Source organism: Coregonus clupeaformis, chromosome 1, assembly GCF_020615455.1.
Source record: "Coregonus clupeaformis isolate EN_2021a chromosome 1, ASM2061545v1, whole genome shotgun sequence".
Lineage (NCBI taxonomy): Eukaryota > Metazoa > Chordata > Actinopteri > Salmoniformes > Salmonidae > Coregonus > Coregonus clupeaformis.
In genome coordinates, this window is record NC_059192.1 from 65,447,691 (window position 1) to 65,519,779 (window position 72,089).

The 72,089-nt window shown below is 44.7% G+C and overlaps 1 protein-coding gene and 1 pseudogene across 1 annotated transcript; one reads left to right on the forward strand and one right to left on the reverse strand.

The window, feature by feature from the left end:
* Positions 1–1,014: 1,014 nt before the first annotated feature.
* LOC123484776 lies at positions 1,015–26,743 on the reverse strand (annotated as a pseudogene).
* A 6,710-nt stretch (positions 26,744–33,453) lies between these two features.
* LOC121574024 (carbohydrate sulfotransferase 3) lies at positions 33,454–48,505 on the forward strand. Its single transcript, XM_041886543.2, has 4 exons — positions 33,454–34,139; positions 43,495–43,727; positions 44,131–44,310; positions 45,881–48,505. The coding sequence occupies exons 2-4, from the start codon at positions 43,648–43,650 to the stop codon at positions 46,956–46,958; spliced, it is 1,338 nt and encodes a 445-aa protein (XP_041742477.1). The 5' UTR covers positions 33,454–34,139; positions 43,495–43,647; the 3' UTR covers positions 46,959–48,505.
* Positions 48,506–72,089: the final 23,584 nt, after the last annotated feature.

A 72,089-nucleotide genomic window follows, 5' to 3' on the forward strand; every position in this document is an offset into this window, starting at 1 on the left:
TGAACCTGCTAGCAAAAATAAGCTACATATGGACAGTAACAAAACAAATTACTTAAACTTTCAAACGAAAGGAAACTTCTTGAAAGGGAAATTACGCATTTGATGAAATGTGGATTTTGACACTTACGTTGGTGTCATAACCAGCCATAACATAACGCAATATATGTCACAACAGGTGTAAATATATGGGTCATGACAGTGTTATTACCATATTATGACAGCTGTTATAACATAGTCCAGTGTTACCAGTCTTTCCTCCTATCAGTGATCTTTATCCAGACGGGTTAGGCTTTCCTCCCGTCAGTGATCTTTATCCAGACGGGTTAGGCTTTCCTCCCGTCAGTGATCTTTATCCAGACGGAGTTAGGCTTTCCTTCCGTCAGTGATCTTTATCCAGACGGGTTAGGCTTTCCTCCTGTCAGTGATCTTTATCCAGACTGGTTAGGCTTTCCTCCCGTCAGTGATCTTTATCCAGACTGGTTAGGCTTTCCTCCCGTCAGTGATCTTTATCCAGACGGGTTAGGCTTTCCTCCTGTCAGTGATCTTTATCCAGACGGGTTAGGCTTTCCTCCTGTCAGTGATCTTTATCCAGACGGGTTAGGCTTTCCTCCTGTCAGTGATCTTTATCCAGAGCGGGTCAGGCTTTCCTCCCGTCAGTGATCTTTATCCAGACGGGTTAGGCTTTCCTCCCGTCAGTGATCTTTATCCAGACGGGTTAGGCTTTCCTCCCGTCAGTGATCTTTATCCAGACGGGTTAGGCTTTCCTCCCGTCAGTGATCTTTATCCAGACGGGTTAGGCTTTCCTCCTGGTACATGTAAATGGTGAATAAAGGTGATTCTGATTATTTTCCTAATACTGTCACTTACTGGAGATTCTCCTGACCAAGATGTTACTGAAATTAGTCAGGTGAGCCTTGACAGTATCCACAAATTGTTCAGTGAATAAAACTGATCAATATGCTTCAAATGTCCATTTGTTTTCATTAAATACCTCAACAACATACCAACACCAACTGCATTCGCTTTCACTTTATTGAATTATACCATAACAGCATTGATCACTTTCAATCACTTTCATTCTTACAGAAACAAATCTCAAAAGTACCACCCTTCCAAGGCTCGGCATATACAACACAAGCAAGTTCAGTGTTTGTCAAGGAGTTAACCACACATTCACATGTATTGTATGTGTCGAGGCTAGAAGAAGCACAAGGTTGAGGCATGACGTAAATATCTGTTGAACGCCCGACTTTGTTTTGCTTGTCAGAAATGGGAACACCCACCTCAAGTGTAAATAAATATATATAAAATATAAGGATTAAATTACAGAAGAAGACTGAGGGGAGATATGTGATGTTGACTGATATCACCATGAGCAATCCTGACTTTAATCAAAAATATGCCTCCCTCAGAATCAAGACAAAAGCATTTCTTTAACATTCTGAATATAGAACAGAGCAAGTATTCTTCTTTCTTTACTTGTATGAGTGGCAATATGCACTAGGAAATTGCAATCCCCTTCTTCACACAAAAGCAACATTTTTTTACTGTGCCAGTTGACAATACGTTTTCAAACTACCAGCTGGTGTATGGTGCTAATTGTAGAACAGATCGTTGTTGTTCAACTCTGGAAGATTGAAGATGGAAAGTCAGACTGGAAAGTCTTTATTTCTTTCTGTTTCCGCCACCAGACAGAATCATCACCATCCTCATGAAGATGTTCAGAGTGTCCATGTAGATCCCCATGCACCTACAAGACAGGATAACACCACAAAGCACCAACCTTCAGTTTCATAACGCAATACAAGACAGGATAACACCACAAAGCACCAACCGTCAGTTTCATAACGCAATACAAGACAGGATAACACCACAAAGCACCAACCGTCAGTTTCATATCGCTACAGAAGACGGGATAACACCATTAGGGCTGTCCCCGACAAAAAAAAAAATCTTGGTCGACCGAGAGTCGTCTATTCTATCGACTGGTCTACATTTTTTAAACGTGTATTTTTCCATATATAGACACACCCTCTGTTTCAATACAATCAACTATAGTTTGGCTACTGAGCTTGTCTGATGCTTTAATTACTGCGATTAAAAATGAAGACACAAATGACTAAAGAGGGAGCCAGAGATCAATATAGCCTAACCAGAAGAAGAAAAAACCTGTTCCTGACCCTCTTCCTCCCGCTGCCCTTCACAGATTCTGCCGTTATGCTCCTAAAGTTGCTGGTAATAGGCTACACTAGCGGTTGGCAAGCTTTTCCATTTGGAGTGCCAAGTTATCGTACCATTTCTGCGTGCCTGTTCTGATTTTTATATGCACATTTACGTGGAAGTTTCATTTCATTTATAATAAAAAGTCTTCATATTTCAAAATCAATGTCATGTGGTTAATCAACATTTTATCTAAATGAAAACGATACACATCTAAAAAGTATCTTATATTGCCATTGCCAATACGTAAAAATAGCCTACATAAATTAACACATAAAAACATTGCAGCCTGCAGGTAGAAAATATCATGATAAAATAAATATCCTATAAATAACATTGGCTATGCATAGCCTGTCTGCAAGGAACTTAAAACATTGTATCAACTATTAACTTGGTCTAGCCCGATCGTGCTAGCAAACTTGCAATATTGTATAAAATATTCTGTTTCCTGCGCCAGTGAGCTCCGGACAGACAGACACAGCTGTAGACTATTTGAGCAAGGGATAAGACGTAATCAGGTAGGCCTATTTTATGACGTTTCCACCAGATCAGAGCATGACATTTTTTTCCCCTTTCACGCTGAGTGGTTAATTGAAAGGGAGAGAGACCGAAAGATTTTTCAAGTAGGCTACGTTGAGGAACTATTGTCATTCTCAATGGCCTGCATTTGTGCGCAGGCCAGGTAGCCTACTATTCTACTGTATAGTAGGCCAGTATCATACTGTATAGTAGGCCAGTATTCTACTGTATAGTAGGCCAGTATTCTACTGTATAGTAGGCCAGTATCATACTGTATAATAGGCTAGTATTCTACTGTATAGTAGGCCAGTATTCTACTGTATAGTAGGCCAGTATTCTACTGTATAGTAGGCCAGTATTCTACTGTATAGTAGGCCAGTATCATACTGTATGATAGGCTAGTATTCTACTGTATAGTAGGCCAGTATTCTACTGTATAGTAGGCCAGTATTCTACTGTATAGTAGGCCAGTATTCTACTGTATAGTAGGCCAGTATTCTACTGTATAGTAGGCCAGTATTCTACTGTATAGTAGGCCAGTATTCTACTGTATAGTAGGCCAGTATTCTACTGTATAGTAGGCCAGTATTCTACTGTATAGTAGGCCAGTATTCTACTGTATAGTAGGCCAGTATCATACTGTATGATAGGCTAGTATTCTACTGTATAGTAGGCCATATTCTACTGTATAGTAGGCCAGTATCATACTGTATGATAGGCTAGTATTCTACTGTATAGTAGCCAGTTTTCTACTGTATAGTAGGCCAGTATCGTACTGTATAGTAGGCCAGTATCGTACTGTATAGTAGGCCAGTATTCTACTGTATAGTAGGCCAGTATTCTACTGTATAGTAGGCCAGTATCATACTGTATAGTAGGCCAGTATTCTACTGTATAGTAGGCCAGTATTCTACTGTATAGTAGGCCAGTATTCTACTGTATAGTAGGCCAGTATTCTACTGTATAGTAGGCCAGTATCGTACTGTATAGTAGGCCAGTATTCTACTGTATAGTAGGCCAGTATTCTACTGTATAGTAGGCTAGTATTCTACTGTATGATAGGCCAGTATTCTACTGTATAGTAGGCCAGTATCGTACTGTATAGTAGGCCAGTATCGTACTGTATAGTAGGCCAGTATTCTACTGTATAGTAGGCCAGTATTCTACTGTATAGTAGGCCTTTATCATACTGTATAGTAGGCCAGTATTCTACTGTATAGTAGGCCAGTATCATACTGTATAGTAGGCCTTTATCATACTGTATAGTAGGCCAGTATTCTACTGTATCATGATGGTATTGATAGTATTATACTGCATCAAGATGGTATTGATAGTATTATACTGCATCATGATGGTATTGATAGTATTATACTGCATCATGATGGTATTGATAGTATTATACTGCATCATGATGGTATTGATAGTATTATACTGCATCATGATGGTATTGATAGTATTATACTGCATCATGATGGTATTGATAGAATTACACTGTATCGTGATGGTATTCTACACTGAACAAAAATGTAAACACAACATACAACAATTTCAAAGATTTTACTGAGTTAATGTTTGTATAAGGAAATCAGTTCATAAGGAAATCAGTCAATTGAAATAAATTCATTAGGCACTAATATATGGATTTCAGATGACTGGGATTACAGATATGCCTCTGTTGGTCACAGACACCTTAAAAAAAAGGTAGTGGTGGGAATCAGAAAACCAGTCAGTATCTGGTGTGACCACCATTTGCCTCATACAGCGTGACACATCTCTTTCGCATAGAATTGATGAGGCTATTGATTGTGGCCTGTGGAATGTTGTCCCACTCCTCTTCAATGGCTGTTCGAAGTTGTTGGATACTGGCGGGAACTGGAACATATTGATCCAGAGCATCACAAACATTCTCAATGGGTGACATGTCTGGTGAGTATGCAGGCCATGGAAGAACTGGGACATTTTCAGCTTCCAGGAATTGTGTACAGATCCTTGCGACATGGGGCCGTGCATTATCATGCTGAAACATGAGGTGATGGCGGCGGATGAATGGCACTACAATGGGCCTCAGGATCTCATCACGGCATCTCTGTGCATTCAAATTGCCATCGATAAAATGCAATTGTGTTCGTTGTCTGTAGCTTATGCCTGCCCATACCATAACCCCACCGCCACTATGGGGCACTCTGTTCTAACATTGACTTCAGCAAAACGCTCGCCCACCACGACTGCCATTGTGCCCTGTACAGTTGAAACCAGGATTCATCCGTGAACAGCATATTTCTCCAGCGGCCATTTAAGGCCCACTGAAGTCAGTTACGACGCCCGAACTGCAGTCAGGTCAAGACCCTGGTGAGGACGACGAGCATGCAGATGGGCTTCCCTGAGATGGTTTCTGACAGTTTGTGCAGAGATTCTTCGGTTGTGCAAACCCTCAGTTTCATCAGCTGTCCGGGTGACTGGTCTCAGACCATCCCGCAGGTGAAGAAGCCGGATGTGGAGGTCCTGGACTGGAGTGGTTACACGGGTCTGCGGTTGGGAGTTCGGTTGGACATACTGCCAAATTCTCTAAAACGACTTTGGGGGCGGCTTATGGTAGAGAACTCAACAAATTCTCTGGCAACAGCTCTGGTGGACATTCCTGCAGTCAGCATGCCAATTGCTCGCGCCCTCAAAACCTGATACATATGTGGCATTGTGTTGTGTACAAAACTGCACATATTAGTGGCCTTCTTATTGTCCCCAGCACAAGGTGCACCTGTGTAATGATCATGCTGTTTAATCAGCTTCTTGATATGCCACACCTGTCAGGCATTGGCAATGGAGAAAGGCTCACTAACAGGGATGTAAACAAATTTGTGCACAAACTTCGAGTAATAAGCTTATTGTACATATGGAACATTTTGGGGATTTTTTAATTTCAGCTCATGAAACATTTTATTGCTATTTTTTTGTTCAGTGTATTCAAAAAAAATAAAGGGAACACTTAAACAACACAATGTAACTCCAAGTCAATCACACTTCTGTGAAATCAAACTGTCCACTTAGGAAGCTAACACTGATTGACAACACATTTCACATGCTGTTGTGCAAATGGAATAGACAACAGGTGGAAATTATAGGCAATTAGCAAGACACCCCCAATAAAGGACTGGTTTTGCAGGTGGTGACCACAGACCACTTCTCCCAGTTCCTATGCTTCCTGGCTGATGTTTTGGTCACTTTTGAATGCTGGCGGTGCTTTCACTCTAGTGGTAGCATGAGACGGAGTCTACAACCCACACAAGTGGCTCAGGTAGTGCAGCTCATCTAGGATGGCACATCAATGCGAGCTGTGGCAAGAAGGTTTGCTGTGTCTGTCAGCGTAGTGTCCAGAGCATGGAGGCGCTACCAGGAGACAGGCCAGTACATCAGGAGGCGTGGAGGAGCCGTAGGAGGGCAACAACCCAGCAGCAGGACTGCTACCTCCGCCTTTGTGCAAGGAGGAGCAGGAGGAGCGCTGCCAGAGCCCTGCAAAATGACCTCCAGCAGGCCACAAATGTGCATGTGTCTGCTCAAACGGTCAGAAACAGACTCCATGAGGGTGGTATGAGGGCACGACGTCCACAGGTGGGGGGTTGTGCTTACAGCCCCAACACCGTGCAGGACGTTTGGCATTTGCCAGAGAACACCAAGATTGGCAAATTCCCCACTGGCGCCCTGTGCTCTTCACAGATGAAAGCAGGTTCACACTGAGCACGTGACAGACGTGACAGAGTCTGGAGATGCCGTGGAGAACATTCTGCTGCCTGCAACATCCTCCCAGCATGACCGGTTTGGCGGTGGGTCAGTCATGGTGTGGCATTTCTTTGGGGGCCGCACAGACCTCCATGTGCTCGCCAGAGGTAGCCTGACTGCCATTAGGTACCGAGATGAGATCCTCAGACCCCTTGTGAGATCATATGCTGGTGCGGTTGGCCCTGGGTTCCTCCTAATGCAAGACAATGCTAGTCCTCATGTGGCTGGAGTGTGTCACAGTTCCTGCAAGAGGAAGGCATTGATGCTATGGACTGGCCCGCCCGTTCCCCAGACCTGAATCCAATTCAGCACATCTGGGACATCATGTCTCGCTCCATCCACCAACGCCCACGTTGCACCACAGACTGTCCAGGAGTTGGCGGATGCTTTAGTCCAGGTCTGGGAGGAGATCCCTCAGAGACCATCCGCCACCTCATCAGGAGCATGCCCAGGCGTTGTAGGGAGTCATACAGGCACGTGGAGGCCACACACACTACTGAGCCTCATTTTGACTTGTTTTAAGGACATTACATCAAAGTTGGATCAGCCTGTAGTGTGGTTTTCCACTTTACTTTTGAGGGTGACTCCAAATCCAGACCTCCATGGGTTGATAAATTTGATTTCCATTGATAATTTTTGTGTGATTTTGTTGTCAGCACATTCAACTATGTAAAGAAAAAAGTATTTCATAAGATTATTTCATTCATTCAGATCTAGGATGTGTTATTTTAGTGTTCCCTTTATTTTTTTGAGCAGTGTATATCAAAGCAGGATAAAGAAATTAGAAATAACAGGAGAAATGGTCTAGTTGTCTTTCTATCTGTTTGAATAGTAAAGTACAGAAAGGACTAGTTGTCTTTCTATCTGTTTGAATAGTAAGGTACAGAAAGGACTAGTTGTCTTTCTATCTGTTTGAATAGTAAGGTACAGAAAGGACTAGTTGTCTTTCTATCTGTTTGAATAGTAAGGTACAGAAAGGACTAGTTGTCTTTCTATCTGTTTGAATAGTAAGGTACAGAAAGGACTAGTTGTCTTTCTATCTGATTGAATAGTAAAGTACAGAAAGGACTAGTTGTCTTTCTATCTGTTTGAACAGTAAGGTACAGAAATCAGACATAGCAGGACAGATGACTCTGCAGACGTCACTTACGAGTTGATGGGGTCGTATTTCTGCATCCCATACATGGGGTATGTCTCTGCCCTCTTGATGACCTTCTGGGTGTCGTAAAGCAGGAACAAGCTGAAGAGGACCAGACCTCCGTAGATAGCGATGGAGTACAGGCCTGCTCCCATCGCTGAGGTGAGGCAGGAACATTGAGCCTGGGGAGAGAGAGTGGATAGGACATTGTTTAATACCATGTCCTCAAGTTCAATTAAAAACTGAGGGGAAATGATCTGACGAGGGCTCAAGGGTGTTTGTCACCAGAGAGACAAATCCTAAATAATGCTACTTGAAAAAGAAGAAACTCCAGCACACTAGTATCTTGAACAATCCATTAACAATTTACTTGGTTTCCTGGAACCAAAGGTTACGGTCCAATAGACTTCATTGATGTCTGTCTACCATGTTGTTTTTCATTGATAAACATTTTAAAATGCAATAACCATTTAGTTGTCTTCTAAAAGTATGACGTTTACAACCCTGCATTTTATGTCCATGTTCCTTTGTGAATTTGACCATAATAAACAGATTGTGAAGAAAAGGCAACTAACTGATGGAGGAAAACCACTGAAGCCCACAGCCAGGGTTATTGATCTAAAGGTACTAACCGATGGAAGAGGCGAACCACTCCGAAGCCCACAGCCAGGAGTTATTGATCTAAAGGTACTAACTGATGGAGGAGGTGAAGACCACTGAAGCCCACAGCCAGGGTTATTGATCTAAAGGTACTAACCGATGGAAGGGCGAAGACCACTGAAGCCCACAGCCAGGGTTATTGATCTAAAGGTACTAACCGATGGAAGGCGAAGACCACTGAAGCCCACAGCCAGGGTTATTGATCTAAAGGTACTAACCGATGGAAGAGGTGAAGACCACTGAAGCCCACAGCCAGGGTTATTGATCTAAAGGTACTAACCGATGGAGGAGGTGAAGACCACTGAAGCCCACAGCCAGGGTTATTGATCTAAAGGTACTAACCGATGAAGAGGTGAAGACCACTGAAGCCCACAGCCAGGGTTATTGATCTAAAATACTAACCGATGGAGAGCCCCTAAGCCCACCCACCCAGTTATTGATCTAATTCTAACTATGAGGTAAGACCACTAACCCCACAGCCAGGTTATTGATCAAAGGTACTAACCGATGGAGTGAAGACCACTGAAGCCCACAGCCAGGGTTATTGATCTAAAGGTACTAACCAATGGAGAGGAAGACCACTGAAGCCCACAGCCAGGTTATTGATCTAGTACTCCGATGGAAGGAGTGAAGACCACTGAAGCCCACAGCCAGGTTATTGATCTAAAAGGTACTAACCGATGGAGGTAAAGCCACCCACACCCAGGGTTATTGATCTAAAGGTACTAACCGATGGAAGAGGTGAAGACCACTGAAGCCCACAGCCAGGGTTATTGATCTAAAGGTACTAACCGATGGAGGTGAAGACCACTGAAGCCCACAGCCAGGGTTATTGATCTAAAGGTACTAACCGATGGAGGTGAAGACCACTGAAGCCCACAGCCAGGGTTATTGATCTAAAGGTACTAACCGATGGAAGAGGTGAAGACCACTGAAGCCCACAGCCAGGGTTATTGATCTAAAGGTACTAACCGATGGAGAGAGGTGAAGACCACTGAAGCCCACAGCCAGGGGTTATTGATCTAAAGGTACTAACCGATGGAAGAGGTGAAGACCACTGAAGCCCACAGCCAGGTTATTGATCTAAAGGTACTAACCGATGGAGGGGTGAAGACCACTGAGGCCCACAGCCAGGGTTATTGATCTAAAGGTACTAACCGATGGAGGAGGTGAAACCACTGAAGCCCACAGCCAGGGTTATTGATCTAAAGGTACTAACTGATGGAGGTGAAGACCACTGAAGCCCACAGCCGGGTTATTGATCTAAAGGTACTAACCGATGGAGGTGAAGACCACTGAAGCCCACAGCCAGGGTTATTGATCTAAAGGTACTAACCGATGGAGGAGGTGAAGACCACTGAAGCCCACAGCCAGGGTTATTGATCTAAAGGTACTAACCGATGGAAGAGGTGAAGACCACTGAAGCCCACAGCCAGGGTTATTGATCTAAAGGTACTAACCGATGGAAGAGCGAAGACCACTGAAGCCCACAGCCAGGGTTATTGATCTAAAGGTACTAACCGATGGAAGAGGTGAAGACCACTGAAGCCCACAGCCAGGGTTATTGATCTAAAGGTACTAACCGATGGAGGGTGAAGACCACTGAAGCCCACAGCCAGGGTTATTGATCTAAAGGTACTAACCGATGGAAGAGGTGAAGACCACTGAAGCCCACAGCCAGGGTTATTGATCTAAAAGAGTACTAACCGATGGAAGAGGGGTGAAGACCACTGAAGCCCACAGCCAGGGTTATTGATCTAAAGGTACTAACCGATGGAAGAGTAGAAGACCACTGAAGCCCACAGCCAGGGTTATTGATCTAAAGGTACTAACTGATGGAGGTGAAGACCACTGAAGCCCACAGCCAGGGTTATTGATCTAAAGGGTACTAACCCGATGGAAGAGGTGAAGACCACTGAAGCCCACAGCCAGGGTTATTGATCTAAAGGTACTAACTGATGGAGGTGAAGACCACTGAAGCCCACAGCCAGGGTTATTGATCTAAAAGGTACTAACTGATGGAGGTGAAGACCACTGAAGCCCACAGCCAGGGTTATTGATCTAAGGTACTAACCGATGGAGGAGGTAAACCACTGAATCCCACCCAGGGTTATTGATCTAAAGGTACTAACCGATGGAGGAGGTAACCACTAAGCCCACAGCCAGGGTTATTGATCTAAAAGGTACTAACATGGAGGAGGTGAGGAGCCACTGGAAGCCCCACAGCCAGGGTTATTGATCTAAAGGTACTAACCGATGGAAGAGGTGAAGACCACCTCAAGCCCACAGCCAGGGTTATTGATCTAAAGGTACTAACCGATGGAGGTGAAGAGCCACTGAAGCCCACAGCCAGGGTTATTGATCTAAAGGTACTAACCAATGGAGGAGGTGAACCACTAAGCCCACACCAGGGTTATTGATCTAAGGTACTAACCGATGGAAGTAAAACCACTACCCACAGCCAGGGTTATTGATCTAATTACTAACCGATGGAAGAGGTAAACCACTAAGCCCACAGCCGGGTTATTGATCTAAAAGGTACTAACCGATGGAGGAGGCAAGACCACTGAAGCCCCAGCCGGGTTATTGATCTAAAGGTACTAACCGATGGAGGGTGAAACCACTAAACCCCCCAGCCGGGTTATTGATCTAAAGGTACTAACCGATGGAAGAGGTGAAGACCACTGAAGCCCACAGCCAGGGTTATTGATCTAAAGGTACTAACCGATGGAAGAGGTGAAGACCACTGAACCCACAGCCAGGGTTATTGATCTAAGTTACTAACCGATGGAAGAGGTGAAGACCACTGAAGTCCACAGCCAGGGTTATTGATCTAAGGTACTAACTGATGGAGGTAAACCACTGAAGCCCACACCGGGTTATTGATCTAAAGGTACTAACCATGAAGAGGTAAACCACTGAAGCCCACAGCCAGGGTTATTGATCTAAAGGTACTAACTGATGAGTGAACCACTGAAGCCCACAGCCAGGGTTATTGATCTAAAGGTACTAACTGATGGAGGTAAGACCACTGAAGCCCACAGCCGGGTTATTGATCTAAAGGTACTAACCGATGGAGGAGGTGAAGACCACTGAACCCACAGCCAGGGTTATTGATCTAAGGTACTAACCGATGGAGGAGGTAAGACCACTGCCCCCCACAGCCAGGGTTATTGATCTAAAGGTACTAACCGATGGAAGAGGTGAAACCACTGAAGCCCACAGCCAGGGTTATTGATCTAAAGGTACTAACCGATGGAGGAGGTAGACCCTGAAGCCCACAGCCAGGGTTATTGATCTAAAGGTACTAACCCGATGGAGGGGGTGAAACCACTGAAGCCCACAGCCAGGGTTATTGATCTAAAGGTACTAACCGATGGAGGAGGTAAACCACTGAAGCCCAGAGCCAGGGTTATTGATCTCAAAGGTACTAACCAATGGAGGAGGTGAAGACCACTGAAGCCCCAGCCAGGGTTATTGATCTAAAGGTACTCCATGGAAGAGGTGAAACCATTGAACCCCACAGCCAGGGTTATTGATCTAAAAGGTACTAACCGTCGGAAGAGGTAAACCACTGAAGCCCACAGCCAGGGTTATTGATCTCAAGGTACTAACCATGGAGGAGCGAAGACCACTCAAGCCCACAGCCAGGGTTATTGATCTAAAGGTACTAACTGATGGAGGAGGTAAACCACTAAGCCCACAGCCAGGGTTATTGATCTAAGTACTCACCAATGGAGGAGGTGAAGACCACTGAAGCCCACAGCCAGGGTTATTGATCTAAACCTATTAACCGATGGAGGAGGTGAAACCACTGAAGCCCACAGCCAGGGTTATTGATCTAAAGGTACTAACCGATGGGGGGGGTAAACCACTGAACCCCCCAGGGTTATTGATCTAAATTACTAACCGATGGAGAGGTGAAGACCACTGAAGCCCACAGCCAGGGTTATTGATCTGGTACCTAACCGATGAAGGGTAAACCACTGAAGCCCACAGCCAGGGTTATTGATCTAAAGGTACTAACCGATGGAGGCAAGACCACTGAAGCCCCACGCCAGGGTTATTGATCTAAATACTAACTGATGGAGGAGGTAGACCACTGAACCCCCCTTATTGATCTAAGTAATAACCAATGGAGGAGGTAAACCACTGAAGCCCACAGCCAGGGTTATTGATCGAAACCTACCTACCGATGGGGGAGGTAAACCACTGAAGCCCACGCCGGGTTATTGATCTGCACTAACTGATGGAGGTAGAAACCACTGAACCCACAGCCAGGGTTATTGATCTAAAGGCACTAACTGATGGAGGGTGACTACTGAAGCCCACACCAGGGTTATTATCTAAAGGTACTAACCAATGGAGGAGGTGAAGACCACTGAAGCCCACCACCTGGGTTATTGAGCTAAAGGTACTAACCCATGGAGGAGGTGAGGACCACTGAAGCCCACAGCCAGGGTTATTGATCTAAAGGTACTAACCAATGGAGGAGGTAAGACCACTGAATCCCACAGCCTGGGTTATTAACTATTACTAACCATGGAGATAAACCACTGAAGCCCACACCAGGGTTATTATCTATACTAACCGATGGAGGCGAAACTACTGAAGCCCACAGCCAGGGTTATTGATCTAAAGGTACTAACGATGGAGGAGGTGAAACCACTGAAGCCCACAGCCAGGGTTATTGATCTAAAGGTACTACCGATGGAGGGTAAAGACCACTAAGCCCACAGCCAGGGTTATTGATCTAAAGTACTACCCGATGGAGGTGACCACTAAGCCCACAGCCAGGGTTATTGATCTAAAGGTACTAACCAATGGAGGAGGTAAACCACTGAAGCCCACAGCCAGGGTTATTGATCTAATACTAACCGATGGAAGAGGTGAAGACCACTGAAGCCCACAGCCAGGGTTATTGATCTAAAGGTACTAACCGATGGAGGAGGTGAAACCACTAACCCACAGCCAGGGTTATTGATCTAAATACTAACCGATGGAAGCGAAGACCACTGAAGCCCACAGCCAGGGTTATTGATCTAAAGTACTAACTGATGGAGGAGGTAAACCACTGCCCACAGCCAGGGTTATTGATCTAAAGGTAATAACCAATGGAGGAGGTGAAGACCACTGAAGCCCCACAGCCAGGGTTATTGATCTAAACCTACTAACCATGGAGGAGGTAATACCACTCAAGCCCACAGCCAGGGTTATTGATCTAAAGGTACTCACCGATGGAGGAGCGAGACCACTGAAACCCACCGCCAGGGTTATTGATCTAAAGTTACTAACCGATGAGCAACCACTACGCCCACAGCCTGGGTTATTGAACTAAAGGTACTAACCGATGGAGAGGTGACACCACAGGTTATTGATCTAAAGGTACTAACCGATGGAGCGCAAACCACTGAAGCCCACAGCCAGGGTTATTATCTAAAGGTACTAACCGATGGAAGAGCACCACTCCGAGCCCCACAGCCAGGGTTTTGATCTAAAGGTACTAACCATCTTTCAACCCACCCCAGGTCCTCCCATGTTGAACTTCTCTGGGGGCACACATGGCCACGGTGACAACCCCACATCCGTGTGCAGGCTGCCCTCATCATCAGGGGCCCACCTAGCAGAGTCATGGGGGCTATGACCCCTCCCATCACACTGAAACACAAACAGGGATTGATTTATTTATTTATTCGGTTAGTTTAAAAGGGACCATGTCGTACACCAAACATGAAAAAGCACCAGATTTTAGCTACACAGCTATCTTCTCATCTGAGGTCCAAATAAAGCGTTATATATCACAGATTTATATTTAAAAAAAAAGATCTGTATTTAACAGTCTGCTCTAATATTCTCACAGGCACAGCACACAGTGTTATAAGCACTAGAAAAACCCTGATCCATTCATTAAACTGCTGCTGCATGTGTTGGTATTTCTGAAACTCTATAGTACTGCCCTCTAGTGGTGAAAACCAGTGACATTTCATTACATCTTTAAGTCAGCAGGTAAAGCAGTCCCCCTGCATGTAGCATCCAGGCTAGATGTTTGGTTCCTGGGCTCTGGTCATGGAGATAATCTCACCAGCATGCCTGCTCAATCACCAAAGTAGCTCCAATTGCCTGGTGAAAAATGTACACATTTCTGTATTATAAAAAAAGTAATTATAATGTGGCTATTGAGGTGTAATGCAAGTGTCTCCAAATCATACACAATGGTTTGCCATTGAAAATCAGCACCATATTTATCAATACCCTGAGGTTTGGTGGGCCCTCAAATACTAATTTCCTTTTTAAAGGGTTAATAATATACAGTGGATGCAGATATACTTGAAGAATACTGAAGCACATTTTAGTCATAAGTCACTGGCCCGGTGGCTCTTGTAAATATGAATATTTTCTTAAAGTAACTCAGCGATATGTAGATGCAGAAAGTAACATCATAGTGTCCATTTCCTAACAACTAAAAGCTTAATCGTAGACTCAACTTCTCCGCTTTTTGGTCCGGTGGCTACCATACTGTTACAGCGTAACACCTGCAAATGTGCAGATCTGTGTGTGTGACTGTGTAAGCAATCTTGCATCTCGCTCATCTCATATCTGCGGTCTCTTAGCAGCGTCATATCGCTGAGTCTACCTTTAACTACTTACTGTTAAATAAGGTTCAATAAAAGGTGTATCACCAGCCAGGATCCTCTCATCATAACCCATGAGGGCTGGGGTCCTGCTGACTGCTCCACAGAGCTGTCATCCCCACACTGCCTGCAAAGGTACATGTAGGTGGAGTATCCTTCCTTCACTCTGGGGCCAGATACTGGGCCGAGACCCAGGAAAAGAACAGAAACATTTTTACAGAGGACACGCTTGTTGATATGCCTCCCAAACAGCACCCTATTCCCAACAGAGTGCACTACTTTCCAACCAGGGTCCATAGGGCTCTGGTCAAAATGAAGTGCACTATGTAGAGAATAGGTTGCCATGACAAGGTAACCCTTTCCTTTAAGTTGTGGGTATACCCATGGAACTACCCAGCAATAGCTACAGTAATGACAAAACACATGTACTTGATCCAGTGATTTAAACCTACTTGGATAACACCATACAACACACACACTACCATGGGATAACACCAGTACAACACACACACCACTACCATGGGATAACACCAGTACAACACCCACACTACCATGGGATAACACCAGTAAAACACACACACTACCATGGGATAACACCAGTACAACACACACACTACCATGGGATAACACCATACAACACACACACTATTCCATGGGATAACACCAGTACAACACACATGCATGGGATAACACCAGTACAACACACACACTCCATGGGATAACCTACAACACACTCACTACCATATACTACAACACACACACTACCATGGATACACCATCACCACACTACCATGGGATACACCAGTACAACACACACTAGCATGGATAACACCAGTTCAACTCACACACTACCATGGATAACACCAGTCAACACACACACCATACCATGGGATAACACCAGTAAAACACACACCCACTACCATGGGATAACACCAGTACAACACACACACTACCATGGGATACACCAGTACAACACACACTAGCTTACAACACACACACTACCATGGGATAACACCATACAACACCACCTACCATGGGATACACCAGTCACACCCACACTCCATATAACACCATACACACACACACTACCATATAACCCTACAACACACACACTACCATGGATAACACCAGTACAACACACACACCTACCATGGGGATAACACCAGTACAACACACACTAGCATGGATAACACCAATACAACACACACACTACCATGGGATAACACCAGTACAACACACACACTACCATGGGATACACCATACAACACACACTACCATGGATAACACCATACAACACACACACTACATGGGATAACACCAGTACAACACACACACTACCAGTGGATACCCAGTACAACACACACCTACCATGGATAACACCATACACACACACACTACCATGGGATAACACCAGTACAACACCCACCACACCGTGGGATAACACCAGTACAACACACACACTCCGCATGATACACCAGTACAACACACACTACCATGATAACACCAACACACACACTACCATGGGATAACACCAAACAACACACACACTACCATGGATAACACCATACACACACTCAATCCATGGATAACACCAGTACCACCACACCTCCATGTAACACCAGTACAACACCACTCCTGCAGATCACATACAACCCCACACTACCATATAACACCAGTACAACACCCACACTCCATTAACACCAGTCAACACACACCCTACCATGGATAACACCAGTACAACACACACACTACCATGGGATAACACCAGTACAACACACACCACTACCATGATAACACCAGTACAACACACACTACCATGGGATAACACCAGTACAACACCAACACTAGCATGGGATAACACCAGTACAACACACACACCTACGCATGATAACACCATACACACACCCCCCCTAGCATGGGATAACACCGTACAACACACACACTACCATGATACACCAGTACAACACACACACTCATGGTAACACCAGTACAACACACACCTAGCATGATAACACCTACAACACACACCCTACCATGGGATAACACCATACAACACACACCTACCATGGGATAACACCTTTACAACACACACACTACATGGATAACACCAGTACAACACACACACTACCATGGGATAACACCGTACATCACCCACACTACCATGATAACACCATACACACCCTGCATGGGATACACCAGTACAACACACACACTACCTGATACACCAGTACAACACACACACTAGCATGATAACCCGTACAACACACACTGCATGGATACACCAGTACAACACACACACTACCATGATAACACCAGTCCAACACACACAATACCATGGGATAACACCAGTACAACACACACACTACCATGGGATAACACCAGTCACAACACACACACTACCATGGGATAACACCAGTACAACACCCACACTACCATGGGATACACCATACACCCTACCATGGGATAACACCAGTACAACACACACACTACCATGGGATAACACCAGTACAACACACACAATACCATATAACACCAGTACAACACACACACTACCATGGGATCACCATCACCCACCTACCATGGATAACACCATACAACACACACACTACTGGATAACACCAGTACAACACACACACTAGCATGATAACACCAGTACACACACACCCATACCATGGGATAACACCATTACAACACACACACTACCATGGGATAACACCATACAACACACACACTAGCATGGATAACACCAGTACAACACACACCCTACCATGATCACCATACAACACACACCCTACCATGGGATAACACCAGTCCAACACACACACTACCATGATAACACTCAGTACAACACACACACTACCATGTGGATAACACCAGTACAACACACACACTAGCATGGGATAACACCAGTACAACACACACACTACCATGGGATAACACCAGTACAACACACACACTAGCATGGGATAACACCAGTACACCACACACTAGCATGGATAACACCAGTACAACACACACACTACCATGGGATAACACCAGTACAACACACACCCTACCATGGGATAACACCAGTACAACACACACTACCATGGGATAACACCAGTACAACACACACACTACCATGGATAACACCATACAACACACACACTACCATGGGATCACCTTACAACACACACTACCATGGATAACACCATACAACACACACTACCATGGGATAACACCAGTACAACACACACACTACCATGGGATAACACCAGTACAACTACACACACTACCATGGGATAACACCAGTACAACACACACACACCATGGATAACACCATACAACACACACTACCATGGGATAACACCAGTACAACACACACACTACCATGGGATAACACCATACAACACACACTACCATGATCATACCACACACACACTCCATATAACACCATACAACACACACACTACCATGGGATACACCGTACAACACCCACACTACCATGGATAACACCATACACACCACCATACCATGGATAACACCAGTACAACACACACACTACCACTGGGATAACACCAGTCAACACACACACTACCATGATCACCATACAACACCCCACATCTACCTGATACACCATACACACCCCACTCCATGGATCACCTACAACACACAACTCCATGATAACACAGTACAACACACACACTACCATGATCACCATACACACACACACTACCATGATCACCATCCCCTACCATGGATACACCATACAACACCCACACTACCATGGGATAACACCATACAACACCCCACTACCATGGATAACACCATACAACACACACCCTACCATGATCCCATACAACCCCACTACCATATAACACCAGTACAACACACACACTACCATGATCACCATACAACACACACACTACCGCTGGATAACACCATACAACACACACACTACCATGGATACACCTTCACACACACTACCATGGGATACACCATACAACACACACACACCATGGGTCACCATACCACACACACTACCATGGGATAACACCAATACAATTCACACCACACCATGATCACCATACAACACACACTACCATGATACACCATACAACACCCACACTACCATGGGATAACACCAGTACAACACCCACACTACCATGGGATAACACCAGTACAACACACACCCATACCATGGGGATAACACCAGTACAACACACACACTACCATGGGATAACACCAGTACAACACACACACACTACCATGGGATAACACCATACAACACACACACTACCATGGGATAACACCAGTACAACACCCACACTACCTGGGATAACACCAGTCAACACACACACTCCATGATCACCATACAACACACACTACCATGATACACCAGTACAACACACACACACTACCATGGGATACCACCATACACACCCACACTCCGTGGGATACACCATTACAACACACACACTACCATGGGATAACACCATACAACACACACCCCTACCATGGGATAACACCATACAACACCCACCTACCATATAACACCATACAACACACACCTACCATGGGATAACACCAGTACAACACACACCCATACCATGGATAACACCAGTACAACACACACACTACCATGGGATAACACCAGTACAACTCCACACTACCATGGATACACCATACAACACACACACTACCATGGGATACTTCCATACAACACACACACTACCATGGGATAACACCAGTACAACACACACACTACCATGGGATAACACCATACAACACACACCTACCATGATCACCTACACTCACACACTACCTGATACACCAGTACAACACACACTACCATGGATAACACCAGTACAACACACACACTACCATGGGATAACACCAGTACAACACACACACTACCATGATCCACCATACACACACACACTACCATGATACACCTCCCTAACACCAGCTACAACACACACCCTACCATGATACACCGTACAACACACACACTACCATGAAGCAGCTCTCTACTGCTCTCTCGAGTGGCACCCGATCTCATTACATCAGTCCTAGTCCGCTCCCAGGCCTCGCCCCCTCCAGCCAACATCCATTTATCCACTGAAGGAATACATTACTATATTAACCTGGTGCTACTACACATGTAAGGTTCCTACTTCATTATTAACTGTGGGGGGGTGAGATCCTATGCTGATTTCAGCTATGTTTACCGTGAGGTACATAATTCCCGCCCCCCGGCTCGCAGATGTTTGTGTTGTGAGGTTGTGATTGAGGTGCTTTAGTAAGTCATTATATTCACTTCTGATGGCAGTGTCAGTGGCTGGCTCTACAGCCTGCCTGTTGGAGCTGGTCCTTGGCAGTTTTTCCCACGGCGGAAACCCTAGTCTGGATTTGGTGGAGATAGCCCTGATGAAAATAAAGCAGAATATTACATACATAAGCAGTTATTACAGCATGCTGATCTACAACTGAAGACATACATTTTAAGTGGGTCTTTAAAAAAATGTTTTTTGTCGAGTGGCCGCAGCCCACGTGGGAATCTTATTAGCTTAATGAAAAATCCCCATATAAATCTGTCAGTTTAAAGCTAGAATCTGTTTTTTCACCTATCTGTTTATCCATGTATGAATCTGATTATTCAATGTGTTTCTATGGGCTAATAGCATAAGGCCAAATTCAATGTGTCATCAAATATTTTGTGTATATATACAGTGAGGAAAAAAAGTATTTGATCCCCTGTGATTTTGTATGTTTGCCCACTGACAAAACATGATCGTCTATATTTTAATGTGGTTTATTTGAACAGTGAGAACAGAATAACACAAAAAATCCAATCATTAAATTTATAAATTGATTTCATTTTTAATAAGGGAATTTTTTCTCAATCAGAAAGATTTCTGGCTCCCAGGTGTCTTTTATAGGTAGAGCTGAGAATAGGAACACACTCTTAAAGGGAGTGCTCCTAATCTCAGCTTATTACCTGTATAAAAACCCCTGTCCCACAAACAATCAATCAATCAGATTCCACTCTCCACCATGCCAAACCAAAAGACTCTCCAAGGATGTCAGACAATTTAGACCTACACCAAGGCTGAATGGCTACAAACCATCGCCAAGCAGCTTGGTGAGAGGGGTGACAATAGTTGGTGCGATTTTCCCAAATGAAAAACACAAAATAACTGTCAATCTCCCTCGGCCTGGGGCTCCATGCAGGATCTCACCTCGTGGAGTTGCAATGATCATGAGGTGAGAATCAGCCCAGAACTCCGAGGATCTTGTCAATGATCTCAAGGCAGCTGACCCTATCACCAAAAAAAATTTACCCTACCCGTAACTAATCCTGCAGCACCTGTCCCCTCTCAAAACACCTATACATCCCGTCTGAAGTTTCCAATACATCTAATATTCGAGGGAATGGGTAAAGTGTTGTGGTCAGATGAACCAATGGACCTTTGGCGTCAACTCAACTCGCCGTGTTTGGAGGGAATGCTGCCTATGACCCCCACCATCCCCACCGTCAAACATGGAAGTGGAACATTATGCTTTGGGGTGTTTTCTCTCTAAACAACTTCACCATCAAAGGGACGATGGACGGGGCATGTACCTCAAATCTTGGAGTGAAACCTCCTTCCTCAGCCAGGGCTGTTGAAAATGGGTTGTGGATGGTATTCCACATAACAATACCCAAAACACATGGCCAAGGCAACAAAGGAGTGGCTCAGAAGAAGCACATTAAGGTCCTGGAGTGGCCTAGCCAGTCTCAGCCTTAATCCCATAGAAATCTGTGAGCTGAAGGTTTGAGTTCCAACGTCAGGCTCAAACTTAATGACTTAGAGATCTGCAAGAGGAGTGACAAATCCCTCCTGAGATTGTGCAAACCTGGTGCCATCTCTTCTGTGATTGCCACGGGTTTTGCCACCAAGTCACTAAATCATGTTTTGCAGAGTCAAATACTTATTTCCCTCATTAAAATGCAAATCAATTCATACCATTTTACATTTTTTTGATTTTTTGTTGTTATTCTGTCTCTCACTGTTCAAATAAACCTACCATTAAAATTATAACTGATCATGTCTTTGTCAGTGGGCAAATGTACAAAATCACAGGGGATCAAATACTTTTTTCCCTCATTATTATATATATATATATATATATATATACACACCAGTACCTAAAAGTTTCCACCTACTCATTCAAGGGTTTTTCTTTATTTTTTTTAAAACTATTTTCTACATTATAAATAATATTAACATCAAAACTATAATACACATATGAATCATAATAACCCAAAAAGTTTAAACAAATCCAAATATATTTTATATTTGAGATTCTTCATATCCCCCTTTGTCTTATAAGCTTTGCACTCTCTTGGCATTCTCTCTACCAGCTTCATAGTGTCACCCTAGAGTCATTTCAATTCAAGTGTGCCTTCTTAAAAAGTACATTTCTGGAATTTCTTTACTTCTTAATGCATTTGAGCCAATCAGTTGTGTTGTGAAAAGTTGGGGGGTATCATCTATTTGTAAAAACCAAGTCCATATTATGGCAAAACAGCTCAAATAAGCAAGACATCCATCATTACTTTAAAATGTCATCAATCACATTTCAAGATTTGATTTCTTCAAGTGCAGTCCAAAACCATCAAGCGCTATGATAACTGCTCTCATAGTCCTTACAGAATGTAACACAGTTACCTCCGCTGCAGAGGATAAGTTCATTATTACCACCTCATTCACCCAAATAAATGCTTCACAAAGATTCAAGTAACAGACACATCTCAACATCAACTGTTCAGGGGAGAGTGTGTGGATCAAGCCTTTCATGGTCGAATTGCTGCAAAAAACCCACTAGACATCAATAAGAAGAGACTTGCTTGGGCCAAAAACATGAGCAATGGACATTAGACCGGTGGACATTTTCCTTTGGTCTGGAGTGCAAATTGGAGATTTTTGTTCCCAACCGCCGTGATCTTTGTGAGAAGCGTGTGGGTGACCGATGATCTCACATGTGTATTTCCCACCGTAAAGCATGGAGGGGGGGGGTGTTATGTGTGGGGGGTGCTTTGCTGGTACATTTGTGATTTATTTAGAATTGAACACACTTAACCAGCATATACCACAGCATTCTGCAGCATACGCCATCCCATCTGTTTTGCTTAGTGAATATCTTTGTTTTTCACACACTACCCAACACACCTCCAGGCTGTGTAAGGGCTATTTTACCAAGTAGGAGGTGATACGCTGCAACAGATACCTGGCCTCCACAATCCCCCGACCTCAACCAAATTGAGATGGTTTGGGATGAGTCGGATCCCAATAAAAAACGCCAACAAGTGTTCAGCATATGTCGAACTCCTTCAAGAATGTTGGAAAAGCATTCCAGGAGTGAAGCTGGTTGAGGGAGAATGCCAGGAGTGCACAAAGCTGTCATCAAGGCAAAAGGGTGGCTATTTGAAAAATCTCAAATATAAAATATATTTGGATTTGTTTTACCACTTTTTTGGTTACTACATGATTCCATGTATTATTAAATAGTTCTGATTCTCACTATTATTCTACATTAGAAAATTAAAAATAAAAAAAACCCTTGAATGAGTAGGTGTTCTAACTTTTGTAGTGTGTGTGTGTGTGTGTGTTTATATATAAATAAAAAAAAAAAAAAAAAAAATATATATATATATATACACACAGTGCCTGTCATTTCCCTTAAGCAAGCACTTAACCTAATTGCTCCTGTAAGTCGCTCTGGATAGAGCGTCTGCTAAATAAACTAAAATGTCAATGTAAGATGGTCATTCAAAGGATCATTTAGCTATTTGATTTAATATATATATATATATATATATATATATATATATATATACTCCCTCCACAATTGTTGGCACCCCTGTTTTAAGATGTGGTCGAGGACTTCAAAAATTCTCCTATTTTTTTAAACAACATAAACCCAATCAAAAAAAAAAAAATCCAACCTTTTTAAATCATGTGTCCCACAGTTTTGGCACCCCTAACATTCCACTAAAATTTTAATTGATTTTTTTTAAATATATTTTTCTATAGTTGCTAAAGGATTGGTCAGGGTATCTAACTTTTTAATTATAATTCATACTTCCTGTTTCCTTTATATATGACGTGACACAGAGGACTAATTATCTTACCCATTTGTCAACATGTCAAAACAAACACACCATTCAAGTAAGGCAGATTTGTGTAGAGCCTTCATAAGTCAGGCAATGCTACAAAAAATAGCCACTCGCCTTAACTTCCCTATCTACAGTCAGAGGAATCATTAAAAGTTTAAAACAACTGGAACAGTGACAAACAAGGCTGGAAGAGGTCCCAAGTTTATCTTGCCACAACCACAGTGAGGGGGATGTAAGAGAATAAAAAATTCCTAAACTCACTGTCACAGAATTGCATCAAAGAGTGGCATCTTGGGTCATAAAGTCTCCAAAACAACCATCAGATCTCTACATGCCAACAAGCTGTTTTGGAGGCATGCAAGAAAAACCTTTTCTCACTAACACTCCTAGCGTCGTCTAGTTTCTAAGCGGCACTCGACTTCAACTGGGATTGTGCTTTGGTCAGATGAGACTAAGATTGAGCTTTTTGGCAACAAACACTCTAAGTGGGTCTGGCGTAAAACAAAAGATGAGTATGCCAAAACACCTCCTGCCCCCCTGAAGTATGGTGGAGATCTGTATGCTGTGGGCCTGTTTCTCTTCCAAAGGCCCAGGGAACCTTGTTAGGGTGCATGGCATTATAGCAGCTTTGAACTACCAGACATTTTAAATAAAAACCTGATGCCTCTGCCAGAAAAGCTGAAGATGGGTCGTCATTGGGTCTTTCAGCAGGATAATGATCCAACACGTGGCAAAATCTACACAAAAATGGTTCAGCAGTCTCAAACTCAAAGGTCCTCCCATGGCCATCTCATCCCCCAACCTCAACCCAATCGAAAACCTGTGGGCGAGCTAGGAGAGTGTATAGAGAGGACCCAGGACACTGGATGATCTAGAAAGATTGTGCAAAGAAGGAATGGTCAAAGATCCCTCTCTCTGTGTTCTCCAATCTTGTGAAATGTTATAGGGGGGGATTAAGTGCTGTCTTGTTGGCAAAAGGGGTTGTACAAAGTATTAACATCAGGGTGCCAATAATTTGGGACACATATTTCAAGTTTTTTTTCTAAATGTGTGATTTGTTTTTACCAAATAATGTACTTAAATAAAAGGTTGAATTTTTCTCTTTTTTTCATTTGGGTTCTATGTTTTTTAAAAAAAAAGATAATTTTTGGAAGTCTTAACCACATCTTACGGGGTCCAATATTGTGAGGCTGTATATTTTATATTATATATTTTTTTTTATTATATATCAAATCTATATCCTTTATACATCTTATTCATTTTATCATTTCCTCTTATCAAGTTACGAGTTATTTTCTTCATTTTTCCCCCTAGTCGGCTCGGGGATTAAACCAGCGACCTTCCGGTTACTGGCACAGCGCTCTTACCCACTAAGCTACCTGCCACCCCATCTTAAAAACAATTCCATATGTTAACTAAGTAGATTTGCCAAGTGGCAGCTTAAACCTACTATCCCAATTAAAAAATACTGGTCGGGAACTATCCAATTTTAATTTGCAGGCTGAGCCTGAGCACAGTACTACATGAGCCATACTCATGAACTCTATTCCACATCAGGTAACTGATGCAAGCAGTAGAATCATTTTAACAACAGATAAAATACACCTTATGGAACAACCGGGGACTGTGAAGCAACACAAACATAGGCACAACACATGCATACACACACACGATAACTTCACACTATACACACTACACACCGATTTTGTATTGTAGATAAAGTGGGGAAAAAAAGTATTTAGTCAGCCACCAATTGTGCAAGTTCTCCCACTTAAAAAGATGAGAGAGGCCTGTAATTTTCATCATATACCACTCTATACAAAATAAAAAAAAACCTTTTAATTTTTATAATTTATTGCACATGATGGTGGAATAATATTTGGTCAATAAAAAAGTTTCTCAATACTTTGTTATATACCCTTTGTTGTCAATACACGTCAAGCGTTTTCTGTAGTCTTCTCAGGTTTTCCCTGTTCTTTTTTCCCATTCACTCCATGCAGATCTCCTCTAGAGCAGTGATGTTTTGGGGCTGTCGCTGGGCAACACAGACTTTCAACTCCCTCCAAAAGATTTTCTCATGGGGTTGAGATCTGAGACTGGCTAGGCATCACTCCAGACGTGACCTCTTCTTCCCAAGCCACTCCTTTTGCCGGCCGGTGTGTTTGATCATTTCATGCTGAACCCACCACTTTCATCTTCAATCCCTTGCTGATGGGGTTTCACTCAAAATTCTACATGGCCCCATTCATTCTTTCCTTTACCGGATCAGTCGTCCTGTCCCTTTGCAAAAAACAGCCCCAAAGCATGATGTTTCCACCCCCATGCTTCACAGTAGGTATGGTGTTCTTTGGATGCAACTCACATTCTTTTCCTCCAAACATGAGCCGAGTTGAGTTTTTACTCAAAAAGTTATATGTTTGGTTTCATCTGACCATATGACATTCTCCCAATCCTCTTCTGGATCATCCAAATGCACTCTTCAACGGGCCTACTTACTCTTAGCAGGGCACGTCTTGCACTGCAGGATTTGAGTCCCTGGCGGCGTGGTGTGTTACTGATGTTGGCTTTGTTACTTTGGTCCCAGCCTCTCTACCCAGGGTCATTCACTAGGTCCCCCGTGTGGTTTCTGGATTTTTGCTCACCTTCTTGTGACGTCATTTTGACCCCATGGGGTGAATCTTGCGTGGAGCCCCAGATCGGGGAGATTATCCAGTGGTCTTGTATGTCTTCCATTTCCCAATATTCTCCCACAGTTATTTCTTCACCAAGCTCTTACTATTGCAATTCAGTCTTCCCAGCCTGGTGCAGGTCTACAATTTTGTTTTTGGTGTCCTTTGACCCTCTTTGGTCTTGGCCATTGTGAAGTTTGGAGTGTACTGTTTGAGGTTGTGGACGGTGTTTTTATACTGATAACAAGTTCAAACGGTGCCATTAATACAGGTAATGAGTGGAGGACGAGGACCTCTTAAAAGAAGAGTTACAGGTCTGTGAGGCCAAAAATCTTGCTTGTTTTAGGTGACCAAATACTTATTTTCCACCATAATTTGCAAATAAATTCATTAAAAATCCTACAATGGGATTTTCTGTTTCCCTCAATTTGTCTGTCACTAGTTGACTTACCTATATATTCACCTCTCTCATCTTTTTAAGTGGGAACTTGCACAATTGTGCTACTTACTTTTTTTCCCCCACTGTATGTGTAGTAGAGAGAGCCTAGGCACACACTTAATATGTTTGAAATCTGTTATAATGTTTAATGTTTTTAAAATTTATAACTGCCTTAATTTTGCTGGACCCCGGGGTGCTTGCTGCAGCTTATGGCGGGGAACTAATGGGGATCCATACTAAATACAAAATCCACTACACCAAAAAATACATTTCAATTTGTCGATATCATATTTACATTCATTTTTAATATCTCAAAAAGGCGTGTTATTGTTAGTCTACAGTTGTATGGCCCTATAAAATCAGTTCCCAGTTTTGTTTAAGGTTTCCGAGTTGTTTGAGATTTTCACTCAAAATCACCCTTTTTTAAAAAACTAAAAGATAATTGATGTTTTAAGTCCACAACAATGCTTAAAAACCACATCAGGAGACAACTTTTGAGGTCTGGGAACAATATATAAAAAATATATTTGGAGGGTGTAGTTGCCCTTTAATTCAAGTGCGGGACTAGCAAGAGACAGAATGACGCTGCAATGGATAGATGCCGTTTTACAGGCTCCTGCCATTTTAGTCCCCTCCTGTACTCCCTGTTCACCAACGACTGCGTGGCCACACATAACTCCCAACACCATCATTACGTTTGCTGACGACGCGACGGTCATAGGCCTGATAACCGACGACGACGAGACAGCCTATAGGGAGGCCTGGCAGTGTGGTGCCAGAGACGTGGCAGTGTGGTTCCAGGACAACTACCTCTCCCTCGACGTCGGCAAGACAAAGGAGCTGTTCGTGGACTACAGGAAACGGAGGGCCGAGCACGCCCACATTCACATTGACGGGGCTGTAGTGGAGCGGGTCGAGAGCTTTAAGTTCCTCTGTGTCCACTAAGGATCTATCATGGTCCACCAACAGTCATGAAGAGGGCACGACAAGGACTCTTCCCCTCAAGAGGCTGAAAAGACTTGGCATGGGCCCTCAGATCCTCAAAAAGTTATACAGCTGCACCATTGAGATAATCTTGACTGGCTGCATCACCGCCTGGTACGGCAACTGCTTGGCATCCGACCGCAAGACACTACAGAGGGTAGTGCGTACAGCCCAGTACATCACTGGGGCCGAGCTCCCTGCCATCCAGGACCTCTATACCAGGCGTTTTTTAGAGGAAGGCCCTAAAAATGGTCAAAGACTCCAGCCACCCAAGTCATAGACTATTCTCTCCGCTACCGCACGGCAAGCGATACCGATGCACCAAGTCTGGAACCAACAGGACCCTGAACAGCATCAACCCCCAAGCCATAAGACTGCTAAATAGTTAGTTAAATAGTTAACCAAATGGCTATACATTGACCTTTTTTGTACAAACTCTTTTGACTCATCACATACGCTGCTGTTACTGTTTATTATCTATCCTGTTGACTAGTCACTTTATCCCTACTTATATGTACATAACTACCTCAATTACTTCGTACCCCTGCACATCGACTCGATACTGGTACCCCGTGTATATAGCCAAGTTATCGTTACTTGTGTATTTATTCCTTGTGTTATATCATTTTATATATTTTTATTCTGCATAGTTGGGAAGGACCCGTCAGTAAGCATTACACTGTTAGTCTACACCTGTTGTTTACGAAGCATGTGACCAATCCATTTTGATTGGAGACTGTTGTATTTGGCTAGCTGTGTTTTTGTACTGTACAATGTAGGCTACATGTGATGGCAGAGTTTGGAAAACCAATGCCCCACGATTGATACGAGTCATCATGATATCATTCTGCCAGGTAGGCCTACTTTACAGTCAACATTTCATTGGGAAGTTTTTTTTATGAACGCCTTTAGAAATGTTCATTCAAACAGCGCATGATGATTGAATTGCGCCTCGCCAAGATTCAACCTAAGACTTTGGACCAAATGTTTTTGAATACCCATTGCTGAAAAGCAAACTGTGAACCAAAAACTAATGTGAACAGAACACAAAAAATAAAAAATATTACTGGCACCATAGCGACCAATAAACAATCGGTGTTGCACTGCCAAGTCCAATGCAAGTGTTTTGGTCGCAGTTTTGAGCTCTGACTGGACAAGTGTGTTATTCAGCATCTCTGTCAGGGATGACTGTACCTGATGAGGCTTAAGCAAGGGCGTGTGTGTGTGGGGTATGTGTGTGTGTTAGGGATGGGCAAGAGTAATTGTGTACTCGAACGGATGTCAAAACGATATCTTTAACCAGAGATCACTTTTTTTTCTCTCCAAATACTGTAAAAACGATTTGGTCTAAACAAAACAAAATTGAAACCAAGCCAAGCATCCCTCAGTTTCTTCTCCCTAAATTCCCTTTCCCCTCGGTGTCTCACTCACTCAATGGCGTTCGGACCACTCCCTCTAAACACGCGTGCACACTCATTTAAGGTCAGGGTTAGGCATAAGGTTAGGAGTATGGTTAAGGTTAAGGTCAGGGTTAGGCATAAGGTTAGGAGTGTGGTTAAGGTTAAGGTCAGGGTTAGGCATAAGGTTAGGAGTGTGGTTAAGGTTAAGGTCAGGGTTAGGCATAAGGTTAGGAGTGTGGTTAAGGTTAAGGTCAGGGTTAGGCATAAGGTTAGCAGTGTGGTTAAGGTTAAGGTCAGGGTTAGGCATAAGGTTAGGAGTGTGGTTAAGGTTAAGGTCAGGGTTAGGCATAAGGTTAGGAGTATGGTTAAGGTTAAGGTCAGGGTTAGGCATAAGGTTAGCAGTGTGGTTAAGGTTATGGTCAAAGGTTAGGTTTAAGAAGATAAATTGGTAGAAATAGGCGGGGTTTATAACTTTGTGGCAACTAGTGACGACCCCTACTTTGCGACACCCCGGCCTTACGTTTTTTATTTAACCGACCTGTAAAGCAGTGTGTGTTAATTTAGGCAAACACTGAACTGATCAATGAGCTCAGTTGGTCAGGTGTGGCGCCTAGTTGGAACAAAGCCATGCAGTAGCTGCGGCACTCCAGGAACAGGGTTGCCTACTCCTGGCCTAGGCTATAACCCTGCTAAACATAGACAGGTTCCACACTGAAAATATACTAAAACATTAGTTTGATAAAGACAAAGAGCGTATTTTAATCAGAATCATTAAGCCTAGGCCTACTCGCCAGACAGATGTCGTGAAAATAATTCATCCCCATGCAGTGTTCAATATGGAATTGTTAATCCATTTGGAAAATTCCAAAGAACAAGCAGAATAAACTACATTGAACGTCTGTATATCAAAAAGAACAATTTTTGTTTTGTAACCCTGGAGAAAAAACATTCCAAATTGAGCCCAGTTTCAAAATGATCACTGAGAATAACTGTTCCAGATGCGTGACGACTTCACACTATTCTGTTCTATTTTATTCTGGTATATTACATCATGTTTTTTACTATAAAATAGGCGTGTCTTGACTGTGATAAGGCCTCGGGAAATAAGAGCGTCTTGTCTGCCAAATTAACAAAACAAGGCCACACCGTTGCACAGCCACAGGCTTCTTACAAGCTAGCACCACTTCTGAGGTTACTACCTTTTTGAAGACTGTGTTCCACAATATAATATAACCAGTTGATATTACGGTTTCAATTAATTAATCTTAAAATGGCACTTGTCTTTTTATTGATTAAATATGAGGCAATTTAGCTATTAGGATTTGTCATCTGTAATGGTTATGTTAAATTATACATTTTTGCGCACCGTTGGCATGTAGATAAATGTATATTTTTTCCAGTGCGGGCCTTGTGTTCTAAAAGTGTATTTTTTTTATTTGAGTACTGGAGTAAAAATGATGTGAGTGCTGGAACAGTCAAACAAAGTGAAAAGCCCATCCCTAATGTGTTACCTGGTGGGCCTTGAGGAGGGGTGGGCAGCTCTTCAGGGTGGAGCTCCTCAGGGCTGGAGAGCCCTGGGTCAACATAGGACGCAGCCCGGACACAGGGAGACTGCGCAGGCATGCTAGCCTCACCAACATGGTCATGATAAAGCTCTGGAATTACAATCTGAAAACAGTTCAAAAGATCAGACAGTCAGCAACCACAACAATGACATCTAGAATACATGTGGTAATATGTAGTATCCATGTGTTCATTACTAATAAAATATGATATGGCATTCATGCTCATGTTCTAGCTAGCTAACTCGCTTGCATGTGCTTTAAGTCGCCTCCAAGTTATTCATTTTTTGTGCACATATGGCGTACGTGCAGGACTTTTATTTTGACATGAGGTAAGCAGAGAGGAAATGGGTCGACAACAGTCTTTAATAATACGTTCCTTTAGATATTTTGTCTCAAATTCCCCATCATAATGACCAACTGTCCTGCCCATCGGCACAGTAAGTTGATTGAATTGTATTTAATATCTGGCTTCCCGCTGACTGTTTTTGTGCAACCCAATACAATAAGGAGCAACGCTTGTCTATGTAAATACAACCGTGTGGCTAAAAGCAGCTAACGTTAGCTAACGTTACATGTTGATGATTTCCTTCCTGTACTGTTTGTAACTAATAATAATAATAATAATAATAATATGCCATTTAGCAGACGCTTTTATCCAAAGCGACTTACAGTCATGCGTGCATACATTTTTGTGTATGGGTGGTCCCGGGGATCGAACCCACTACCTTGGCGTTACAAGCGCCGCGCTCTACCAGCTGAGCTACAGAGGACCAACTACCCTGGTAGGTTGATTGATAATGTTATAACCTTGTATTGCTACCACTGTATCATCAAAGGTATTATCTAAGTGAGTTCCAGAGATTGTCAGAATATGAACATCATCTGTTACTAGCAAATTATTGATTTCATGAACCTTGTTTCTTAAGCTACATATGTTAACGTGGGCTATTTCTAACACTTTTCTGTGATGCTTGATTATTTGTCTTGCTTTACTGGGAGGCTTAGCAGAGGTAGACATACTCAGGTTATTTTTCTTTGTGCATTGGCCGGAAGTGGGAGAAGATGGAGCGAGATGGATTATGGCCGACATTCTGTTAATTTTCTCATCTATGAAACAGTTGATCTCCATACAGTTCGTTTCCAAAACGATGATTCATTTGCTCCCATTGGAAACGAAAGGCTCTGGTCCATCTTGGGTTAGTTATAAAAAAGCTTTGCTATCACAGTCATTGTCAGGCAACTAACTCGCTTTCTATACTGAACAAAAATATAAACACAACATGTAAAGTGTTGGTCCCATGTTTCATGAGCTGAAATAAAAGATCCCACATCGTTTTACAGAATTTGGCAGTACGTCTGCGACCAGCCACCCGGACAGCTGATGAAACTGAGGAGTAGTTCAGTCTGTAATAAAGCCCTTTTGTGAGGAAAAAATAGTTTTGATTGGCTGGTCCTATGCCCACCCATGGCTGTGCCCCTGCAAGTGACGTGAAATCCATAGGTTATGGCCTAATGAATGTATTTCAATTGACTGATTTCCTTATATGAACTGTAACTCAGTAAAATCGTTTTAACTGTTGCGTTTATATTTTTGTTCACTATACAAAGACGAGTGAAAAACATAACTAGCTTACTAAGTTAGCTGATCATTCTGGTTTTCATAACACAGTATGTTAGCTAACGTTAGCTAACTGCAGAATCCCAAAGCTGAGAAAAGTTAAATGAAATAACGAGGATCATGAACACAAAAGTACCACAGCTATCTTTTATAGTCATAAAAACGTTTATTTGATTGAATTTTGCTGAATTTGTCAGAGAATGTTCCTTGTTTTGTAACCATTGCGTACGTTAGAAAGCAGCTTGATTGCTAGTTAGTCGCTGTTGTGAATCACATCGAGCTGACAAGTTAACATCGTTTCCTCCTTAAAAGCGTTGCTACAAATTTAGATATTGATAGATCATGTCAACAATAAAACACAGTTCTCCTATTTACAATGTTTTAAAGATAAGTCAAAACTCTATATTCTACATACCAAGCGTGTAGCTAGACTTCTGTTCACCTTCCTTGAGATAAGTGCGCACTTCACTGACGTAGTATGACGCAATTTCGTGAAAGTTCTGACCGATGTCATCATCATTAGGGGACGAATTTCAGTGAAATTATGTGACTTGTAGTTCTTAGGTTGTTTTTTATTTCTAGAGATTCTAAAGACGTGTAAAATGAATTCCAACAGGTGGCGGCACATCTTCATCCACCAAAAAGTGCTGCAACGTTTGCAACTCAACTTTTGAGGATAGCATATCTTTCAGTTTCAACATGCTTATGAGGCTTTGGAGATCAATTTTGTTTTAAATGGGCCATTACGTTGATATAGAAAGAGAGAAAGAGAGAGCACTCTGAAATGAATTGAGAGAGGGAAAGATGGAGTGAGGGAGGCGAGTGCGAGCGAGACAGAGAAAGAGTGGCCCTCTATATTCGGCTATGCCAAAACCACGACGGGTGAGGGGCCAACCTCTCCACATGTGACTGCTGTGTCCATTTTTAGAGGTAGAGCGGCACACTCGGTCACGGTTGGAGTTCCTGCCCTTTCGTTGGGATTAGAGGTGTAAAATTATTATTTTCCAACCGTTAATGTTTTGTTTTTTTGTTACACATATCTTCCCCCAGTTAATTTCTTCTCATTATTGATCTGAGTTTATTTTCTTTATATTTCGTGTGGACAGTTTGAGATACTTCTTTTATTTCTAAACTTTTCTTTCTAAAATGTCAACTTTTGCTTGCGTATTTTAGTAGCCTACCTTCGTCTATGGAATCATCTTGGGGATATTAGAAATAGCCTAACGGACATGGAGTGGGTTATGAAGTTTTCCCACACAAGGTGCCTTTTGTTCATGAATAAGGCAGCGTGCTTTTGGAGGGTTAGACCATGAGGGAACCCATCGAGCGCACAACTGTCGATTAGGCGACTGGTTGCTTGAGAGCTTCAAAATAAAATGGTAAGGAATGCTCAGTTTTAAACCAAGTTCGTTTTTATAAATGTTTTCATAAAATAAAAAAAGTTGTTGCTTTATTATTTTCATTATTTAAAAAAAGTGTTTGCTACTTTTCATTATTTGAGAATAAATAACATGGCATGCTCTATTGATGACTTTATTGATGATGTATTACTACTTTATTACTAGCCTATTAACTCATTACTGTATGAGGACTTCCTGCTGTATAAATGATGTATTGTATCCAGTGCGGATGACTAGACAAGGTTTGTGCTGTATATCACCTGATAGCTTGTGGCTATTCATTTCTAAAGACCAAACGCCATCTTTTTAATGGCTGGGTATACCTGCATGAGCTGGAAGCACCACCAATGGATGAGGGCTTCTAGGGTATCAAACAAGCCACAGTGATATGATGCCAGCGCTGCCCTCTGTCAATGTGCCAGCTTGTCAGGATCCAATACAGCCCCCGATTGCTCAGTTTGTCCGGGCTGCCAGCTCTAGGAAGAGTCTTGGTGGTTCCAAACTTCTTCCATTTAAGAATGATGGAGGCCACTGTGTTCTTGGGGACCTTCAATGCTGCAGACATTTTCTGGTACCCTTCCCCAGATCTGTGCCTCGACGCAATCCTGTCTCTGAGCTCTACGGACAACGCATACACTCTATCCACATGTACATATTACCTTAATTACCATGACTAACCTGTGCCCCCGCACATTGACTCTGTACCGGTACCCCCTGTATATAGCCTCCCTACTGTTATTTTATTTTACTGCTGCTTTTTAATTATTTTTAAATTTAATTTTTTACTTATCACTTATTTTTCTTAAAGCTGCATTGTTGGTTAAGAGCTTGTAAGAAAGCGTTTCACTGTAAGGTCTACACCGGTTGTATTCGGCGCAGGTGACAAATAACATTTGATTTGATTTGAATTGAATTCCTTCGACCTCATGGCTAGGTTTTTGATTTGATTTGATTTGAATTCCTTCGACCTCATGGCTAGGTTTTTGATTTGATTTGATTTGAATTCCTTCGACCTCATGGCTAGGTTTTTGATTTGATTTTAATTGAATTCCTTCGACCTCATGGCTAGGTTTTTGATTTGATTTGATTTGAATTCCTTCGACCTTATGGCTTGGTTTTTGCTCTGACATGCACTGTCAACTGTGGGACCTTATATAGACAGGTGTGTGCCTTTCCAAATCATGTCCAATCAATAGAATTGACCACAGGTGGACTCCAATCAAGTTGTGGAAACATCTCAAGGATGATCAATGGAAACAGGATGCACCTGAGCTCAATTTCGAGTCTCATAGCAAAGGGTCTGAATACTTATGTAAATAAGTTGTTCCTGTTTTTTTTTTTGTTTTTTTATACATTTGCAAAAATTTCTAAAAACCTGTTTTTGCTTTGTCATTATGGGGTATTGTGTGTAGATTGATGAGGAAAACAAATATATTTAATCTATTTTAGAATAAGGCTGTAATGTAACAACATTTGGAAAAAGTCAAGGGGTCTGAATACTTTGCGAATGCACTGTATGTGTGTCTTTCGGAGGGGTTGGGTTAAAAGCGGAAGTAACATTTCAGTTGGACCTTGTGTGCTATTGACCAATAAAGTCATCTTGATCTTAGCCTGGTCCCAGATCTGTTTGTACTTTCTTGCCAATGGCCACAGGGTTTGGCAAGACAGCACAAAGAGATCTGAGTCCAGGCTACATCCATTACAGAGGAACCACTGAACTGCTCTCTGTAAATATGAGCCAACCTGCCATGGGGGCACGATCCCCCAGACTCCACAATGGGGCACAGCCTCTACTTTATCATGTAGACTAGAGTATCACGCTTTAAATAGCCCTGTGGATTTACAGTATTACAGTATGTCAAGCTAAACGTCTGTTGATAGGGGTAAGGCAAAATCACCTGAGTTGATGTCATGTTGCTGTACGTCTGTGGTGCCTGTGATAGCCTAATATACCTGCAATGTTAATTACTTTGTCAAGGTAGAGTAAAAAAACAACAACTGCAGATCGCTTCTATTCTGAAATTATTCAAGATTTCACTTGATACACTGCTTTGCACCGCCAGATCAGGTGAAAATAAAACCATATGTTGTTCAAGCTTCACTGACTTCATTAATTGAAATTTCACACAGAGAAATGGATACAAATGTGATTGTCACACTGGCTCTTCTATCTTCAGTCCCCTTTCATGAAAAAAAAACGATCATATTTGAGCCTTAAGAAGGAGGCATCCATTAAAAGCATTTGTAACGTGATGATAAATGGGGAGATGGTGGTTCCTTCATGAGCTGATCATCAAATGTGTCATACGCCTCAGTGGGTTGTGAATGTTTCGATGGCAGCTCTATAAAGATGAGCTCTTTCTGACACCACGCTTCTATGGGATAATAAGCTCAGATAATTGGTGTGTACTGGCTTACATTATAAATCACGAATCCATTTGAAAGAAAATACTATTTTTCGTGGATGTTCTTTTTGATGGTTTTCACAGTGATCCGTTCCGTATAGCTCATGCTATGGGACTGCTGTATATGTAGTGTAGTACAGATTTCACTGAAGGTAAAAATACAGCATGTTAGACAACAACCATTGGACCCAACATAGTTACATGGTGTTATTGAACTATGCCAAAAATCACCAGTATGACAAATAACAAATGAAGCAATCTTCATCCAGCTATGAGCAATTGTTAAGCAATCGTCATGAAGCTCTCAATATATTTCCCTTCTCATTTCCCCTGGCATTTCTCCCATTGTCTGTGGTCTGTGGCTATATGATGATGAGCACCGCTCATGCATGCACTCAAATGTCCTCCTCAATTAGTCTTTCCATGATTCCTAGCGTCCCCTTTCTTCGCTTCCTTCTGAAACAGCATTGGAGGAAAAGATCCAAGGTCCATCCCCTATGACCTAATCCTCCAATGTATTTTGAGGAGAAAGGCCGCAGGGAATTGAGACAGGATGAATTGTGAAAGAGCCACAGAGTGAATAAAAAAAAAAGGACTGGGTTGGGATCTTTAGTCACTGACCAATTGATGTGTAAGGGACACGGGGCCCTCGCTGTGCGGACGTACTGTATTTCTTGTGACTAACTGATTTTTACGCACCGACAAAGAAAACCCTTTGGGAGAGTACAATGGTTTTCCAATGAGTAAAAATGTTACACCTCAGGTCTTGGCATGGCAGGGATCCAAACAGGCCGGCAGGGTGGAGCGGTGTCAGTCTCTGACCAGCTGACGTGTGAGTGACCTGAGGCAGGTTGGCATTTCTTGAGATGACTCATGTAGTGGAGGCAGCTCTGCAGTGGTCACTAGCTGGCACAGCCAGAAAGACAGAAAATCTGATTTTAAACCCAACCCTAACCTTAACCACACTGCTAACCCTAATTCCTAACCCTAACCTTAAATGTACAATATCGACAATTTTGACTTTGCAGCTGGCCCATCTAGCGGAACCCACTCAGTTCTGCCTCCAGGGCAAGACTCATGACAATAAACGTCAACCATGCAACCCTGGGAGCTATAGTGCTGTGATCTCAGGCCAGAAGGTTTTTTACAGTCTGAACTCTGTGAGAGACCTTTGTGTCTGTGGCATGCGGTGTAAGACGGAGATGTTCAGAGGGAGATTTCCTCTCTGGGGAAAACACAGTCTCAGTGTACTGTGATTACTGACTAGTCCACGTCAACAGTGAGTGCTTGGTCTAGTTCCAATTCAAAACTTTTACTGTAAGTCCTAGAACTCATTCACTTTTTGAGAGAATTTCACAGAAGCTGTCTAGTCATTTTGGGAGTTTAGATTTGCAGTCTTTTGGACTGGCTACAGCAGAGGCACTTTCTACAAGCTTATGAATCTCTTGGTAACGTGACAACATTGAGAGAACTCAGAGCGCGCGCAGTTTCAAAATCTGCAAGTGTATTTTTGATTCACAGCAGAACATTCATTTATGTAAATGGATTTGTAATAATTCTGAAAATGTAAAGTTACAAGTTTGCGACCGCTGTTTAATCTTTCACACATCATGATACATGCTTGCAAAATTAAATTACACATTTGTGAATCGTACTTGCAACCACGAATCTCAACGTGCAACCACAAAATTCAAAATACAAACTGGCGTAGTTCTGTCATCATTGTAATCCCGTACCTAAGAGGTTCTGGTCAAAAGTAGTGCCGTATATAGGGAGCGGTTTGATCTCTGAGCCGGGCATTGGATCTTTAATGGTCTCAGGATCTTTAATGATCACATCCTTTTACTGTTGCCACTGTTAGAGGGACCTCATTGTTTTTAATTATTTAACTAGGCAAGTCAGTTAAGAACAAACTCTTATTTACAATGACGGTGTACCCCGGCCAAACCCAGACGACGCTGGGCCAATTGTGCACCGCCCTATGGGACTCCCAATCACGGCCGGATTGTGACACAGCCTGGAATCGAACCAGGGGGTCTGTAGTGACGCCTCAAACACTGAAATGCAGTGCCTTAGACCGCTGCGCCACTCAGGAGCCGGCAGACGTTTTCCACATCATGTGGCTCAAATGGCACCTTATTCCATATATAGTGCACATCTTTTGACCAGGGCAGCGCCTTTAGGGCTCTGGTCAAAAGTAGTGCACTAGGTAACGAATAGGGTGCCACTTGGGATGCAGTATTAATGATCACAGGCTACTGTAGATACCATTAGAGGGTCCTAATGAACTGACCTTGTCACAGACACAGATGTGCCTTTTGAAAAATGTATTAACACCAGCTATATATATACACGGTTAAAACAGATGGTTTACAAGTTCTGCTTCATGTTTATACACTTTTCCTGACTCGATAGTAGATGGACATTTGAATAGAAAGATACCATAGTGTTGTTGGTCTACAGCTGGTTTTGTGGTGGCAGACACAATAAGCAACGGTTAACCTGTCTCTTCTCATTGAATGGGTCATTATATCAAACCGGTTCAATAGTGATGTACATTTTCACCTCAATCATCACCTCAATCAATGTAGTACTTGTTACTGTGGGTGAATGGCCACAGTCTCTCGTCATGTAAGGTACCCTTTCTACTGGCAGGCAGTGAAACTTCCCTGAGTTTAAAAGTGGCAATCTGGGATTGGTACATCCATTTTTGGATTGTTTGATGAATTATATATAGCCATTGATATTTGAAGAATATAACTTCATTTAAGAGTGGTTACATTTCTCCAGCCCACACCCTTCAGTTGTTTACAAAAAATGAGTGGCGGGTTGACCGCTTTTGTTTACTTAGAATCCCAGAATGCCCCTTTCATCCTGGAGCATTAGTCAGGGATTAAAGCCAAGCTGACATTATCCCAAAAGTAACATTATAGTAATCCTTCAGCAGAATGGGCAGGATATCCCTAAATAGGCCCCATTAAATCCGTCTTTGTCTTCAATGGATAGACCCTACCTACTCTGCAAGCAGGTACAGCTAGGGATGCGTCCCAAATGGCACACTATTCCCCCTATGGGACCTGATCTAAAGTAGTGCACTATGAAGGGTATTGGGTAACATTTGGGACGCAGACCAGGTTTCATATCCTACTGCAGCCCTGCTTGCTCACACTCTCACAGTCTCATAATGGCTACAATTTATGGCCCTGTGACAAGCAGGTTTTCCCCCTCAGTTTCTGTTTACTTTTGCCTCTGTGCTGTTTTAGTGCAGTTTTAGGTCACTGTTTAGGGGCTCAGTCTGGGAGCTCTCTGTTGGAATACTGAAAGCCCTTCTTCACTATTCATAGGTTGCACCTCCTTCACTCGGTTGCGTCATGCCATTGTTAAGAACATTCCCAAGCCGCCCTCTGCCGGTGGCGCCATAGTGGTGCCCTAAAGTGGTGATAAACCCAGTCCTTCTGGACGGAGGCTAAATACTATTTAGTCTAAATTACACTATAGTTTCTGGAAATACAATTACAATGCTAAAGTAATCAAATATTTAGTAGGAAACATCTTTGCCAGCATTATCATGTCGTCAAATTTACTTTAGATGGATGGCAGTGTTGTCATTAGCTAGCAAAGTCCTTAAAAAATTGCTGTCAATGCTAACGTTAGCTAGCTAAAATCCGGTGGCTTCCCCTCAATCTTAGCTATCTAGCTAACGTTATACTGCATTTAAAGTCAATCTGGCGACATCAAAATGATGACAAAAGGTTTTCTACTAATTATTTGCCTCCTTTTGAATGTCATTATTGTATTTCCAAGCCACTGTAATGCACTTTTGATGAAATCTTTATCAACGCTCATTGACGATGCATTGAGTAGAATGCTCAGTCGGGCATCAGTCCAAAACATTATTGTAACGAAACATGCAACCCATGAATATGGGATACCTAGTCAGTTATACAACTGAAATGTGTCTTCCGCATTTAACCCAACCTCTCTGAAACAGAGAGCTGCAGGGGGGCTGCCTTAATCGACATCATCAGAGCCCAGGGAATAGTGGGTTAACTGCCTTGCTCAGAACGACAGCTTTTTTTTTAACCTTGACAGCTCTGGGATTCGATCCAGCCAACCTTTCAGTTACTGGCCCAACGCTCCTACCTCCCTGGTCCCAGATCTGTTTGTGCTAACTTGTGAACTCCTATTTTCATTGTCATTGAATGAACAACTAGGAGGTGGTAAGACAGCACCAACAGATCTGGGACCAGGCTACAGTATGTCTTCACCAGACGGTGGTTTATTCCAGTAGCCTGCTGAACATGTCACTGAGTGGCTCTTGAGTCTTCTCTGAAAATACCTCACTGAGTATTGACATAAAGGAGCCGCTGGTAGACTGAGGTGGGTTGGGTACCTTGGTGACATAGACTACTTGACCAGCAGTATGTGGACGCCTCTTCAAATGAGTGGATTTGGCTATTTCAGCCACACTCGTTGCTGACAGGTGTATAAAATCGAGCACACAGCCAGTAGAATGGCCCATACTGAAGAGCTCAGTGACTTTCAACGTGGCACCGTCATAGGATGCCACCTTACCAACAAGTCAGTCCGTCAAATTTCTGCCCTGCTAGAGCTTCCCCCGGTCAACTGTAAGTGCTGTTATTGTGAAGTGGAAACGTTTAGGAGCAACAACGGCTCAGCCGCGAAGTGGTAGGCACACAAGCTCACAGAACGGGACCGCCGAGTGCTGAAGCGCCTAGCCCCAATGCATAGTGCCAACTGTAAAGGTTGATGGAGGAGGAATAATGGTCTGGGGCTGTTTTTCATGGTTCGGGCTAGGCCCCTTAGTTCCAGTGAAAGGAAATCCTAACGCTACAGCATACAATTACATTCTAGACGATTCTGTGCTTCCAATTTTGTGGCAACAGTTTGGGGAAGGCCCTTTCCTGTTTCAGCATGACAATGCCCCCATGCACAAAGTGAGGTCCATACAGAAATGGTTTGTTGAGATGGGTGTGGAAGAACATGACTGGCCTGCACAGAGCCCTGACCTCAACCCTATTGAACACCTTTAGGATGAATTGGAAGGCCGACTGTGGGCCTAATTGCCCAACATCAGTGTCCAACCTCACTAATACTCTTGTGGCTGAATGGAAGTAAGTCCCCCACAGCAATGTTCCAACATCTAGTGGAAAGCCTTCCCAGAAGAGTGGAGGCTGTTATAGCAGCAAAGGGGGGACCAACTCCATATTAACACCCATGATTTTGAAATGAGATGTTCGACGAGCACATACTTTTGTGTTTGGCAGCGTTGGTTGCATTCAAAGCCAAGATATTTTGTTCCGCTGTGTATGGGTCATGTTACAAACACATTTTTATGCTATTATCGCCAATAGATGCAAGACAGAGAGACAGAGAGAGACTCAGTCTGAGCGAACATTGTTTTATCTCTGGGGGGTCACCAGCTTTCAACACTAGCATGGTGGGTGGCCCACTGTAAGCATGTTCTTGAAATCCCCCTGTAGCCCTAAAGATAACACAGACCGACCCAAGGGAAGTAGCAGATTAAATTCCCCGGGTAAAACCACTCTGCCGCTTTCTATTCTTACACCACTGAAATATGAAATTATATTATCCTCTCCCGGAAAAGGGGTCTTACACCAATGGATGGGAAGCTAGCATGACACAAACAAAAGAATAGCTATTAAAACCCCACCTCAAACAGGCTATGACTAAGGCTACAACATGCTGACTAAGGATACATTTTACATACGCTCTTATCCAGAGCGACTGACAGTTAGTGAGTGCATACATTATTTTATCATACTGGCCCCCCGTGGGAATCGAACCCACAACCCTGGCGTTGCAAACGCCATGCTTTACCAACTGAGCTACATCCCTGCCGGCCAGTCCCTCCCCTACCCTGGATAACACTGGGCCAATTGTGCGCCGCCCCATTGTTCTCCCAGTCGCGGCCGGCTTTCGAACCAGGATCTCTAGTGACACAGTGCCTTAGACCACTGCGCCACTCGGGAGACACAGGCTACAACATGCTGACTAAGGCTACAACATGCTGACTAAGGCTACAACATGCTGACTAAGGCTACAACATGCTGACTAAGGCTACAACATGCTGACTAAGGCTACAACATGCTGACTAAGGCTACAACATGCTGACTAAGGCTACAACATGCTGACTAAGGCACAGGCTACAACATGCTGACTAAGGCTACAACATGCTGACTAAGGCTACAACATGCTGACTAAGGCTACAACATGCTGACTAAGGCTACAACATGCTGACTAAGGCTACACAGGCTACAACATGCTGACTACGGCTACAACATGCTGACTAAGGCTACAACATGCTGACTAAGGCTACAACATGCTGACTAAGGCTACAACATGCTGACTAAGGCTACAACATGCTGACTAAGGCTACACAGGCTACAACATGCTGACTACGGCTACAACATGCTGACTAAGGCTACAACATGCTGACTAAGGCTACAACATGCTGACTAAGGCTACACAGGCTTAGTGGTCCTCTGTAGCTCAGCTGGTAGAGCACGGCGCTTGTAACGCCAGGGTAGTGGGTTTGATCCCCGGGGCCACCCATACACAAAAATGTATGCACGCATGACTGTAAGTCGCTTTGGATAAAAGCGTCTGCTAAATGGCTTATTATTATTATAGGCTACAACATGCTGACTAAGCGACAAGGCACTGATACATTTACATCAAGCTATATATGAAGAACCTGTGATACTTTCTCCTCCATTTGACTGGTTATCAACAGATTAGATTTAATCTAACACAACTTTACTATAACAATTTAAGTCATCTTTACTATAACAATTTAAGTCATTTAAGGTTTGTGTTCTTGTTTACAGTACTATAGCGTTGAAAAGTGTGACTGACAGTTTATTAATGCTCATTTCATTTTGCAGAATGAAACAGCCGTGTTTACGATGGGAAATACAACAACGAACAAGTGGAGGACTCTTTGAACAGGCAGCTGGAGTCTGGAGAAGAGGATTGGCAGAACCTATTAAGAAGACAGTCCGTGACAGCAGCATATCCCAGCACAGCTACATCACAGAATGAGGTTGAAGTACTCTATCTCCCTTGTCTTCATTGTGGCACTGGTCATCATTGAGAAGGAAAACAATATTATCTCACGGTAAACCTAAGCCCATCTCCATGATCAACAGAGAGAGAGAGAGAGAGAGAGAGAGAGAGAGAGAGAGAGAGAGAGAGAGAGAGAGAGAGAGAGAGAGAGAGAGAGAGAGAGAGAGAGAGAGAGAGAGAGAGTGTGTGTTAAGCCTGCCTGTTGTACTGATCTCCCTCAGATTGGAACAGACTCACCTTTATTCAGAGCTGTGTGTTTGGGACCTTTGTTTCAGCTACTCACATGCTGTTTTTTTCCCAATTTGTCTGATTGGATGAAGTAGTCATGCTGTCAAGGCTTCAATTGCATTGGTTGTTTACTTACTTTGATTGAATTCACTGTCTGAGGATAAGATGGTCTTCTAAACTATAAAACATAAAAAAATATAAATACATTGTTTAACACTGTCTTTTAGGGTCTCAGACAAGCTCACCCCAAAGCAGACCCCCCAGACACCCCTCCAGCCCAGTAACTCTGCCCCAGCCTCAGCCCTGGGTCTCCTGAAGTTCAATGGCTCCTCCTTCACTACGCTGAGCAAGCTGGACCCTGCTTTCACCCTCATGAAGAGACGTCTGGAGAACTACACCGAGCAGAGGTCTGTGTGTGTAGCATCATATACTATTTATCATACATTAAGACAAACAGTCTGGCCTTAATGGTCACATGCACTCTTAAATCTCTACCCAGTACAGCCAGGAGAGGACTGGCCACGCCTCAGAGCCTGGTTCCTCTCTACCCAGTACAGCCAGGAGAGGACTGGCCACCCCTCAGAGCCTGGTTCCTCTCTACCCAGTACAGCCAGGAGGAGACTGGCCACCCCTCAGAACCTGGTTCCTCTCTACCCAGTACAGCCAGGAGAGGACTGGCCACCCTTCAGAGCCTGGTTCCTCTCTACCCTGTACAGCCAGGAGAGGACTGGCCACCCCTCAGAGCCTGGTTCCTCTCTACCCAGTACAACTAGGAGAGGACTGGCCACCCCTCAGAGCCTGGTTCCTCTCTACCCAGTACAGCCAGGAGAGGACTGGCCACCCCTCAGAGCCTGGTTCCTCTCTACCCAGTACAGCCAGGAGAGGACTGGCCACGCCTCAGAGCCTGGTTCCTCTCTACCCTGTACAACCAGGAGAGGACTGGCCACCCCTTCAGAGCCTGGTTCCTCTCTACCCAGTACAACCAGGAGAGGACTGGCCACCCCTCAGAGCCTGGTTCCTCTCTACCCAGTACAGCCAGGAGAGGACTGGCCACCCCTCAGAACCTGTTTCCTCTCTACCATGTACAGCAAGGATAGGACTGGCCACCCCTCAGAGCCTGGTTCCTCTCTACCCTGCATAGCCAGTAGAGGACTGGCCACCCCTCAGAGCCTGGTTCCTCTCTACCCAGTACAGCCAGGAGAGGACTGGCCACCCCTCAGAACCTGTTTCCTCTCTACCCAGTACAGCCAGGAGGGGACTGGCCACCCCTCAGAGCCTGGTTCCTCTCTACCCAGTACAGCCAGGAGAGGACTGGCCACCCCTCAGAACCTGTTTCCTCTCTACCCAGTACAGCCAGGAGGGGACTGGCCACCCCTCAGAGCCTGGTTCCTCTCTACCCTGCATAGCCAGGATAGGACTGACCACCCCTCAGAGCCTGGTTCCTCTCTACCCTGTACAGCCAGGATAGGACTGGCCACCCCTCAGAGCCTGGTTCCTCTCTACCCTGTACAGCCAGGAGAGGACTGGCCACCCCTCAGAGCCTGGTTCCTCTCTACCCTGTAGAGCCAGGATAGGACTGGATACCCCTCAGAGCCTGGTTCCTCTCTAAGTTTCTTCCTAGGTTCTTGCCATCTAGGGTGTTTTTCCTAGACACTGTGCTTCTGCCTCTCCATTGCTTGCTTTTTGGGGTTTTAGGCTGGGTATCTGTAAAGCACTTTGTGACAACTGCTGACGTAAAAAGGGCTTCATCAAATAAATGTGATTGATTGATTAATACTACATTACCTATAATGCTGTGTGTAACATATCCTGTTTTGTCTCAGCAAAGATGTTCCTTAAGCTAGCATAATGGTGTCCCCAATCCTGATCTGTATTTATATGTGTGGTGTCCAAGGGGTTGGGAATAACGTTTTAAAAAATGTATCCGATCCGATTGACATTGGACAATACATTTTTGTAATTTGTACTGTATTGTAGGTCAGAGGTCATAGGATCAGCAGGAAACAGAAAGCACATCCTCCTATTGGCCACCACGCGGACAGGCTCCTCCTTCGTGGGCGAGTTCTTCAACCAGCAGGGCGACAACATGTTCTACCTGTTTGAGCCGCTGTGGCACGTCGAGAGATCGCTGACGTTAGAGACCGGCGGGACCAATGCCACGGCCGCCGCCCGGGCCTACCGAGAAGTCCTCCAGGGGCTCTTCCTGTGCGACTTCACCCCTCTGGAGAGCTTTATTGACCCACTTCCTGTAGACCACGTCACCTCAGCCCTGTTCAGGAGAGAATCTAGCAGCTCTCTCTGTGAGGAGTCCGTCTGCAGCCCGTTTGTTAAGAAAGTATTTGAGCGCTACCACTGCCGGACCAGGAAGTGTGGTCCCCTCAACCTGACCATGGCGTCCGAGTCATGCCAGCAGAAGGAGCACAGGGCCATTAAATCCGTCCGGGTGCGTCAGCTGGAGACCCTGAGACCCCTCGCTGAGGACCCTCGTCTGGATATCAAGTTCATCCAGCTGGTGAGGGACCCCAGGGCGGTTCTGGCCTCGCGCATGGTGGCCTTCTCTGCAAAGTACAACAACTGGAAGAAGTGGGCCGTGGACGGGGACGTGCCCATTGACGACGACGAGGTGAGGAAGCTGAAAGGGAACTGCGACAACATCAGGATGTCTGCGGAGGTGGGCCTGAGGCAGCCGTCGTGGCTGAGGCGGAGGTACATGCTAGTGCGGTACGAGGATATCGCTAGATTCCCTATGAGGAAGGCAGCGGAGATGTACAAGTTCACCGGGATTCCGTTCACTCCTCAGGTGAAAGACTGGGTACTAAAGAACACCCAGGCTTCCAATGAGACAAGCGGAGTGTATTCAACACAGAAGAACTCCTCCGAGCAAGTAGAGAAATGGAGGTTCAGCATATCGTACAAACTAGCCCAGGTGGTGCAGAGAGTTTGTGGACCCACGATGAAACTGTTTGGGTACAGGTTTGTGAACAGCGAGGCGATGCTGACGGACAAGTCTATCAGTTTGATCGAAGAAAAGGTTTTCATACAAAACTTTTCATAGACATTTTACTGTAACTCTGAACTCTGCTCAACAGACAAAGTGGACATACAGATACGATTATGAAGTGATTGTTGTGAGGATATTTATTGGGGACTGTACTAGTCTACAACAGAGTAATGTATAAGACCCTTTATATATATATATATATATATATATATATATTTAAATGATAACATGTTACACTCCAGGTTGTAGAAAGAAATACACATTTATGTGTGTAATTGTAGAAAAAACGATTGAATGAAGACAAAAACAGGTACTACCTTTTAACTCTTTACAGGGATATTTAACAAAAGAAAACCCTTGTTTTATGAGTACTACATGGTATAAAAGTTGTTTGTTACGCACGTTTGTCACCTTGTCACCCCAAACCAAGTCATGCTTTTTAAACCAAATCTGGTTGTAGAGTGGCCAAGCTTGAGTCCTTGAACAGTTTGCCAATTGAAATGTTTTTTTTTTCTGTCAAGCTAGCCATGGGTTAATAACAGTAGCTGCTTTTGAACTGAGCTGTAGAGAAGGTAGCTAAATGAATGACTTGCTCTGTGTGTGTGGATAGCAGGATACTAGCAGGGCATTCCAAGGTTTTGGTCTTGTATTTTCTATATAATTTACCACAAAGAAGGGATGTTCTTTCATGTTAATTTAATATATTATTTTATTTGTATTGAGATTGAGAGATTATGGCTATGGCTTTTGCACATGCTACATAGATGGATAGTTTTCTCCCCGCTAACTGATGGGACCCATACTTCCAGACCTGTGTTCAAATAGTATTAGAAATCTTTCATAAACTTTTAGTATTTGCTTTAGCCTGCCAGGAGCGCCATATGGGCGGTGTTTGCAGTTTTGCGATTAGTCTATTGGTTAATAGCACCAGGCAAGCTCAATCAAGCCTAGCCAAAGTAATATTATTATTTTGAATACTATTTGAACCCAGGTCTGCTTCACGCACACATAGGCTAGGTGGCTGAGTAGCTGTAGCTACATGCATGTTACTGTTTTAGTTTTAATTGGCTGTTAGTGTTTCACATTGTGGAAGTCGACGGTGAGTGTAGCGAATCATTCTGTAGAAACAGATGTCTACGGTGGTTTTGTATGTACAGACAGACTGCATCCCAAATGGCTTCCTATTCCCCATAGTGCACTATAGGGAATAGACACAGACATTCCTCCTGCAGCTGGTTTGCAGAATTGTGTGAGGTTTATCAGCAGCTTTCTGTCCGTTGACACTAGTCTCCTGGCTGGTGATAATGGAAGAGAAGAGGACCAGGGGACTAAAAGACTGGGCGTACATTCCAAATGGCATCCTATTTCCTATACAGTGCACTATTTTTGACCAGGCCCCATAGGGCTCTGGTCAAAGGTAGTCCACTACGTAGGGAAGTGAGTACCATTTGGGAGGCAGTATGGGTTTGTCTGTATGTCAATGCCTTTTCTCCTTCTGTTGTTAAGTTAAATCCTTTGCTTTTCATTTCAGTGGAATTTTCAATTGTTGTGTGATTGTTTGGCCTTTTACTGTACAAGTAAATTGAATATTGACACGTTTACTTGTTTTGCTGTCAGATGTATTTTAAACTGTAAGGTGACATTTCTTCAAAAACACTGCATTCGGAAATAATTCAGATCCCTTGACTTTTTCCACATTTTGTTACGTTACAGCCTTATTCTAAAATGGACAACAAAAAAAATCCCCTCATCAATCTACACATAATACCGCATAATGACAAATAAAAAAAGGTTGTAAGAAATTTTTGCAAATGTATTAAAAATAAAAAACTGAAATATTACATTTACATAAGTATTCAGACCCTTTACTCAGTACTTTGTTGAAACACCTTTGGCAGTGATTACAGCCTCGAGTCTTCTTGGGTATGATGCTACAAGCTTGGCACACCTGTATTTGGGGAGTTTCTCCCATTGTTCTCTGCAGATCCTCTCAAGCTCTGTCAGGTTGAATTGGGAGCGTCGCTGCACAGCTATTTTCAGGTCTCTACAGAGATGTTTCGATCGGGTTCAAGTCTGGACTCTGGCTGGGCCACTCATGGACATTCAGAGACTTGTCCCGAAGCCACTCCTGCGTTGTCTTGGCTGTGTGCTTGGGGTCGTTGTCCTGTTGGAAGGTTAACATTTGCCACAGTCTGAGGTCCTGAGTGCTCTGGAGCAGGTTTTCATCAAGGATCTCTCTGTACTTTGCTCTGTTCATCTTTCCTTCGATCCTGACTAGTCTCCCAGTCCATGCCGATGAAAAACATCCCCACAGCATGATGCTGCCACCACCATGCTTCACCATAGCGATGGTGCCAGGTTTCCTCCAGATGTGACACTTGGCATTCAGGCCAAAGAGTTCAATCTTGCTTTCATCAGGCCAGAGAATCTTGTTTCTCATGGTCTGAGAGTCCTTTAGGTGCCTCTTGGCAAACTCCAAGCGGTCTGTCGTGCCTTTTACTGAGGAGTGGCTTCCGTCTGGCCACTCTACCATAAAGGCCTGATTGGTGGAGTCCTGCAGAGATGGTTATCCTTCTGGAAGGTTCTCCCATCTCCACAGAGGAACTCTGAAGCTCTGTCATAGTGACCGTCGGGTTCTTGGTCACCTCCCTGACCAAGGCCCTTCTCCCCCGATAGCTCAGTTTTGTGACACTCTGGCTCCAGGGACTCTGATTTATGGAGCCAGGGTTGTTCATTTTCATTTGGGTGTATTTCTATGTTGGGATTTCTAGTTGTGCATTTCTATGTTGTGGTGGTTCTTGATTATTCATGTGACTCCCAATCGGAGGTAACGAGTGACAGCTGTCGGCTCGTTATCTCTGATTGGGAGCCATATTTAAACTGTTGTGGTTTCACTGTGTGTTTGTGGGTTTTTGTTCCGTGTTCAGTCGTGTACTGTTGGACTTCACGTTTCGTCAGTGTTTATTGTTTTGGTTAGTGTACTTTATCTTAATAAAGTCATGTTCACTCAACGCGCTGCGCTTTGGTCTACTCATTCGTCAGACGACCGTGACAGAAAAACCCACCATAAAAGGACCAAGCAGCGTGTCCAGGAGCAAAGAGACTGGACATGGGAGGAGGCGCCGGGTAAGGAGATCGAGAGGCTGGCGATGGCCCAGGTGGGCAAATCGTGGTCCTGGGAGGACATGCTCGGGGGCAAGGGACCTTGGGGGAAGATCAAGGCCCTGGCGAGAGAGGAGCAACGGCGTCAGCAGGGTCATCGTTGGAAGGACGAGAGGCAACCCCAAAAAGTTTTTTTGGGGGGGCACATGGCTTGGGCGGCTGGGCAGCAGGAGGCGGCCACAGGGAGACGTGGAGAGAAGGCTATCGGATTACGGGAGCCATTGGCGAGTAGAGGAAGGGAAGTTGTTGCGGCACGGCGTGAGAGACTGATGTGTGTTACCAGTCCGGTCCGGCCCGTTCCTGATCCCCAGTTAAAGCCAGTGGTGTGTGTTCCCAGTACGGACCGGCCTGTTCCTACTCCACGCATCAAGTCCACGGTGTGCGTCGCCAGTCCAGCCCGGCCTGTTCCTGCTCCACGCACAGAACCTACGGTGTGCGTCGCCAGCCCAGCCCGGCCTGTTCCTGCTCCACGCACAGAACCTACGGTGTGCGTCGCCAGCCCAGCCCGGCCTGTTCCTGCTCCACGCACAGAACCTAAGGTGTGCGTCGCCAGCCCAGCCCGGCCTGTTCCTGCTCCACGCACAGAACCTACGGTGTGCGTCGCCAGCCCAGCCCGGCCTGTTCCTGCTCCACGCACAGAACCTACGGTGTGCGTCGCCAGCCCAGCCCGGCCGGTTCCTGCTCCACGCACCAGGGATATGGTGCGCTTCGCCAGCCCGGCCCGGCCTGTTCCGGCCACTCGCACCAGGGATACGGTGCGCGTCGCCAGCCCAGCCCGGCCTGTTCCTGCTCCACGCACCAGGGATATGGTGCGCTTCGCCAGCCCGGCCCGGCCTGTTCCGGCCACTCGCACCAGGGATACGGTGCGCGTCGCCAGCCCAGCCCGGCCTGTTCCTGCTCCACGCACCAGGGATACGGTGCGCTCGCCAGCCCGGCCCGGCCTGTTCCGGCCACTCGCACCAGGGATACGGTGCGCGTCGCCAGCCCAGCCCGGCCTGTTCCTGCTCCACGCACCATAAAAAGCCCTGAGATGCGTGTTCTCAGCCTGGGATCACCAGTTCCGGCACCACGCATCAGGCCTACGGTGCGTCCCCAGGGCCCAGCATGCCCTGTTCCTTCTCCCCGCACTAGCCCTGAGATGCGTGTCCTCAGCCCGGTACCTCCAGTTCCGGCACCACGCACCAGGCCTACGGTGCGCCTCAGACGGCCAGAATCTGCCGTCTGCCCAACGGGGCCTGAACTGCCCGTCTGCCCAACGGCGCCTGAACTGCCCGTCTGCCCAACGGTGCCTGAACTGCCCGTCTGCCCAACGGCGCTTGAACTACCCGTCTGCCCTACGGCGCTAAAGCCGCCCGTCTGTACTGAGCCTGCAAAGCCGCCCGTCTGCCATGAGCCTTCAGAGCCGTCCGCCAGATCGGAGCCGCTAGAGCCTTCCGCCAGACAGGAGCCGCTAGAGCCTTCCGCCAGACAGGATCAGCCAGAGCCGTCTGCCAGACAGGATCAGCCAGAGCCTTCCGCCAGACAGGATCAGCCAGAGCCTTCCGCCAGACAGGATCAGCCAGAGCCTTCCGCCAGCTATGAGCAGCCAGATCCGTCAGCCAGCCATGAGCAGCCAGAGCCTTCCGCCAGCCATGAGCAGCCAGATCCGTCAGCCAGCCATGAGCAGCCAGATCCGTCAGCCAGCCATGAGCAGCCAGATCCGTCAGCCGGCCATGAGCCGTCCAGCCAGGATCCGCCAGAGCTGTCCAGCCAGGATCCGCCAGAGCCGTCCAGCCAGGATCCGCCAGAGCCGTCCAGCCAGGATCCGCCAGAGCCGTCCAGCCAGGATCCGCCAGAGCCGTCCAGCCAGGATCCGCCAGAGCCGTCCAGCCAGGATCCGCCAGAGCCGTCCAGCCAGGATCCGCCAGCCAGCCAGGATCTGCCAGAGCCAGCCAGCCAGGATCCGCCAGAGCCGTCCAGCCAGGATCCGCCAGAGCCGTCCAGCCAGGATCCGCCAGAGCCGCCAGCCAGGATCCGCCATTTAGTCCGGTACTGCCCCTTAGCCCTGTGCTGCCCCTTATCCTGGTGCTGCCCCTTATCCTGGTGCTGCCCCTTATCCTGGTGCTGCCCCTTATCCTGGTGCTGCCCCTTATCCTGGTGCTGCCCCTTATCCTGGTGCTGCCCCTTATCCTGGTGCTGCCCCTTATCCTGGTGCTGCCCCTTAGTCCGGTGCTGCCCCTTAGTCCGGTGCTGCCCCTTAGTCTGGTGTTGCCCCTTAGTCTGGTGCTGCCCCTTAGTCTGGTGCTGCCCCTTATCCTGGTGCTTCCCCTTCTCCTGGTGCTGTCCCTTAGTCCGGTGTTGCCCCTTAGTCCGGTGCTGCCTCTTAGTCCGGTGCTGCCCCTTAATCCAGTGGGGTTATATTGGAGGGTGGTCATTTGGAGGAGGCTACGTAAGCGGGTAGTGACTATGGTGGGGTGGGGACCACGACCAGTGCCAGAGCCGCCACCATGGACAGATGCCCACCCAGACCCTCCCCTAGACTGTATGCTGGTGCGCCCGGAGTTCGCACCTTTAGGGGGGGGTACTGTGACACTCTGGCTCCAGGGACTCTGATTTATGGAGCCAGGGTTGTTCATTTTCATTTGGGTGTATTTCTATGTTGGGATTTCTAGTTGTGCATTTCTATGTTGTGGTGGTTCTTGATTATTCATGTGACTCCCAATCGGAGGTAACGAGTGACAGCTGTCGGCTCGTTATCTCTGATTGGGAGCCATATTTAAACTGTTGTGGTTTCACTGTGTGTTTGTGGGTTTTTGTTCCGTGTTCAGTCGTGTACTGTTGGACTTCACGTTTCGTCAGTGTTTATTGTTTTGGTTAGTGTACTTTATCTTAATAAAGTCATGTTCACTCAACGCGCTGCGCTTTGGTCTACTCATTCGTCAGACGACCGTGACAAGTTTGGCCGGGCAGCCAGCTCTAGGAAGAGTCTTGGTGGTTCCAAACTTCTTCCATTTGAGAATGATGGAGGCCACTGTGTTCTTGGGGACCTTCAATGCTGCAGAAAGTTTTTGGGACCTTTCCCCAGATCTGTGCCTCGACACAATCCTGTCTCGGAGCTCTACAGACAATTCCTTCGACCTCATGGCTTGGTTTTTACTCTGACATGCACTGTCAAATCAAATCAAATCAAATTTTATTTGCCACATCCACCGAATACAACAGGTGTAGACATTACAGTGAAATGATTACTTACAAGCCCTTAACCAACAATGCAGTAAAAAACAAAAACAAAAAACAATAGCAAATAATTAAAGATCAGCAGTAAGATAAAATAACAGTAGGGAGGCTATATACAGGGGGTACCGGTACAGAGTCAATGTGCGGGGGCACCGGTTAGTCGAGGTAATTTAGGTAATATGTACATGTGGGTAGAGTTAAAGTGAGTATGCATAAATAATAAACAGAGTAGCAGCAGCGTAAAAGAGGGGGATGGGGTGGGGGGGCAATGCAAATAGTCCGGGTAGCCATGATTAGCTGTTCAGGAGTCTTACGGCTTCGGGGTAGATGCTGGTAAGAAGCCTTTTGGACCTAGACTTGGTGCTCCGGTACCGCTTGCTGTGCGGTAGCAGAGAGAACAGTCTATGACTAGGGTGGCTGGAGTCTTTGACCATTTTTAGGGCCTTCCTCTGACACCGCCTGGTATAGAGGTCCTGGATGGCAGGAAGCTTGGCCCCAGTGATGTACTGGGCCGTACGCACTACCCTCTGTAGTGCCTTGCGGTCGGAGGCCGAGCAGTTGCAATACAAGGCGGTGATGCAACCAGTCAGGATGCTCTCGATGGTGCAGCTGTAGAACTTTTTGAGGATCTGAGGACCCATGCCAAATCTTTTCAGTCTCCTGAGGGGGAATAGGCTTTGGGCCTTGTCGGGTGTCTGTAGGATATCCTTCGCGTCCGACTCGTTGAATAAAAAATCTTCGTCCAATACGAGGTGAGTAATCTCTGTCCTGATATCCAGAAGCTATTTTTGGACGGTGGCAGAAACATTATGTACAGAATAAGTTACAAATAACACGAAAAAACACACATAATAGTACAATTGGTTAGAAGGCTGTAAAACAGCAGCCATCTTCTCCGGCGCCATCATTGTCAACTGTGGGACCTTATATAGACAGGTGTGTGCCTCTCCAAATCATGTCCAATCAATTGAATTTACCACAGGTGGATTCCAATCAAGTTGTAGAAACAGCTCAAGGATGATCAATGGAAACACCTGAGCTCAATTTCGAGTCTCATAGCAAAGGGTCTGAATACTTATGTAAATAAGGTATTTCCGTTTTTTTATTTTTAATACATTAGCAAAAAATTCTAAAAACCTGTTTTCGCTTTGTCATTATGGGGTATTGTGTGTAGATTGATGAGGAAAACAATTTATTTTATCAATTTTAGAATAAAGCTGTAACATAACAAAATGTGGAAAAAGTCAAGAGGTCTGAATACTTTCCGAATGCACTGTATGTATTCTATGTGTAGCGTACTAATGCTTATTCATTTGGAGAAAGCTCAAACCGATTGGAAGCAAACTAGCCTTTCATTAAACCCAGAGCAGGGCTCTCCAACCCTGTTCCATCCCAGAGCAGGGCTCTCCAACTCCTGGTCCATCCCAGAGCAGGGCTCTCCAACCCTGGTCCATTCCAGAGCAGGGCTCTCCAACCCTGTTCCTGCCCAGAGCAGGGCTCTCCAACCCTGGTCCATCCCAGAGCAGGGCTCTCCAACCCTGGTCCATCCCAGAGCAGGGCTCTCCAACCCTGTTCCATCCCAGAGTAGGGCTCTCCAACCCTGTTCCATCCCAGAGCAGGGCTCTTCAACCCTGTACCATCCTGTAGGTTTTCACTCCAACCCTAATCTAGCGCACCTGATTCTAATAATTAGCTGGTTAATAAGCGGAATCAGGTTAGTTTGAGCAAAAACCTACAGGTCGGTAGCTCTCCAGGAACAGGGTTGGAGAGCCCTGAATCAGAGCAATATATTTAGAAGATATACATTCTAAATAATAATATATACATTCTAAATAATAATACATACATTCTAAATATATGGCTCTGATTCAGCCATACAATTCATTTCCTATTATGACTAAGTTGTAGAACCAAACAGTAGCCTGATATTGTAATCACATGTAATTTTATGGAAGATCTAGAAAAGAAACCCAGACCAAGAGGTCTGTAAAAACCGGTACAGGAGACTTGACAGTTTGGGGTTGTGGCACACTTCTATTGGGCTCCGTCCACTGCATGTGCTTGTACTTAGCCCAACCCTCCAACCAACCCTCCAACGTTGCCTTCGAGGAAGCTGGAAGCATGATGGTTGTAGGAGCCAGCTGCTCAGCTAACAGCATGTTTACGATGGTGGTGCCATAGCTATTTAAGTCTTCCCAACCTAGCAATTTCCTCCAGCTTTACATATAACTGATTTTGCCTCCACCTGACCACGCCTGCCTACAAAGACCACTGGGAGGCTGTCGTCTGGGACACAGATTCCACACAGATGCACATGCAGGGTCACACACACACACACACTCACACACTCTCACACACTCAGGCAAGGACACATACACATGGAGTCATAAACAGCCTGTTCCTGTGTACACCATAACATATGTAGGCTACCAGAGCAACACCCCTAAATCAATGCAACCACACATTCACAAAATCACTGGTCCTTTTGTAGGTCTATCTCAAGTAGACTGGTTGATTATGTACCCCTCCCTTAGCTCAAGCACTCTCTCTCTCACACACACACACACACACACACACACCATTCCCGTGGAATCAGAGACCTGAGTCCTCTTGGGGGAAACGTAATAAGGTGAAGCAAGGCATTCATAAACTGTTATATTACAGCTGTGGCTTTATGTGGGGAGGGTGGAGTCCTCCACTGTAAGGTCGGGTGGGGCAAATATAGCACAGAAACAACCGCTTTCCACTCAATTAAAGATAATAATAAAATAATATGCCATTTAGCAGACGCTTTTATCCAAAGCGACTTACAGTCACGCTTGCATACATTTTTGTGTATGGGTGGTGCCGGGGATCGAACCCACTACCTTGGCGTTACAAGCGCCGTGCTCTACCAGCTGAGCTACAGAGGACCACGATCTCTTCCTCCCTAGAATGAGTTCAAGTGAAATAATGGCATCTCACTCCAAACTCCCCCCTCCTGCCTCCATGTCCTGTTATATGGTTATATCTCCTCCTTCCTGTTATATGGTTATATCTCCTCCTCCCTGTTATATGGTTATATCCTCCTCCTCCCTGTTATATGGTTATATCTCCTCCTCCCTGTTATATGGTTATATATCCTCCTCCCTGTTATATGGTTATATCTCCTCCTTCCTGTTATATGGTTATATCTCCTCCTCCTCCCTGTTATATGGTTATATCTCCTCCTCCCTGTTATATGGTTATATCTCCTCCTTCCTGTTATATGGTTATATCTCCTCCTCCTCCCTGTTATATGGTTATATCTCCTCCTCCTCCCTGTTATATGGTTATATCTCCTCCTCCTCCCTGTTATATGGTTATATCTCCTCCTCCTCCCTGTTATATGGTTATATCTCCTCCTCCTCCCTGTTATATGGTTATATCTCCTCCTCCCTGTTATATGGTTATATCTCCTCCTCCCTGTTATATGGTTATATCTCCTCCTCCTCCCTGTTATATGGTTATATCTCCTCCTCCCTGTTATACAGTCTCCTGAGTGGCGCAGTGGTCTAAGGCACTGCATCGCAGTGCTAGCTGTGCCACTAGAGATCCTGGTTCGAATCCAGGCTCTGTCGTAGCCGGCCGTGACCGGGAGACCCATGTGTCGGCGCGCAATTGGTCCAGGGTAGGGGAGGGAATGGCCGGCAGGGATGTAGCTCAGTTGATAGAGCATGGCGTTTGCAACGCCAGGGTTGTGGGTTCGATTCCCACGGGAGGCCAGTATAAAAAAGATATGTATTCACAAACTGTAAGTCGCTCTGGATAAGAGCGTCTGCTAAATGACTAAAATGTAAATGTATATGGTTATATCTCCTCCTCCTTCCTGTTATATGGTTATATCTCCTCCTCCCTGTTATATGGTTATATCTCCTCCTCCTCCCTGTTATATGGTTATATCTCCTCCTCCTCCCTGTTATATGGTTATATCTCCTCCTCCCTGTTATATGGTTATATCTCCTCCTCCCTGTTATATGGTTATATCTCCTCCTCCCTGTTATATGGTTATATCTCCTCCTCCTCCCTGTTATATGATTATATCTCCTCCTTCCTGTTATATGGTTATATCTCCTCCTCCCTGTTATATGGTTATATCTCCTCCTCCTCCCTGTTATATGGTTATATCTCCTCCTCCTCCCTGTTATATGGTTATATCTCCTCCTTCCTGTTATATGGTTATATCTCCTCCTCCCTGTTATATGGTTATATCTCCTCCTTCCTGTTATATGGTTATATCTCCTCCTCCCTGTTATATGGTTATATCTCCTCCTCCTCCCTGTTATATGGTTATATCTCCTCCTCCTCCCTGTTATATGGTTATATCTCCTCCTCCCTGTTATATGGTTATATATCCTCCTCCTCCCTGTTATATGGTTATATCTCCTCCTCCCTGTTATATGGTTATATCTCCTCCTCCCTGTTATATGGTTATATCTCCTCCTCCCTGTTATATGGTTATATCTCCTCCTCCCTGTTATATGGTTATATCTCCTCCTCCTCCCTGTTATATGGTTATATCTCCTCCTCCCTGTTATATGGTTATATCTCCTCCTCCCTGTTATATGGTTATATCTCCTCCTCCCTGTTATATGGTTATATCTCCTCCTCCCTGTTATATGGTTATATCTCCTCCTCCTTCCTGTTATATGGTTATATCTCCTCCTCCCTGTTATATGGTTATATCTCCTCCTTCCTGTTATATGGTTATATCTCCTCCTCCTCCCTGTTATATGGTTATATCTCCTCCTCCCTGTTATATGGTTATATCTCCTCCTCCCTGTTATATGGTTATATCTCCTCCTCCCTGTTATATGGTTATATCTCCTCCTCCTCCCTGTTATATGGTTATATCTCCTCCTCCCTGTTATATGGTTATATCTCCTCCTCCTCCCTGTTATATGGTTATATCTCCTCCCCCCTGTTATATGGTTATATCTCCTCCTCCTCCCTGTTATATGGTTATATCTCCTCCTTCCTGTTATATGGTTATATCTCCTCCTCCCTGTTATATGGTTATATCTCCTCCCTTCCTGTTATATGGTTATATCTCCTCCTCCCTGTTATATGGTTATATCTCCTCCTCCCTCCCTGTTATATGGTTATATCTCCTCCTCCCTCCCTGTTATATGGTTATATCTCCTCCTCCCTGTTATATGGTTATATATCCTCCTCCTCCCTGTTATATGGTTATATCTCCTCCTCCCTGTTATATGGTTATATCTCCTCCTCCCTGTTATATGGTTATATCTCCTCCTCCCTGTTATATGGTTATATCTCCTCCTCCTCCCTGTTATATGGTTATATCTCCTCCTCCTCCCTGTTATATGGTTATATCTCCTCCTCCCTGTTATATGGTTATATCTCCTCCTCCCTGTTATATGGTTATATCTCCTCCTCCCTGTTATATGGTTATATCTCCTCCTCCCTGTTATATGGTTATATCTCCTCCTCCTTCCTGTTATATGGTTATATCTCCTCCTCCCTGTTATATGTTTATATCTCCTCCTCCTCCCTGTTATATGGTTATATCTCCTCCTCCTTCCTGTTATATGGTTATATCTCCTCCTCCTCCCTGTTATATGGTTATATCTCCTCCTCCCTGTTATATGGTTATATCTCCTCCTCCCTGTTATATGGTTATATCTCCTCCTCCTCCCTGTTATATGGTTATATCTCCTCCTCCCTGTTATATGGTTATATCTCCTCCTCCTCCCTGTTATATGGTTATATCTCCTCCCCCCTGTTATATGGTTATATCTCCTCCTCCTCCCTGTTATATGGTTATATCTCCTCCTCCCTGTTATATGGTTATATCTCCTCCTCCCTGTTATATGGTTATATCTCCTCCTCCTCCCTGTTATATGGTTATATCTCCTCCTCCTCCCTGTTATATGGTTATATATCCTCCTCCTCCCTGTTATATGGTTATATCTCCTCCTCCCTGTTATATGGTTATATCTCCTCCTCCTCCCTGTTATATGGTTATATCTCCTCCTCCCTGTTATATGGTTATATCTCCTCCTCCTCCCTGTTATATGGTTATATCTCCTCCTCCTCCCTGTTATATGGTTATATCTCCTCCTCCTCCCTGTTATATGGTTATATCTCCTCCTTCCTGTTATATGGTTATATCCCCTCAAAGCAGCTAGAGGAGGAAGAGTAGGAAAAGGAGGAGGAGGAGGAGCAGGGAGAGGTGGAGGAGTAAGAGGAGGAGGTGGAGTAGGAGGAGAAGGGAGTGGGTTAGGAGGAGAAGGGTGTGGGTTAGGAGGAGAAGGGGTGGATTAGGAGGAGAAGGGGGTGGGTTAGGAGGAGAAGGGGGTGGATTAGGAGGAGAAGGGGTGGGTTAGGAGGAGAAGGGGGTGGATTAGGAGGAGAAGGGGGTGGGTTAGGAGGAGAAGGGGGTGGGTTAGGAGGAGAAGGGGTGGGTTAGGAGGAGAAGGGGGTGGATTAGGAGGAGAAGGGGGTGGGTTAGGAGGAGAAGGGGGTGGGTTAGGAGGAGAAGGGGTGGGTTAGGAGGAGAAGGGGGTGGATTAGGAGGAGAAGGGGGTGGGTTAGGAGGAGAAGGGGTGGGTTTGGAGGAGAAGGGGGTGGGTTAGGAGGAGAAGGGAGTGGGTTAGGAGGAGAAGGGGGTGGGTTAGGAGGAGAAGGGGGTGGATTAGGAGGAGAAGGGGGGTGGGTTAGGAGGAGAAGGGGGGTGGATTAGGAGGAGAAGGGGGTGGGTTAGGAGGAGAAGGGGGTGGGTTAGGAGGAGAAGGGAGTGGGTTAGGAGGAGAAGGGGGTGGGTTAGGAGGAGAAGGGGGTGGGTTAGGAGGAGAAGGGGGTGGGTTAGGAGGAGAAGGGGGTGGGTTAGGAGGAGAAGGGGGTGGATTAGGAGGAGAAGGGGGTGGGTTAGGAGGAGAAGGGGGTGGGTTAGGAGGAGAAGGGGGTGGGTTAGGAGGAGAAGGGGGTGGGTTAGGAGGAGAAGGGGGTGGGTTAGGAGGAGAAGGGGGGTGGTTAGGAGGAGAAGGGGGTGGTTAGGAGGAGAAGGGGGTGGGTTAGGAGGAGAAGGGGGTGGGTTAGGAGGAGAAGGGGGTGGGTTAGGGAGGAGAAGGGGGTGGGTTAGGAGGAGAAGGGGGTGGGTTAGGAGGAGAAGGGGGGGTGGTTAGGAGGAGAAGGGGGTGGATTAGGAGGAGAAGGGGGGTGGGTTAGGAGGAGAAGGGGGTGGTTAGGAGGAGAAGGGGGTGGGTTAGGAGGAGAAGGGGGTGGGTTAGGAGGAGAAGGGGGTGGGTTAGGAGGAGAAGGGGGTGGGTTAGGAGGAGAAGGGGGTGGGTTAGGAGGAGAAGGGGGGTGGGTTAGGAGGAGAAGGGGGTGGGTTAGGAGGAGAAGGGGGTGGGTTAGGAGGAGAAGGGGGGTGGGTTAGGAGGAGAAGGGGGTGGGTTAGGAGGAGAAGGGGGTGGGTTAGGAGGAGAAGGGGGGTGGGTTAGGAGGAGAAGGGGGTGGGTTAGGAGGAGAAGGGGTGGGTTAGGAGGAGAAGGGGGTGGGTTAGGGAGGAGAAGGGGGTGGGTTAGGAGGAGAAGGGGGGTGGGTTAGGAGGAGAAGGGGTGGGTTAGGAGGAGAAGGGGGTGGGTTAGGAGGAGAAGGGGGTGGGTTAGGAGGAGAAGGGGGTGGGTTAGGAGGAGAAGGGGGGGTGGGTTAGGAGGAGAAGGGGGTGGGTTAGGAGGAGAAGGGGGTGGGTTAGGAGGAGAAGGGGGTGGATTAGGAGGAGAAGGGGGTGGGTTAGGAGGAGAAGGGGGTGGGTTAGGAGGAGAAGGGGGTGGATTAGGAGGAGAAGGGGGTGGGTTAGGAGGAGAAGGGGGGTGGGTTAGGAGGAGAAGGGGGGTGGGTTAGGAGGAGAAGGGGGTGGGTTAGGAGGAGAAGGGGGTGGGTTAGGAGGAGAAGGGGGTGGGTTAGGAGGAGAAGGGGGTGGGTTAGGAGGAGAAGGGGGTGGGTTAGGAGGAGAAGGGGGGTGGATTAGGAGGAGAAGGGGGGTGGATTAGGAGGAGAAGGGGGTGGATTAGGAGGAGAAGGGGGGTGGATTAGGAGGAGAAGGGGGTGGATTAGGAGGAGAAGGGGGTGGATTAGGAGGAGAAGGGGGTGGTTAGGAGGAGAAGGGGGTGGGTTAGGAGGAGAAGGGGGTGGGTTAGGAGGAGAAGGGGGTGGGTTAGGAGGAGAAGGGGGTGGGTTAGGAGGAGAAGGGGGTGGGTTAGGAGGAGAAGGGGGTGGGTTAGGAGGAGAAGGGGGTGGGTTAGGAGGAGAAGGGGGTGGATTAGGAGGAGAAGGGGGTGGGTTAGGAGGAGAAGGGAGTGGGTTAGGAGGAGAAGGGGGTGGGTTAGGAGGAGAAGGGGGTGGGTTAGGAGGAGAAGGGGGTGGATTAGGAGGAGAAGGGGGTGGATTAGGAGGAGAAGGGGGTGGGTTAGGAGGAGAAGGGGGTGGATTAGGTCAAAGTCATAGCATCCTCTGGCATCTGTGTCATAGGGATACAAAATGGAGGGGAAATCTAGACTTGGCTAGACTCACGTCAGACAAATACTTGTGGCACATAATTAAATTACAGGGGCCCAGGTTTTTGTAGAGATAATTGCTGTTTGAAGAATAGTAGGCTAACTAAAGGTTTATAAACATGATAAAGTCATGTTTGAATAGACAGAATCAGACTATAGAGCTTAGAAATATGTAGGCTAGAGCCTACTGTGAACCCTTTACATTGGATGTCATTGTTGGCTGCTACTCTGTAGCTTCAAATAAAGTGCTTGGCAATGAAACCTGTTTTTCATTGTCCGTTTTTATCACTCAGAGTCGAGTATCTTGCGAGCTACTGTCTTACTATTAACATATTATTAAAGCCAGACGTGCCGATTTGATGTCAAGCCTGGAAATGAAATGGTATTTGTTTACAGCAACTGTGTTAAATCTTTAAATGAATCAAACTTTTAATATTTTTTATAAAGTCCTGTAAGTTATAAGCCCGGGCTAATGAGCCAGATTGGCCCATCTTTGACTATTGTTATACCGCTTTAAGCGAAAGCCATGGCGATAGTAAATCACATCAAGTTTCATTACAATAGTATCTCATTAGCGTACTCTTAGATCAAATGTCTAGAAATACAGTTATCAGTGTTACACTGGTTCACACTTTCATTTGCAGTCACAGTAAATGTCTGAGGACATTTTTCTGTAAAAACAAAAATCGACCTATAATATAATAATAATATGCCATTTAGCAGACTTTCCCTGCACTTTTGTATGGTTCCATCCTTGCAGCGCTCCCAGCTGAGCCGCCCTTTAGTTGCAGAGTTGCAGACCTGAATTGTGGCATGAACAGGAATAGAAAAGTGTTGTTGTGGTTGCAACCACTTGAGAGAAAGAGAGAGAGAGACAGAGAGACAGAGCGAGAGAGACAGAGAGAGTGAGAGACAGAGCGAGAGAGAGATACAGAGAGACAGAGAGAGAGACAGAGAGAGTGAGAGACAGAGCGAGAGAGATATACAGAGAGACAGAGAGAGAGAGACAGAGAGAGTGAGAGACAGAGCGAGAGAGAGATACAGAGAGACAGAGAGAGAGAGACAGAGAGAGAGAGACAGAGCGAGAGAGAGATACAGAGAGACAGAGAGAGAGAGACAGAGAGAGTGAGAGACAGAGCGAGAGAGAGAGAGAGAGAGAGAGAGACAGAGAGAGCGAGAGACAGAGAGAGAGAGACAGAGAGAGCAGAGAGAGAGAGAGAGAGAGCAGAGACAGAGAGAGAGCAGAGAGAGAGAGAGAGAGAGAGAGAGAGAGAGAGAGAGAGAGAGACAGAGCGAGAGAGAGAGACAGAGAGACAGAGAGAGAGAGACAGAGAGAGAGAGACAGAGCGAGAGAGAGATCAGAGAGACAGAGAGAGAGAGAGAGAGAGAGAGAGAGAGAGAGAGAGAGAGAGAGAGAGAGAGAGAGAGAGAGAGACAGAGAGAGAGAGAGAGACAGAGAGAGACAGAGAGAGCGAGAGACAGAGAGAGAGAGAGAGAGAGAGAGAGAGACAGAGAGAGAGAGAGAGACAGAGAGAGAGCAGAGAGACAGAGAGAGAGAGCACAGTGCTTGGGTGTTTCTCTGAACACAAGTGAACATGACAGTACAAGGTACAACAGGAAGCTAACATAGGTCACCTCTCAGTGTCTGTGTTGTGCGTGCAGGAAGGACTGTAAAACTATATCAAGCCTTTCACTGCTGACGTCTTAAAACATACATAATAACTACTGTAGGTTTGCTTACTGTATATTTAACAATAAGTGGTTGCTGAAACTTATTTTTGATCTCTCTTTCAGTGCTAACTCCTTAAATACATAAACCCAACCACTTCCTTAGCTTAACGCATATTTACAATAAGTGTGAATCTTATTTTCTATCTTAGTTGGACCACATATACAAACCCCTCAACTTTGTTAGCTTACTGTATATTTTAAATTTTCTGTTGGACCCCAAACTGAACATAAACATACAGGGACGGTTTCCCGGACACAGATTAAACCTAATCCTGGACTAAAAAGCATTTTCAACTGAGATTCTCCACTGAATGTTCTAACTGACTTGATGTCTCTGTCCACTATGGCAGACCAAATTGTACAAACCTGCTGACATGGAAGTCAATGTATATAGATGGAAGTGAATTCCCATAGACTATATTGTTGCTGCTGCTGCTGTCTTTAGATTCTGCAAAACAAGGGGGAAAAATGCCATGGAGGAGTTGTGGGCTCTGTCTACTCAGTAATGTGACTCAAACAGGCTGACTAACACAGCTTCAAAAGTACATTTGTCAAAGAACAACAACACGATCTGAGGTGCCTGTGGCGGTTGTAGAAATGGTACTGCAGCCCGCAGCTCTTAACGTCTAGGTTGCGTCGCGAATGGCACCCTATTCCCTATATAGTGCACTACTTTTGACCAGAGCCCTGGTGAATATTAGTGCACTATAAAGGGAATAGGGTGCCATTTGGGACGCGGCTGCTAGAAGAGAAGTGGATTGAGGAGGCAGGCACCGGTTCAACAACCCGTAGGTGTGTTACACATACTGTGTTGTCTTTACCGTGAAATTGTGACGATATCTGGCCCATTGTTGTCTTTTATGAGACTTGTTTCTCTGTAGCCTGCAGTGTTTTCACTTATTAATATTATATGTTGTTCATTAGTATTTTGAGAGTGTATCCCCATCCCACAGTCTATGTATAACTAGTCTAAATTAGCTTATTTAGCCATTAAAGTAAAGTAAGTACCTACTGCTTCATTCAGGTCTTGTGATTTTTCAGGCATCAGAGTATGCTGAGTAACTACAGTGTTGCATTCAGGTCGAGGGGTTTTTTGGACCGGACTGGATGAGGCTGCTGTTATTCTTGGGTAGCCTTGGATAACTTCTATAGTAATACGAGTCCCGTGCGAACAGGGCTTTGGATAACTGGATAACTACAGGGTCCCAGAGAGAGGTTCATGTCCATCAGATGACATATGACACATGACTTCCCACCAACTTTCCAACTTGTTCTAATGATATATTTTGTTCCTCCACTCTGCCTGGTCTTGTTGTGGCATGTGTTGTGCCAATTACCTTGACAATTTTGAGAATGTTTTTCAGCACAACGCTTATCTCCCTGTCGCCCACATGACCTCAGACTGTTAATGAATGTAGGTTGTGTTGGATCATGTTTTAACACCCGTACCATGCCAACCTGTCTGTGGTATGGGATTTCCCTTTTTGGAAAATAACAATTTAATTTAGACTCTCTTCCAGGTCTGAAAAGAACAAACTCGGTGACTTAAATTATCATAATTTTCACAGGGTTTCTTCAAACTAGCAGGAAGTTAACTATCCAAGAGACCTTTGTTGGGGGCATTGAAGTGTTCTGACACATTGAAATGAGAGAAATACATTTTCTCCAAACATAGAATGTTTTAACAGCTTATTTGTTTTTTGACCAATCTACTAATGTTCCTACAGAATGTTAGGAATGAGGGTTGTTTTGTTTCAGAAAAACGAGGGTTGTCTAAAGAAAATAACCAGGGTAGGATTAATCAGGTGGTACCACATAAACAATGTGGACAAAGAACTGGACTTCCATTCACAAAGCACAAAGCATTTCAGAGTACTGAGCTAGGATCAGGTCCCCCTTCTTATTCATTATGAGTTTAAAGGAAAAACTGATCCCAGGTCAGGAATAAAGAGCCCATTCTCCCCAACACCCTTCACTGAATGGTAGCTACATATTCTATTATGTAGCTACCCCTCCTTTAAATATTTAACTTATGGCACACAGTGTGGACTGTGGAGAACTAGGAACACACCTTCTGTCACACAGTGTGGACTGTGGAGAACCAAACTCCTTCTGTCACACAGTGTGGACTGTGGAGAACTAGGAACACACCTTCTGTCACACAGTGTGGACTGTGGAGAACTAGAAACACACCTTCTGTCACACAATGTGGACTGTAAAGAACTAGGAACACACCTTCTGTCACACAGTGTGGACTGTGGAGAACTAGGAACACACCTTCTGTCACACAGTGTGGACTGTGGAGAACTAAGAACACACCTTCTGTCACACAGTGTGGACTGTGGAGAACTAGGAACACACCTTCTGTCACACAGTGTGGACTGTGGAGAACTAGGAACACACCTTCTGTCACACAGTGTGGACTGTGGAGAGCTAGGAACACACCTTCTGTCACACAGTGTGGACTGTGGAGAGCTAGGAACACACCTTCTGTCACACAGTGTGGACTGTGGAGAACCAAACACCTTCTGTCAGACAGTGTGGACTGTGGAGAACTAGGAACATACCTTCTGTCACATGGTGTTCAGTCCGTCTCCGTGGGACTAGCCCATGACATTTGTTCCGAACAGGGCACATTCAGTGTGTGTTCTGGTCTCTAGAAGTCTACTCTGCACCCAGACGCATCTGTTCTGTTATCTTTGCTGGTCCCAGCCATTCCTCAGGAAACCAGCCAGGCAAACTTCACACTCTCATGTTCCAGACACTTCCCTGGGCTTGTATTCATGAAGCGTCTCAGAGCAGGAGTGCTGATCTAGGATCCGGTCCCTCCCCCTCTGTCCATGGAATCTTATTATGATCTAAAAGACAAAGCTGATCCTGGATCAGCACTCCTACTCTGAATTGCTTTATATGAATACATGCTCTTGTCGATACCTGATATTGTAGCACGTTAACAATAACAAATCATTTGTAATTTAGTCACTACCTCGGTAGTTCTCTGAAATTGGTTGAGAGTAATTTATGGTCTATCATACATTTTTATTACACTGAAGGTTTGTATCTTAAACAGGATATTATGATAGTTAAATCCAGTTGTGCCAGCCAAATACAACAGATAAAAGGCCTCAGTCTCCGTCTGTTGATTTTTATAAGTATTACCAATAACACTCTAAAGTCTCCAGTGTTTCTAATGTACACAATGTAGTGCAGCCTTTCCCACCCTGGCATGGAGTTTGTTTAAGAAACGTTTCCTGCACTCTGACAGGTCTGTTAGTTGATACAAAGCTCCAGTCTTTTCCTTACCTAGGAGCCCAGCACCTCAATGAGCGCATGCTGTAAAGAGAGGAGAGCAAGAGGGCCTTAAAAAGCATATTAGAAATGGGTTTCTCCTGTAATGCTCATGCCGTTTATCCCACGCTACTGGTACATTTTGCAATGGATTGAGAGAAGGTGGATGGTGCTTCCTGTAGTGCAGGGTTCCTATCTTCTGCAGCTGGTTGATTTTTAGTTATCATGCTTGGTTTTCTATTCTGAGTAGCTTTAGAAAAAAAACAACAACAAAAAATAAACTGAATGGAAATATCAAGAAAAGTCTGTGAAATTGACATTACAAATATTTCATTGTTTTTAAAAAAGTTTTCAGAAAAATTACTGTAGTTCAAATCCATAAGTAATATACATGACCATTTAACAATGAATATGTAAAAGGAACGGCAACATAAACAGCATTTTGAATCATTAGTCAACAGGGAATCCCAAACATTCCCCAATAAGATCTGAGAACATATTCATGAACTGCCATCAGACAGCTGAAGCGGCAGGTGGCTCAGTGGTTAAGAGCGTTGTGCCAGTAACCGAAAGGTCGCTGGTTCTAATCCCCGAGCCGACTAGATGAAAAATCTGTCGATGTGTCCTTAAGCAAGGCACTTAACCCTAATTGCTCCTGTAAGTCGCTCTGGATAAGAGCGTCTGCTAAATGACGTAATGAAGCCTCCAACTCTGCAGTCTGTCTTGCTGAAATCACAGGCCTTTCTTTCTTCCTCTCTCACATGGTTGAAAGATGGGAGACACCCACAGGCCTCAAGGACACACCAGTGCTGTTTTGCTTTGGTAGGTCAACAACAGTTGATGGGAGGAATTTATCATATGCATTTATTCATAATTTATTGGTACAGGTTGATCCATTTGAGCAGATGACATTAGAAACATGTACTAGTGGTTGTCATTTACACGTACAATAGTAGTTACATATATCACCACAAATGTCACGTTAGTGACAATGTGAAATCAGAAAATCCTTACTTAGACTGAATAACTTTACTTAGGCCACCTTGGACGCTGTTTAGAATCTTTTTTTTTTGTTTGTTTACACCGTTTCACGATAATCAAGAGAGGGATCAAATTAAATGTGTGAGGCATACCTCAGTGTGACATAGAGGCAGCGCTGCAAATATGCTGCTGTTGGCTGAGAGAGAGCTGGACGGAACCACAGTTTATTCAGAGTTGAAGTTGAATAATAATTACAGACTGTAATGTAATGCCATGTCAATGTCGCTCCACATTCTGTTGTCATAATAAAGGAAGCAATGATCTTTGTAATCCGTCCCACCAAGCCTTAGATAGTATGACTAAGTCAATGGTTGCGTCGCAAATTGCACCCTGTTCCCTATATATGGTCTAAAGGAAAGTCTTGGAAAGAATGAGTAGAGTTCAATTGAATCTATTTTGAAAGTCTGTGGGCACCAATCACTCTGTAAATACAGGGCAGAGAATTGGTATGAAAAGCCACACATTGAAATAACTTTCAGCAACACACGACATCTGGTTTTGGGTGCTGAGATAGAGTTAGGATAACAGAATGTCATGGACATTTGATCAGGATGAGACATTTACATTACATTTTAGTCATTTAGCAGACGCTCTTATCCAGAGCGACTTACAGGAGCAATTAGGGTTAAGTGCCTTGCTCAAGGGCACATTTACGACATTTAGCAGACGCTCTTATCCAGAGCGACTCACCAATTGGTGCGTTCACCCTATAGCCAGTGGGATAACCACTTTACAATTTGTTTTTTGGGGGGGTTGGTAGAAGGATTACTTTATCCTATCCCAGGTAATCCTTAAAGAGGTGGGGTTTCAAATGTCTCCGGAAGGTGGTGAGTGACTCCGCTGTCCTGGCGTCGTGAGGGAGCTTGTTCCACCATTGGGGTGCCAGAGCAGCGAACAGTTTTGACTGGGCTGAGCGGGAGCTATGCTTCCGCAGAGGAAGGGGAGCCAGCAGGCCAGAGGTGGATGAACGCAATGCCCTCGTTTGGGTGTAGGGACTGATCAGAGCCCGAAGGTACAGAGGTGCCGTTCCCCTCACTGCTCCATAGGCAAGCACCATGGTCTTGTAGCGGATGCGAGCTTCAACTGGAAGCCAGTGGAGTGTGCGGAGGAGGGGGGTGACGTGAGAGAACTTGGGAAGGTTGAACACCAGACGGGCTGCGGCATTCTGGATGAGTTGTAGGGGTTTAATGGCACAGGCAGGGAGGCCAGCCAACAGCGAGTTGCAGTAGTCCAGACGGGAGATGACAAGTGCCTGGATTAGGACCTGTGCCGCTTCCTGTGTAAGGCAGGGTCGTACTCTCCGAATGTTGTAGAGCATGAACCTGCAGGAGCGGGTCACCGCCTTGATGTTGGCGGAGAACGACAGGGTGTTGTCCAGGGTCACGCCTAGGCTCTTCGCACTCTGGGAGGAGGACACAGCGGAGTTGTCAACCGTGATGGCGAGATCATGGAACGGGCAGTCCTTCCCCGGGAGGAAGAGCAGCTCCGTCTTGCCAGGGTTCAGCTTGAGGTGGTGATCCGTCATCCATACTGATATGTCTGCCAGACATGCAGAGATGCGATTCGCCACCTGGTTATCAGAAGGGGGAAAGGAGAAGATTAGTTGTGTATCGTCAGCGTAGCAATGATAGGAGAGGCCATGTGAGGATATGACAGAGCCAAGTGACTTGGTGTATAGGGAGAAAAGGAGAGGGCCTAGAACTGAGCCCTGGGGGACACCAGTGGTGAGAGCATGTGGTGCGGAGACACGTGGTGCGGAGACCCAGAAACCCAGCATCGGTATCTACATGACTACTACTACATTAACCATGACATGTTTCTGGCTATGGACAGCTCCATTCAGATGATAATGATGAGCTCCAACAGGATAATAAAAAGGTTTAAAAAAAACCAGATCTAGTCCAGATTAGTAATATGAGCTCATAGTGAATTACACTGGTCAGAATAAAAACATCCTCTATAATCTACAATAGGCCTGTTAAAACATCCACTATAATCTACAATAGGCCTGTTAAAACATCCTCTATAATCTACAATAGGCCTGTTAAAACATCCTCTATAATCTACAATAGGCCTGTTAAAACATCCTCTATAATCTACAATAGGCCTGTTAAAACATCCTCTATAATCTACAATAGGCCTGTTAAAACATCCTATATAATCTACAATAGGCATGTTAAAACATCCTCTATAATTTACAATAGGCCTGTTAAAACATCCTCTATAATCTACAATAGGCCTGTTAAAACATCCTCTATAATCTACAATAGGCCAGTTAAAACATCCTCTATAATCTACAATAGGCCTGTTAAAACATCCTCTATAATCTACAATAGGTCTGTTAAAACATCCTCTATAATCTACAATAGGCCTGTTAAAACATCCTCTATAATCTACAATAGGCCTGTTAAAACATCCTCTATAATCTACAATAGGCCTGTTAAAACATCCTCTATAATCTACAATAGGCCTGTTAAAACATCCTCTATAATCTACAATAGGCCTGTTAAAACATCCTCTATAATCTACAATAGGCCTGTTAAAACATCCTCTATAATCTACAATAGGCCTGTTAAAACATCCTCTATAATCTACAATAGGCCTGTTAAAACATCCTCTATAATCTACAATAGGCCTGTTAAAACATCCTCTATAATCTACAATAGGCCTGTTAAAACATCCTCTATAATCTACAATAGGCCTGTTAAAACATCCTCTATAATCTACAATAGGCCTGTTAAAACATCCTCTATAATCTACAATAGGCCTGTTAAAACATCCTCTATAATCTACAATAGGCCTGTTAAAACTTCCTCTATAATCTACAAAAGATTAAGATGGTGCAATATAGCACGGTTACAGTAAAATAGTCAGGAACAGCTGAATGTCGATAAGGACCTTAATCGCGGAATTTAAAAAATGGGAGACAAAAAAAGTGTGAAAAATGTGATTAAACCAATTAAAGAATAACACACAAAAGATATGTCTCATATAACACAAAATAACCATGAAATACGATTTATTCAATTGAATAAACTGTACTCCAGTCATTTATATGGATCAGTAGCAGTCTAGATATGACTGGGTTTTATGGGTCAATAGTAGTAGTCTAGATATGACTGGGTTTTATGGGGTAGTAGTAGTAGTAGTAGTAGGAGTAGTCTAGATATGGCTGGGTTTTATGGGGTAGTAGTAGTAGTAGTAGTAGTAGTAGTAGTAGTCTAGATATGACTGGGTTTTATGGGGTAGTAGTAGAAGTAGTAGTAGGAGTAGTCTAGATATGACTGGGTTTTATGGGGTAGTAGTAGTAGTAGTAGTAGGAGTAGTCTAGATATGGCTGGGTTTTATTGGGTAGTAGTAGTAGTAGTAGTAGTAGTAGTAGAAGTAGTAGTAGTAGTAGTAGTAGTAGTATAGATATGACTGGGTTTTATGGGGTAGTAGTAGTAGTAGTAGTAGTAGTAGTAGTAGTAGTAGTAGTAGTATAGATATGACTGGGTTTTATGGGGTAGTAGTAGTAGTAGTAGTATAGATATGACTGGGTTTTATGGGGTAGTAGTAGTAGTAGTAGTAGTAGTAGTAGTAGTAGTATAGATATGACTGGGGTTTATGGGGTAGTAGTAGTAGTAGTATTCTAGATATTACTGGGTTTTATGGGGTAGTAGTAGTAGTAGTAGTAGTAGTAGTAGTAGTATAGATATGACTGGGTTTTATGGGGTAGTAGTAGTAGTAGTAGTATAGATATGACTGGGTTTTATGGGGTAGTAGTAGTAGTAGTAGTAGTAGTAGTAGTAGTAGTAGTAGTAGTAGTAGTAGTTTTTTAGATATGACTGGGTTTTATGGGGTAGTAGTAGTAGTAGTAGTAGTAGTAGTAGTAGTATAGATATGACTGGGTTTTATGGGGTAGTAGTAGTAGTAGTAGTATAGATATGACTGGGTTTTATAGGGGTAGTAGTAGTAGTAGTAGTAGTAGTAGTAGTAGTAGTAGTAGTAGTAGTAGTAGTAGTAGTAGTAGTAGTAGTAGTAGTAGTAGTCTAGATATGACTGGGTTTTATGGGGTAGTAGTAGTAGTAGCAGTAGAAGTAGTAGTAGTAGTAGTAGTAGTAGTAGTAGTAGTAGTAGTAGTAGTAGTATAGATATGTCTGGGTTTTATGGGGTAGTAGTAGTAGTAGTAGTAGTATAGATATGACTGGGGTTTATGGGGTAGTAG

Bases quoted from the DNA above. Each gene is read 5' to 3' on its own strand.
- LOC121574024 (XM_041886543.2), top strand. From the start codon at position 43,648: ATGAGGTTGAAGTACTCTATCTCCCTTGTCTTCATTGTGGCACTGGTC. The intron at 43,728-44,130 runs GTAAACCTAAGC...ACTGTCTTTTAG, and splicing joins GAAAACAATATTATCTCACG to GGTCTCAGACAAGCTCACCC. The intron at 44,311-45,880 runs GTCTGTGTGTGT...ACTGTATTGTAG, and splicing joins GAGAACTACACCGAGCAGAG to GTCAGAGGTCATAGGATCAG.